The sequence below is a fragment of the Elaeis guineensis genome, chromosome 12 (genome assembly GCF_000442705.2).
Source record: "Elaeis guineensis isolate ETL-2024a chromosome 12, EG11, whole genome shotgun sequence".
In the NCBI taxonomy this organism is placed as follows: Eukaryota; Viridiplantae; Streptophyta; class Magnoliopsida; order Arecales; family Arecaceae; genus Elaeis; species Elaeis guineensis.
Genome location: NC_026004.2, coordinates 2404204 through 2455236, shown reverse-complemented (window position 1 = coordinate 2455236; position 51033 = coordinate 2404204). Strand labels below are relative to the sequence as shown.

General features: G+C 37.8%; 3 protein-coding genes, 1 long non-coding RNA gene and 1 other non-coding gene across 12 annotated transcripts; all 5 read right to left on the bottom strand.

Annotated features, from left to right (window-relative positions):
* Nucleotides 1-1318: 1318 nt before the first annotated feature.
* Nucleotides 1319-18444, bottom strand: LOC105055773 (uncharacterized). Of its 7 annotated transcripts, none has more exons than XM_029267737.2 (19): nt 17836-18442; nt 17687-17741; nt 17275-17592; nt 15251-15383; nt 13106-13261; nt 12799-12915; nt 12647-12731; nt 11665-11773; nt 11442-11509; nt 11174-11299; nt 9899-11088; nt 9252-9455; nt 9081-9141; nt 5941-6054; nt 5542-5655; nt 5379-5468; nt 3357-3430; nt 2319-2440; nt 1319-1527 (listed from the first exon to the last, which is right to left on the bottom strand). In XM_029267737.2, the coding sequence occupies exons 4-17, from the start codon at nt 15358-15360 to the stop codon at nt 3404-3406; spliced, it is 2571 nt and encodes an 856-aa protein (XP_029123570.1). In that variant the 5' UTR covers nt 15361-15383; nt 17275-17592; nt 17687-17741; nt 17836-18442; the 3' UTR covers nt 1319-1527; nt 2319-2440; nt 3357-3403. The 7 variants fall into 7 exon arrangements, with proteins under 7 accessions (XP_029123570.1, XP_019709684.1, XP_073102863.1 ...); XM_019854125.3 differs by having other exon boundaries at nt 17687-17721; XM_073246762.1 differs by lacking the exon at nt 17687-17741 and adding an exon at nt 15494-15623 and having other exon boundaries at nt 17275-17418.
* A 1450-nt stretch (nt 18445-19894) lies between these two features.
* On the bottom strand, nt 19895-21362 carry LOC140852890 (uncharacterized). The gene is made up of 2 exons (XR_012135880.1): nt 20567-21362; nt 19895-20492 (listed from the first exon to the last, which is right to left on the bottom strand). It is a non-coding gene; the product is annotated as an uncharacterized lncRNA (long non-coding RNA).
* Nucleotides 21363-21717: 355 nt separating this feature from the next.
* LOC105055772 (large ribosomal subunit protein eL20y) lies at nt 21718-25274 on the bottom strand. 2 transcript variants are annotated; one of them, XM_029267740.2, is made up of 5 exons: nt 25117-25274; nt 24564-24679; nt 24378-24441; nt 22374-22421; nt 21718-22248 (listed from the first exon to the last, which is right to left on the bottom strand). In XM_029267740.2, the coding sequence occupies exons 1-5, from the start codon at nt 25129-25131 to the stop codon at nt 21907-21909; spliced, it is 585 nt and encodes a 194-aa protein (XP_029123573.1). In that variant the 5' UTR covers nt 25132-25274; the 3' UTR covers nt 21718-21906. The 2 variants fall into 2 exon arrangements, with proteins under 2 accessions (XP_029123573.1, XP_010936051.1); XM_010937749.4 differs by lacking the exon at nt 22374-22421.
* Nucleotides 25275-27611: 2337 nt separating this feature from the next.
* Nucleotides 27612-27684, bottom strand: TRNAF-GAA (transfer RNA phenylalanine (anticodon GAA)). Its single transcript has one exon. It is a non-coding gene; the product is annotated as a tRNA-Phe (tRNA).
* An 884-nt stretch (nt 27685-28568) lies between these two features.
* Nucleotides 28569-34681, bottom strand: LOC105055771 (alcohol dehydrogenase class-3). The gene is made up of 9 exons (XM_010937748.4): nt 34396-34681; nt 34141-34277; nt 32883-32929; nt 32471-32796; nt 31094-31176; nt 30924-30999; nt 29691-29848; nt 29103-29264; nt 28569-28900 (listed from the first exon to the last, which is right to left on the bottom strand). The coding sequence occupies exons 1-9, from the start codon at nt 34427-34429 to the stop codon at nt 28784-28786; spliced, it is 1140 nt and encodes a 379-aa protein (XP_010936050.1). The 5' UTR covers nt 34430-34681; the 3' UTR covers nt 28569-28783.
* Nucleotides 34682-51033: the final 16352 nt, after the last annotated feature.

Here is a 51033-nt window from a genome sequence, read left to right as displayed (position 1 = left end):
CTCCCCGGCTCCTCCAACCAGGTCTCCTAGCCCTCTTCCGGTTTTTTAGGATTATAGGGTTAGATATGCTGCTCTCTCTTGATTTTTCACCATCTTTTGCTTTCTGTAAATCTACAGAAACCCACCCGTGGAAGTGGTCCCATCCCGCGTAATCATACACCTTGTATCTCCGCTATTTCTGTCGTTCTATTTTTGATTCTCTCTCCTTAATGTTCTACCCCTGTGGTTATTTTGACAGTGACAAAATTGATGGCTTCAGCTGATTTGTGTCCCTCCCCTCTGTGGAGTCCAAGGCTGAGGGAAAAAAATTTGCAGCCATAATTATGTCGTCTGACATGTCGGGAAAACTATTTTGCTATTTGAGCAGATTTCTGTTTTCTAAGCATATTTTAAAGAAAATGGATGATGTGGTGACTGACCATTACGGAGTCATGATTTAGTTTTGTCAAGGCTCTGATTTTCATTTATTGTACGGATCTTACAGAAATTTTACACTTTCGACAGAATGGACAGTTCAGTTGTAACAGGATCAAGAATTTTTAGTTGTGTTATGTAATTCTTCTTTGCCAGGTGGTGTGATGTCAGATATGATAGACTTTAAATAACCACTCTTCCATTCAGGATGGGCTTTAGTGCAACCATGCCTTTGCTAATTTCTTGCCCTTTGTCTCTGGAACACCATATTCATTACGATGCCTTGAAATATGCTCGTCTGTTTCATCGTATAAATTTACTTCGTTTGAACATTTCCTTTCCCCATCCAGCTATTCTAGGTTTTGCAACTGTCACTTATGCGTTTGAACCTTTCCTTTCCCCATTGAGATATTCTAGTTTTTGCACGGAAATTGCAAACTTTCATTCACAGGTTTTGGATCATGAATGATAGGATTATAAATCATACTACACTTATGTTTCATGCCTATGGACGTCATTATTGGATCTTGCTCATTGTGGAATTCCGCGTGCCGCTTATGCTGATTGCTTCCAGATGCTACCAAAATTATCATTTATCTTGAATGTTGATTGCCTTAGTTGTCTTTAAGGAGTGGTCAATATGGAAAATCTGCTGCACTGCTTGACATGCCATTGGTGAAAAACCAGGCACACAAGCTTTATAGCCTTCTCATCCATATGTTATCCATGAGAATAATTAAGCGATCATCTCTACAAAATTTACAATCAGATTGTGGATGATCCAGCAACTAACTACATGATTCATCTTTTTTTTTGAAAAAAAAGTCATAGATATAAATTAGCGTTTGTCCAAGAAAATTTGCAGCAGTAAAAATTGGCACCTACGAGCTTGGCCACGTCTCTCTCAAGTACTCAAGCAGAGAATAAATCACTATATGATAAAATATACAATGTACATGCAATAAGCAATGAACCACAACGTGACTGCTCAACACGAACAGGTATCTAACTTGAGTTCAAAATGCAATTTTTGCATTTGGTTACAAGTTTGAGACTAAAACTTTAAAGATACACCAGGAACCCTATATTGATAAGCTGCTTCCGAGCACGTTCCTGATCCAGCAAAGAATGAAATTTAAGTTTGTTAATAACTTTGCAAGGTTAAAGCTACTAAAAAGAATCCACCAAATTGGAAAGAAAAATGCAGAAAAAAGAAAGAAAGAAATGAAAGTGCACCAATCAAATAAACTAAAGCCAAACACCGGCTAATCCAATTTTTAAACAGACCCGGTCATAAGTTATAGAGACCTGAGAAAATCTCACTTCAAACAATGCAATGAACTCTAATAATGGTTGCCATACAGCATAGACCTGTGAGGATAGTGAAAGCTACATTACACATTAACTTAATGCATGATTATAATTAGCAACGACAACTTATATGACTAAGGCTAAATGTAGCAGACTACACAAAATCAAGTAAAAATGTATCCGTTGGATCTTCCACTGCAACTTTGTGTGGGGACCATTATCTCTGTTGACGCCAAAGAGCAGAATCCCTTTGTTTTGGAGCTTCAAATAGCTACTTATCAATACAGCTCCAAAGGATGTTCATCAGCCTGAATGAATTTGTGCCAGAGCAACTCCACGGCAGTATTTTACCATATATTACTAAAGCCTAATTACGTCTTCACATTCTTGCATCTAAATCAACAACGATTCTTAGCAGATCAATTATCTTGCAAACTAATTGAATAGGGCACATCAATTCGAATTCCACATACCAGCCAACAAATCTTCTACCTCTCTAATTGGGATCCAGATTTAATGGTACAGCATTCACAATGCTTCTTATCTTTATAAAGAACATGCCTTCCTACATTTAGAATGTCATTTATGCTCACCAAATTCCAAATCCACTTGAACAAATTCCCAGTGCATGAACAGCCTTGAGTTAGTTGACTAAGAGTCAAGATTACTACTACACTGTATGTCTTGGGCGTACTTCTGTACAAAGGTCATCATCCTGCATGTACACCAAGTTTTTCGTTAATAAGTAATCACCAATAACTTCCATAAAATCTATCATAATTATTGCGAATGAAAGGGCAGAAGAAATGCATATTAGCCAAAACTTTACTGAAGGCTGGTTCATGAACTGTGAACCTATTATAGGTGTTCACTGGAATGACCAATGATTCAATTCTAGCACATACACTTTAGGTTTCAATGACTTATAAATGATTTGAAATCATCACTGCTAAAGGTATTCATGGAGGGGAAAAAGGAGAAAAGTGACAAAAATCAATCAGAAATGTTCATGCAAAAAGGTCGGCATATTTGAAGAGTTCTCAGTAGGTATTAGAAGTGACACATCAATATTAAAGCCCAAGATTCACCATGCCAGAACCAGGGCCCATACCAATTGGCCGCTAGTATGGTTCAGTACATCCCCGTGCCATCTTGTGCCAGGCCCGAACCAATATAGTAGAGAGAGTGGGGGAGAGGGAGAACCGGAGAGAGGGAAAGAGAGGTTAGATTCAGCGGAGGCCAGGGAGGAAAATCCACCCATCCACAGGCCTCTACGGCTCTCCGATTGCCACTGTCAGTCTCTCTGCCCTCTCCCTCTCTTCGGAGGAGGGTAGAGCTTCGGAGGCCTCAACAGCCTCGGCAGGCCTCCCCAACCTTTCCATCTCCTTCCCACCCCCTTCCCTCTCTCTCCCTCTCTCTTTTCCTTTACTTCTCGCTCACCCCTGTCCTCGCAAGTGTTTTGTTTTGAATGCTGGAACCGTCTTGGTTGACTGTCAGTATATGCTTTGGCATGCCCCAAGCAGGATGGTTCGACGAACCTTATTAATGTCATTCAATTTGCAAGTGGACACTGACAAAAAAAGGAAACAAGATGAGGTAATAAAGAAGAAGCAAGGAGTAAGCAGTACTACCAGGCAAAATGAGCAATGACTTTTGAGTTAATAACGATTGCTATCTTTCAGCATTCTAAGGCATACTTCTGGATCTGCCACACAAGAAATGTAAAAAAAATATCAAAACTTACATTGTGAAAATAAATTGACTATTCCAAACAGTGCTGCAATTGGTTTTAAACCAGAATTTAAGGGATCTGCATATGTAAGCTCAAGAGAGGTAAAATAAACTTCATAAATGGAATAAAGCATAGCATCTATTTAGTTTTGGGTCATGGAACTAAAATGCCTTATATGGTCAAGGAGAACTATTCCAAGTTTGAAGTAATAAGACAAGAAAGCATCATAAACAGAAAAGAAAGTAAACTGACAGTCCCACGGCTCTAAAAATTCTGAAGCATCTTAATATCATTGTCCAAAAAGACTTAGTAGAGGTTCACTTTACCTTTGGACCTCCAGACAAGGTTCTCAACAAATGCCTTGTGGCTAAAGGGTTAGAATGCAAAGCAAGATATGTGCATTAGATACCTACATACGTTCTATATGCCCTTAGGCATACACCTAGAATGCAGTGTTCTACCATAACTGTTAAATGTTAAAAATCTGAGATAGTACCAACGGAATAAACAATGCTAGAATTTTTTAGCCTGGTACTGCTAATCTATTCCTATCCTTTGAATGTTTAGAACTATTGGTATCAGAAAAGATAGTGATTTGAATACTAAATGTAGATTTATATCATATCATGAGGCAGAGTACATTGTGTAGACCGTTAACAACATGAATAAAGGGAGACTTGTCCATGTTGGTATGCATTGACCTGTATAATAGTGTGATGCAATAATATGCTATACCAGAATCTAATATAGCTCAAGCAGAGGGTCAACTTGTACATGGATATGCTGAACCTACCTAAACCCAACTATCATCTAGTTGATTTGACTTCTCATTTACCTCTCTCCATACCTTTTATCAACTCTTCCTCAAACAACATAGTCAAATTGCACTAAGATATAAAACGTGTGATTATTAGTATTGATCCAATCAATTTAGTATATCGTCTTCCTGAGAGAACAACAGTGATGAATACAATAAGCAAATAAGTCAGGAGTAATAATGCTACTACATCTTTAGGGAAGTATTGTTTTGGTTTTAATAAAAGGTGTATGGCCCTCCTCAGCACCCAATGTAAAATGTGTGTAGGTACACTGCTTTTTTTTTTCAGCTTACTTGTGAAGTTTTTATTAATCAAATGATTTGTGCCCGCATTTTCACCTATATTTATATCGTTGCATACCAAAGCCTTCATTCGATGAGTTGCTGCTTTAACCTTCATGCCTTTGCGTTTGATATTGTTGCATGTCCTTGTATAGAACTCATTGAGAGGAGCATGGTACCAAAACTTGAATCCTTACAGGAGAACTCATATTGGAAATTGTTAAGGCAATATTGCTCCCAAAGTTTATGTCAGCTCCTGCTATGATATTAAGAATGACACTACAGAATTTGAAATTATTCAAACATATGTCCTCTGGGACCCAAATCCATGCACTTTAAAAAAAAGCAAAATTAGGCCCCTACAGCCACTCATGATAAAATCCTACATCCCCAACCTGCAAGCCATGGGGAGATCTCTATAATCAATAGATAGAAGGTTAAGAATCTGCTAGATTTTTCCCATGTTCAGTTATAAACATTCCTTTACACCTAACAATCATGACATATGATTGCCTATCTTAAGGTTCCACCATCTGAACAAATAAGCTTGGGGAAAAAAATGTTAAATCAGGTTTTACATGGATCAAGACTAACATATCATTCAATTCAGAAAGGAGTAAAGCAACAGTTTTAAGTCATGTAAATAGGGTTCCATTGATACATGCTTGCATACAAATAGGGAGGAAGTGGGGAGCACCAAAGGGAAGGAGGAGGGGAGAGTTCAATAAAGATCCTAGGAATAAAAGGGGAATAGTAAAGAGAGTGCAAGGTAAACATTCCAATCATGGATAAACAAAATAGCAGCGAATCTAAAATTATCACCTCAAGCATATTTTCCTCAAGAAAGAAATTTGGTCCTGCACAACTTGTGTCATGTGGGCCATCATACTGAAGAATCCTAAGCTTGCCTTCCTGCATTTAACCATGAAATTATCAGAGTTTGTACCAGAAGCTAAAAATGATCATCAAATTCTTAAACTGTCACCTTGGTTCCATAAACAAGACCTCCTCCGACTGAAGGATGAAAGCATGCAACATTGACCTCATCTTCTGCACTAGGAAGAACTCTGACAAGCTCCATATCTGAAACTCTATAAATCTGAAATCAAATAGTCAAGTCAAAAGCAGTATTACATGGAAATGTCAAAAGGTACACAGTATTTGGTATCACTCTCATGGAAAAAATGATGTGCAAATAGCTTTGAGAAAGAGAGAATTATGGAGGAACAAAAGACTTAAAAAAGAAAAAGGAAAAAACAAGAAAGATGAAAATAGCAATAGCATTAACTAAATAAAAGAATTCACATAGTAGGAGATCCTTAAATTACTATTTGAAAAAGAATGGACAGTGTAAAACTAAAACACAGGTAACTGAATCATATACCTCCAATATTGTGTATATAGGTATTGCAGTCTCCCCATCAACAACAATGCTCCTAAGAAGTGAACTATGGCGACGACCATATGCTAATAGTATGTGCTCTGACGTAGGAGAGAACTGCACAGGCAAACATTTTTTTAAAAAAAATCTCAAAAGCATTAGTGAGACTATGGATGTATGGAAATTTTACCATGCAAACCAATATGGACATTCATAATAAGAACAATGTAAAGCTGGTACAAAGGTATAAATACTCTATGTCATGTCTCTTTTGATTCTATATGCGAAAGCTATAGCACATTGTACTCATGTATTTAAGTTCATTGCAGTCCAACAATGAACTCATGCATTATCCCCTACAACATACTGCTCCCCAAGTTTCAAGAATGAAGGCTTAAGAAAATTTTCTGAGACTCATCCTGATGGCTTCCAATATCAATGACAACAGCATGGCCTGTCTTACAACAGATAACCACCATTGGTTACAGCATCACAGAGAGCTATCACACTGTCTAGTTGAGCTGCCATTAGAATCCAGTGACTAGATTGTCAGCCAGCATAGAAAAGTCACAAGATCCTCTACTGACTGAAGGCTTCGTCCAACATCTCAATTTATTTAACCTTTGTTTTTTTTTTTTTTTTTTTTTTTGTCATCTTCATTTCTTCAACTAGCTTTTTCTTGTTTTTTTTTTTTTTTTTGACAGAAGCGCCTATAGGCAATGTGCTATGTAACAGGAGGTATTCCTCTCCACATGCTCCTACCCCCCAAACCTTGGTGAAGGCGGGATTCGAACCCAGCTCACTTGTTCCAATCGCTAAGTACTTTACTAGCTTGATAAGCTGGCATCTTCACCACTTGTCTTCCTTAAAGAAAGCAGCATATGATTGTCCATTTCTGATGATTGAGGTGGGACAGAACCTCTGTTAATTGATTCGCTCCTTTCCATACCGAAATTCTTTTGCTCCAAACTCCATCTTGCTCTCCTTTCCAGTTCAATTGAATTTGGATGTAATGATACACAAAGGAGCATGGGATGTGATGACATGACTCCTTTGCCCAAGCCCAACATTGTTGACTCCTTAGTTATCATAGGCACAGACCAGAAGCACTGATGTATGTATGACTTAGATACATTAATAAATATAACTACCTTCAGAAAAAAAGGGGACATAAATGATTGCCGAACCGACCCGAGTTGAGTAGTTTGACCCATACCGAACTATACCGAAGCCAGCCCGGAATGATTCAGCCTCTCAAGTAGGTTCAGTGCTATTTTATAACCCCCCTATAGGACTACTTCTATTTGGTATCAAAATCCCTCAACTTCGCTTGTTCACTTGTTTGAAACCCTTGTCTCGCCCTTCGCTCTTTCACTTGTTCGAAACCCTCGCCGACCACTGCTGTCCCTCCCATGTAAGTCCTGCCATCCCCCCCACCTCCCTACCCCCTTCCTCTCCATCTCTCCCTCCTCCCTCCCTTCCTCACCTTTCCTCTCGATTAGGGTTTCCCTCCCTCTCCCTTCCCCCCTCTCTCCATCTCTCTCCTCCCTCATCCATGGTGGCCCTCCTCCTTGGATTCCAGCACACCCACTCTTCCTATCTCAGTCTCAACCAATCCCCCTTCCTCTCCCTCCCTCCCTCCCTCTCCATTCCTCTCTCCTTCCTCTTTTTCTCTCTCCTCCCACTCCATCCCTCACTATGTTTTTACTTTTTAGTATGCCCCAAAACAGTACTCTTACTAAACTGAACTGGTTGCTCGCTAGTACAACTTGGGTACCAGTTCAGCAAACCTTGTATCTTATATTAATTAATGGCTAGGTCTACGACAGGAGCATAACAAGAGTTCTTCATCTTCCACATGCAAAATTCCACAAACAGAGAAATAATTACATCCACATGCAACATAGATATGCAGCACCTAAGCTGAACAGATTAATGCCACATGATTTCTATACTTCTCTTTCAGATCAGCTTGGAGATAAAAGGACATTGGCGGATCCATGTGGTTAAATGTGGGATCAATTGACCCCACCAAAAAATAAAAAAAATTATTAGATATATATATACACTAGTGAAAAAAGTCAAAAGTGACCCAACTAATTTTATAAATTGACCCCATTACTTATGCAAAATTTTGAAAAAGTAAAGGATTAAAAAGACCACATCAAAAAAGTAATTATGACATACATTCTCTCTCTTTAATGACTCACATGTCCTACCTCTCTCTCTCCCTCTCTTGCACCACTTTGACTTCTCTCTCTTTCTCCTTTCTCTTTCTTTATTAATTACTTTTTTATATCTTTTAATATCCCACCCCAATCCCATTCATCCATCTATTTAGAGAGCGGATCCTCTACTATGCACTGCCTGGTGTGGTGCATAGCATGCACCACCCATTGCACGATGGATGGTCGTGGGGGGTTGTGCAGAGCCACGTGCTGTGAGATGTACACCACACATGACCGCATGTAGTCATCTATTGTGTGATGATGATGCGCGCGATGCTCCTTTATAACATTTTATTATAAAGAATATTTAAGCTGTTACACATCATTTTTTTATAAATTTTATTATTTTTAAAAATAATATTTATTTTTTTTTCCTTTCTTCTTTCTCTTCCTAGTTCCTCCGCTTCTTTTATTAATATTGACCCCACAAAGCTATTGTGTTTCTAGTCCTTGAAGTGGCTTGGTTCTCTATCAAACCAATCATGTGGGAGCACTGAAAGAATATATGCATTTGGTTACTTATTTTAAACTTATCTTAATATTTTATTTAATACTCTTAATATGTACTTCTATATCTTAAGACAGATCATCACTTTCATGTAGCCTCCCAACTGCACCACCCTTACTCAAATTTTGGGCCAATTTTCTAAAGTCTTCCGGTGTGGTCAAGGTGCTTCTAAGAGCATCATCTATTGGTGTCATTAAAGATCACATGATATTTATCTAAGAATACTTGACGATGAAATATATTTCTATAAATGTGGCTTTACTCATTGACATGTATCAAATAAGTACAACTAGAAAGCCAAGGCACAAGTTGCAGACCTAAAATTCAAAATTGTTTATTTTATCTTGAATAAATACTCAAGAGAAGAGACAAGTAAACACAAGACTTTGATTGCAACTGCCGCTAACCTGAATAGAAGTCAAGCAGTGAGCAGCTCTGATTGCTCTCGAAGCTAGCACCATGCCGAAGCTGCAGCAAAAAGAGAAAATCAAGCCATGACATAGGTATAAAAAAATTTTCGTGAAAAAAAAAAAGGTTACAACGCATAAATACCAAAAGGCAACAGGTTTTGGTCTTACGTTGCCTCTTCAAGAGAATAGATACGAAGCTCATACATAACTTGGTGAGCTGAAATTGGATGGCGCGTTGGGGATGTTGCAGCCCCTGTACCATCATGCTGCATCTGTAATTGAACTCCAGGATCACCTTCCATGTGGGGCAGCAAACATGCGACACAAGCAACCAAAAATCGGCCACAAGGAGAAAAATGGGCACCCATTTCACTGTGATTAATAAATACATCTAATTAATCAATATAATGTTATGACCAGAAACAACAACAAGAAGTCTAAAGCTAATCTGTTCAGCCATATAAATTTGGAGTTATGGTTCATTCCTATCCAAGGCCATATTGATGTAACATGAACATATAAGCAGAAGCAACCTTCATCTCATAAAGTTGAGATAACAGACTATACTAGAAATAGAAGTTGTATTGACATTCTCATAGTAAACCCTTATAAAATGTCAAGACCAATTATACTTTCTAAGAAAATCAAATGAATTATTATGACAAACAAATAAGTATGCCCATGATTGAGTAGATCAATAATTTCAACATGGTACTCATGCCAGAAGACTTTAGTAAGCAAAAAAAGTTAGAAAAAGGGGGATGAAATAAAAAACAGAAAATCATGAATAATTTAATTACAAATAGGAACTTCACCTGCAAAGGACAGCATGTGGTATAGTTAAACGGCATGTCTCTGGATCTAAAGGGGCAAATGGATCTTGTATATCATGCCGCCATATTCGTAGCTTCACGGTACAAGGTAGTTCAGCTGCTGCTGTAGCAGGCAATGATGTGGGAATTTCAGATTCAATACCATGGGGACCGGGATGAGGCTCAGCTTCATCATTTTGGGCATTAAGAAATGATGAACCTTCTCCAGCAGCTATAGAAGCCACCAAACGGGAGCGTAACCTATGCTGTGAACTGGATCTTCCAGTTACCCTAGCATGGCTACCAGTGTTTACCATCGAAGAAGAAGCCACTAGAGCTTCCACATTACGAGTATATAGTAATTCAGGTGTCAAGAAGTCAGCTCCTGTTCCACGAACTATAGATGAACTTCCTTGGAGTGGACTGTTGACAGGCATAGCTGTATGAAGGCCTGCATGAGTTTGACCCATTAACCAGCCCTGCAAAAAAGGCAACTCCCAGCATGCTGGATCGCTAAAAGGAATAAACTGATGAAGTTGTCCACCCTCTACACTTCTTAATAGCAATTGAAGATCGGTACTGCCTGAAGAGTTTGACGAATTGAAGGCGGGAGAAGCATCCTCTCCGCCTGGCCTAGATTGCCTAACCGGTATTCTTATAGCCACCCCATTGCAATGGAAAGTAGTTGTTGATGGCCCATTGTTGAAAGAATCCAACCTCTGAACCATGCCAGGAGAACTTCTTTGCTGAAATCCCATGGTAGGCTGCCCTTCAGTGTTTTCTGCACTTCCCATAACAGAATCACATGTCACTGTTTCCATTCCTGTCAGCATAGAATTAGCAAATGCATCTTCTGTCATAATATTTGAGCTAGAAGGTTCTCCAGGAGATATATCCATTGCAGTCACAAAATTCTCGTCTTGGTTTCCAATATCTGCATTTCTGGGTCTTTGCTGCCCACTGACTGAGCTATTAGCTCTACTACCCTGTCGGAAAGGTGGCACTCTTCCATCTTCCTTTACAAATGTTGGCCAGAACAAATAGGAATAAGGTATCAGAGGCACCTTAGCCTCCAGATGTGAACGCAAAGTTGAATTAAGGTTTGCTAAAAAGACAGCTGGAGGAGGATAGTGCAAATAGCCAGAAGTAGTTGCTAGCGTTAGTGGTGAGTCTGGCGAATCGAGATCATTAACCTTCAAGCAAAGCAGCTTAGGTCGATGATATGGTAAAAATGGGCAAATAATAATGAAAATTTGAAGCTAGAAAAAAAAATTCCACCTCAGCTGTCAATAGAAATGGAGCAGCATGGGGATGAAAATGCACCGCCCTCAAAGAACGCCGAGTCCTCAGCACAATCATTGGGGAAGAAGCTTCTCCTCTCTTGTTGTAGTTCCAAATGTACAGCTGCCAAGATGATTATAATTTTAGTTTTGAACATGAGAGATTTAAGTCTCCTGACAGCAGCAAAACCAAAACTAATATGGGGAAGATAAATATTGAGCAAGATGAAGCTCTACACATACTCCTGAGGTCAGGAATGACTCACCTTGTGACCTGATGCTACAGCAAGTAGTTCTCCTTGGGCATGAAAAGCAATAGAGGCAATTGGACGATCTGCATGTAGAAAAGAGAAGGGGAGCAGGCCATGTGTTATAATGCCTCTAAGATGTTAATAGTAATAAACTATATTATTAAAGTACTAAAACAATAAAAATTCCTATTTCTTCAAGTCGTTAAATCACAGAAGAAATTTTGGTAAAAGATATTACAGAAATCACGTGACCCAATACAATCTGCGGTACGAGCATCCCAGAGACGAACTTCGTGATCCAAGCTACCACTTGCAAGTATGTCTGAATGCAGTGGATGGAATCTAACCTGCAGGTGATCAATTAGATAATAACAAATAACCCTAAAAATAATGACAATATATGATAGAGAAGACCCATAATTACTGTCTAATTTTCACAAATAAACATCAAGAATCATCATAATGAAAACAAGATACTGGCTATGATGATCGGAAACAGAGTTTGGGTTATTGAACCAGTTTGTAGAACAACGACTCAAATTTGTAACTAAAAACTAGCCAGCAGGTTATAGTGCTTTTCGAGTTCAATCATCTGCCACAGAAAAACATTTTGCGAAGCCAGATGATCATAAAAAACCAAAGATATACACTTGGAAAGGACATATAAAAATAAAACACCCAAAATAACGGCTGAAAAATGAAGTATCAGTAGTTGCTATATCCAGGAAGCATTGCTAGAAAAGCAGTATATGAAACTAACTTGATAGCCACCCTCCTCTTCTATATGTAAAAGTTAGGTAATTTGATTTTAAACAAGAGGGCATGCATGGATAATTCATAGATAAATAATATAATAGAAATCTACATCATAGGAGGTTATGGAATATGATAGTCAAATAAGATTCATTCTAGCATCTAGACACACATGCAGCTTGGAAACTTCAGAAAGTAACTGCAGGCAAGCAACCATGACACCATGAAAAAGAAGACTCAGGATACTAACTCTTTTAAAAAAAATGAGTTTCTCAACTCTAGCAACATTTGCACTGCAACTCAATTAATAAATTTTAGTGACACTGGAACACATGTGGTAACAATATTTTTCACACAAGTATATGGTAGAACTTGGATGAATTTCACTTCATAGAATAATTTAATTTGCCAACGTATTAAAGCAGAATAAAGAGCAAAGCAAGGGATAAGAATATAGGTAGACATACCACCCAAGGTGTTCGTCGATGGCCACTCAACACCTTCAAACAGTTTCCAGTTTGGCAGTCAATTATCTTGACAGTGTGGTCACCACTGAAAACAGACTCAGTCAGTACAATTGTTAACTACAATACAGCATGAAAGCAAGGCATCCACTTACTGTGTGGAAGCAAGTGTTTTTCCATTGGAACTAAATGCTGCTGCAATCGTGGACCTAGGTGGCGGCAAAAGAGGACAATACTTGGCTGACAAGTGACGCAATGACTCTGCTTCTACCCTATAAAAGCAGTAAATCACAATCAGTCCATGCATTGCAGCATAATTCTGGATAAAAGTGGAGAACTTACAGAAACAACAAACAGATTAACAAGTACCCTTTGCAGTTAAAAAAGTGATACCACTGTAATCTTTACAGAAAAATTCTGAAATCATGCATTAATGGTATGTCCAGAATACTGGTGCTTTACCAAGAAATAAGAGCATGTTGTGCATCAATTGTTTCACATCTTAGCCCAATGCAATCAGCTCTCTGCTTCAAAGTTTCGCCCCACAACTTTTTTGGGTAGTGTTTTGCTCGAGGAGAGATCTCCCTCCATGCTAACAACTGACAAACATTTCTATGACTAGGAGGGGGGAAAACAAAGTAAAACCACACATCAATAAGGGATTGATATAGATAGAACATATATACATATATAGTCCCAACATTAGTAAGTCATTGTGCAGTGATCAAACAACCTAATTCATATTATCAAACCATTTGAACATCAAAGAAAAAAGTACAACCAAAAATTATATGTACCGGCAGAAAATACAAGCTTAGTTTTTAGTATAAGATGGCACTGCATTTGACATAAAGCAAATGAATGAAAAGTTTACAGAAATTCAGACTGATCTAACACCTATATTAGCAAAATTCAAGAAATCATATCAACAATGACATCTTGGGAGGCAGTCAACAACCCAGTCACTGACAAAATGCCATCTGAAAATATAGAGTTTCGCCATAATTCCCTTGGACTTCAAATTGTCAACTTGTTTCAAGAAGTTGCATACTTTGTAGAGCTTCCTTTCATCATTGCAATGCTTCTTCAATACAACTCACACTATGTGACTGGAGGTGGGTCAGTTAGGTATTCGTCCACCATCCTCATGCATGTGTCTGTGTAGAGAGAGAGAGAGAGAGAAAGAAATAGCTTCAGCCGTATTCAGATGATGCATGACATGCTTCTTCCTCCCACCACTTCTTCCTATTTTATAAAAAAGTCTCCCTAGTCGGTGTAAATTATTTCTATCATTTATTTGTATAAAAAACCACTGGTCCTTCCATCTATAGCACTGTTAGGCATTGAACAAGTGAAATAAAATTTAATTGATATCCCATTTTAAAAATTTAATTGATTGCCCATCTAAACCCAGAGCCTTAATCTCTTCATAACTGGTAAAGCCTCTTAAACATTTTTTTCACACTCATTACAGTATTTCCTAGTATAGTTCCTATCAGATATATAGCTCCTATCTGATAATTGAATGTAAGGAAAGAAAGACCGGTCCATAGCTAGGGCCAATGTAAAGAGAATAATAATTTGGAAATGCAAACAATGTGATAATTTGAACGAAAGTAGCCCAAGAAAAGTAATCTATCAGTAGAAATTATATTCCAAGTGCCCTCTGAATGAGAACATCAGAGAAGAAAGCTGATTCATAAATCATCTTTTTGTCGAAAGAGCATGATCTCATGTCCATAATTTGCAGCCCCTGTTGGGGCTGTATAATCCCATTTTAGATAACTAACATCATGGTCTTGGGCTTCTAGCAGCATGGAGGATTTGAGGGAGCAATCTAATAACCTGGCCTCATAATTACTCTTCCAAGCTCCGGTTCTCAAGTCCTTAAGTCCATACTGGATAGTAGTTTGAAGCAGTGCATGACCACGCCCTTCTCAACTTTTATATTCTCATTGTTCAACATGATGTAGGGAACATGGCATAGTATACTCTAACATTTCTGAACCACCTTGTGTTGAATGACTGCTCATCAGTGACTCCCAACTATCGCAAGTTGCAAATCTCATGGCAAATGCTCTCAGATGGCAGTCTCTCTACTTGAGAGACATTTTTTTGCGATTGGCAATCATGACATAAACATATTTGTATAGCCCCTATGGATAGTTGGCCTGGCTGGAGATATATCCTTTCTGACCATTTGGTGGTCTGTGCAATTCTACTCTCACAAGCTGCTCGCACATTGGTTCAAGGATATACTAAATTCGTTGGGCTCAAATTGCAATATCTGATGAGCTACTCTTGTCAGTAAGCTGGCAGATATATAAATAGGTAACATTTTCCAGACCAACTGGTCATACCAGATCTAAGAACTATCTAGATTGATAAATATCACCCAATTTCACTTTCACGAAGTTCACTTTCAAAGTCAAAGTAACAAGACAAACAATTAATCATGCAGCATTCAAACAGAACAACAAATATGTATATTAGATATTGCTGGCACCAGCTCTACTGTGTGCATTTATGAAGTGCCTGGCACCACCGAAGCCATAATCAAAGACAAAGGAATAGATAAAAGAAATTCATAACATCACATTCTTTTACCTGTGTCTTAAGCTGGAATATGATGAAGATTGAGAAACTACAGGATGGAAACTGGATAATAAAGTGGATTGTGAGAAAAACTTTGCATCATCTACCCAGGGTTGAGACATTTCATTCTTTTAACATACTGTTCCTGCAAATGATTACAAAGAAAACCACTGTCAAGGTGCATGCTTCAAATCAAAAACTCAATTTGAATGAGTGTGTATTAAGTTCTCAAAGAGGAAAAGAAGGCATTGGTACAGGAGACAGTCTTGTGTCCTCCCCTTCTCAACTTGATAGATTATTCATGTAGCTGACAAACATAACCAGTAGCTCAAGAGAAAATGCTCCATGCTCTTTGAATGCAGCATTCCTCAAACTATTTCCTATCCTGTCAGAGCCATTTCCAGCCATATTTTTGACTTTGAGGACATCGGGCATTATTTCAAGCACAATTATCAAACTAAGAAAAAGAATTTCCCAATTGTAACACAGGTTGCACAAAAGAGAAATTTATTAATTTCCATATTGCATAATGAAAGAGAATTGGATATGTATAATCTCAAGCCTTGTGGACACCTCCTTTGACCATCTCTGGGGAAGAGAAACTGAACACTCTTACCAGCTTATAAAGAAGTCCAAATACAATTACAAAAAGATCTCTTTCAAGTTCAAACATGCTCTGAATACAACCAAAAGTTTTCTAACAATATTGATTATCAAATGAAGCTCTTGATGCCAAAAAAAAAAAAGTTGGAACAAAACTGCAGAAATAAATCAAAGTTTCTTAAATTAGAAATCATCATAATGCAGTAAGGAATAACAAAGATCAGAATAGTTGGTCAAACAAAAAGACGGAAGAAAAATCAAAGAAACTGAGTCCATCTACGGATAATTTCAGAATACAGGAGTAAGAGGTGGCATTAGGCTTGAACGACCTAGATCCTAAGGTGAGAAATCTGCAGAATATGAATTCATTTATGCCTCAAACTTTTTTAATTTAAAGCAGTCATTTAATCAATTTTAAACAAAGAGTTTAATCATGAGATAGTGAACTATCATGTCTGTTTGAAGTAACACCTACTTTATCACTGGAAGGATATAATTTTCGTTAACAACTTCACTTATAATTAGCTGGGAATGAAATTAGAACTCTGGATACAAAACAAAAAAAAAAAAAAAGGGAGGGGGTTCAATAAACAACAATAATGGTAAGTTTCTATCAGGCAATCCCCTCTATTACTGCTAGCCCTAAGTTTCTGCTTGAGGACCCTCCTCAAATCTAATAAGCCAATTTAGACAGAGCAGCAAGTCCTATCATTGTCTTTGTATTAGTACAGGACCACATAACATCTTAGGATGCACATCTCTACCTCGTTCACTGCACTTCAATTTAGAAATCACTATAAATCCCTCAGTCCATTCAACCAATATAAATAAATTTGACAAAAATAATTTGATTCAAGAATTTCTACTAACTCTGTTTTAGCACAACCTTAACTCTGCATCCCACTAAAGTTGCATACCATGTTTGTTTTTCCAATACAAATTGAGAGTTCCTATCAAAGTTCTAATTTGGTGTTCAGCATTTCGCTAGTCTCACCATCACTTCATCTACCAATAAAATGCGCCAAAAGCCTTCATTTGTATAGCAGAAATTCATAAAAGAGGTATACGAAGTTAAGGAGTTTAATTGTCCTTCTCCTGTGGTAATAGGACTCTCCAGTCTGTTGATAAGCTCTCCATAAACATTCCTGCTCTTTATATCTTCATAAACAAATCTGACAAGCATTTCTTCCAGAACTTAGCTTCAGAATGTGCTTATGAATACCAAGAAACCCCTTACAACTGTTATAACAAATGGCCCAGACTAATAAGATGATGAACTGCTATCACAGTGTTCAGAGATGCTTTGAACAAAAAGAAAACACAATCAGGGGGAAAATAGCTCCTTAACCGACCAACAGAAACTTTTGGTAGGTTAAGAATGATTATTAAAGAATAAAAAAATGAGCTGCGGGGCAGAAAAGTAAATCACTTACTCGTGCAACCCAAGGATGACACGTGTGGAAGAATGATGCAATAAGAGGCAACGGGGATTATAAGACCTCGCCGGCCACCAAAATCGCGGGCAAATGAGCCTTCTTCTTTGTTGAATGATACCAATTTTGTGGCAACTCAAGGCGCTAAAAACGACACAATAACTTATAAGTTTGAATGTTAGGTATCCACGACCGACTCATGCCCCGATCATCCAACTTCGCATGAAGATTATGTGATGAAAATTGAAATGTTAACGACCAAAAGTTCAGTTCTGCAATCTCTCATTGAGATCTTCCATGTCTCTCAACATCAGCACCCTCCCAACCATAAAAAGATCTTAGTTTGTATCAATTTTTCCACATTAAATTCGTTACTTAAAGAATCGGACCTACCCAACGACAAATTACTCACCAAGATTCAATCTTTCCTCATGTTTCCACACAAATCTGATAAGATAACGCAAAATCTGATCTAAAATTAATGGAACGGCCGAATTACGCATAGAAACGTGAATCCGAATAATGATCGAGGAGAAAAAGAAGCGGGGGCAAAGGAATTACCCTAGAAATGGCTGAAATGTATCAGATCGGTGGCAAGGAAAACCGAATTCCCACTCCTTTCCCTGCCCGCAGAAGATTCAAGAAACCGCGGACCCGGCGGCTTCTCGATGAAATTCTGGAGGAGCTAGGGATTTCCCTGAGCGGCTAGGACTCGGGTCTCCCGTGGGGCCGGGGGATTTCGAGGGCTTGTTCTGGCGGCGGAGGGACCCGTCTCGACCGTGCGCTCTCTCCGGCCTACTCCCCGGCCTCGGTCGGATTTGAACGCGCAGAGAGAGAGAAAGCGAGATAGAAAGAGAAGAAAAACCTGAAGAAAAGAAAACCTAATTGGGGGATCGATCGTTGGATTATGGTCGGGAAAAAGAGTCGGATTTCAGGGCCGTTGGATCGGGATCGGAAGGGCGCGTAGACGGTGGCCCCACGAAGGAGAAGCGTGGGCCCACGTGGAGGAGGGGTCGTGGCTTTAGGGAGAAGAGCGGGGCGAGACGGCGACCCGCGTGGGTGCGTGGTTTCGCATCACCTCGCTCTCATGGGCATCGCCGGGGTCCGGTCATCGTCGCGTGTGGAGGGCAACTCCGACCGGAGGTTAATGGATGGTGGTGGTTTCTTGATTACGCAAAGAGCTATGGACCGTGGAATGGACGGCCTAGTCTTTGTGAATAATTGGGAGGGAAGGATTATACAGGGACGTCTTCTGAATAATCGGATTTCATTTATTTGATTATATATATATATATATATATTCAATATTATATATATATATATATATATATATATATATATATTCAGTCTGTAAAGAGTTTAATTCTAATATTAATATGCTCACTGTTCAAATATTATTAAAATTTATTATTTAATATGCAACAGTTATTAATAATATGAGCATCAATATGTCTGGTCGGTGTTAAAATTTATTTTTTTTAAAAAAAAAAAAAAATCATATCTCTAGTCGTCATGTAAATTCCTTCATTTATATTAGCATCAATAATGCCGCTATTAATGATAAAAATTTTTGATCAATAATTATTCAAATATATCGCTTAATATAACATAAGAATTCGAGGATTAAAATCTTTTATTTTTTATAATTTATTGTATTGCCACATTAAAAGAAGAAAATCATACTTAAGTCGTTGCACATGTTATATGCCGATAAGGAGCTCTTGTGATCCAGTGCATGCAAGACTCCTGTAGAATGCTGGGTGAGACTCATGATTCATTCATTATCTTTTGTATTCTGAGGCCACTCTTCCTTTTCCAGTCAGGTTTCTAAAGTAGCTTTTCTTGAACAACAAATGGTGAGCTGGTTGGACCACTGACAAATCTTAATTTAGGCCACGACACATGGGGACGATCGAATATCCACGAATTATATAAACTGGTGCTTGCAATGCTCCTATGTATTACCAAAAAATTAAAAAAAAAAAACTGGTGCTAGCAATGACAAACACTTGGTCGGTTGATAAATTTGGGAGCACCTTAAAAAAAAGCAAATGAGTGATGCTATCGACGCCTACCCACTCAATTCACCATTCCTTGGTGCGTTATGGAGTTTGGTGCAATTGAAAAGAGAGTTATTAAATCATAATGTGCCATACTCAATTCACCAATTCCTTGGAAAGCATGATTTAACTAATTGTACAACTGCAGGAGAGAAGGGTGCACGTCAAGGTGGGCAGCATCATATCTTTAGTCTATTAATGATGCCGGGAAAGCCTGGATGGTGCGGCAGCTGATGGAATTCCACAGGTTCAAACTTCCACGTCCAACCATAAGGATTTGCAATCTGTTTTAAGCAGGTTTTGTTTAAATAATCATTTTTAGGTTTATATGGTTGTAAACTGATGCATACTATTTTCCCTAATCATGCATAGAAACTAAACTATAGTTTTGTTAATCAATGCATCAAATTTCTTTCCCCTGTTCAGCATTCTATTGTTGCTTTGGGATCACCGACCATGCAAATTTTCAAGTTGTTCAATCTGTCATTTGTGTGAAAAAACAACAAAAAGGAGTATGCCGTTTGCTGGCTGTGCTCATAATCAGATGCATGATGTTCAGATAATGTAAATACTGTTGCCATGGTATATTGCTGTTATTTAGTGCCTAGGTTTTGTAAAGTTGGATTCTTACTGCGGTCTGAACTTAACACAATAATTTACATGAATGATGTTTCGATTGCACGACATCATTCGAAACATATGGCCTTCTGCTACCAGCCATCATTGCGTCCATGTATCTTGCATGGCGTTGGTACTGCCTCTTGAACAATCAGCACTTTTCTCTAGCAATTGACGCGGTGTGGGGTATGGCGAGCGAAGGGCCAAGAACCAAGCCCACGACCAAGAAGAAACCATTTGCAAGGTCGACTACTGACTTTAATGGAGAATGGCAAGACGAAAGCGGTGGTGGTGACTCCAGGAAGAGACAGGGCCGTCGGTCATGGATATCCGCAGATGGCGGTTCTCCTGCTTAGGGGAGTGACTCACCAAAGGCCCAGTTTTGGAGGATGGGCTGAAGAGGATATGCCTTTGTTTTTGAGACTTAATTGCAGTTTTCCCATTCACGGGTTCATGGACTACTGGGACATGGTAGTATGAAGCATGACCACCAGACAATCCAGGTAATGAAAGCATCGTAACTCCTCATCTCATCACCACCTGAATTCATAAAAAATGAGGGAGGAGGGTCAGCAACAGCAATATATAACAGCAGTTGTCATTAAAATTCTTACTTGTAAGATGGATGCACTCGCAAAATTTCAGATTTCTACAGAGTCAAGTTTGCTCGTTCTTAATTTCTTGCTAGTATAAATGCTAATTTGAGAATCCAGTAGCAAGAAATCTGGGAGCATGTTGGAGTTGCTTTCCTTCTGAAGGGACGGCTGTATCTTTGCAGTAATCACGCCCATCATACAAGTATCTTTCGGGTATTCTGCACTCTGATGTCTGTGAAAGATAAACTGATAAGGTAGAACATGATGTTGAGTGCGAGCGCATGCTATACGTCACTGAAATTACTTGTCAAACATTTGCACCTGGTCAAACCAACGTCTGTCATTCGTCCGGTAACCTCTCAGAGAGGGGGAGTGAGGGTTGGAATATGTCAGGACCAAAAATTCCATTAAGCGTTCACACAACCATCTGTCTCGGTTGAGGGATTGCCAATGTAACATGATGTCATGCAAATCAATATAAACGTTAGAACACTGACTGCATGCCTCGCTCAATGCAAAGAAATTGTAGGAAGTGTACTAACAAACCGGGAACATCCCATATGGCCCTACCCAAATTACCTCTCCCTGCAGTATCACACAAAAGGAGAAAAAGAAACTGCTGACAAGCTTGGTAAATTCCATTAAGTGCGAAACACCAACACTATCTCCTTACAGCCAAGAGAAACGGGTGATAGCTCAATGTTTTTTAAGAAAATAAAATTGCTGCTGTCGTTATTTTGTTGCCAGTGCTGTGCAATAATAACCAAGGAAAACATTTCATAGTCCTGAAAAATGCAGATACAACAAGAATCATAGCAAGTGATTCTCAAAGAAAAATTAAAAATTTCTCCAAAAAATAAAAATAAACATAAAATATCATATATATATATATATATATATATATATATATAAGATGACAGGGACGTACGCAAAATTTATTACCAAACCTATTCGGTTGACAGGTGCAACTGGAAAAATTTATGGTCAAAATACATTGCCAAACATCATGTTGATGCCTTTAGGCATCAATATGATTGAATCATCAGACCCTAAACCTGAACCGGAGAAATAAATCATGAACTAGCTCTAAGAAACATCAGTCCTGAACATCGGAGAATGACCCATTCATACCACCGATTTGATATAGTAAAAACACTTCAAGCCAAAAATACACTCAAAAACAATTTGCTACTCATTGTTGCACTGAATTAACAAAACTTTCTTTTTAGAGGTCTTACACAAAGCTCCTACCCAAAAACAGAAACTGAAGAGACTCACAAAACTTAACAGTCCATAGAATGAAAATTTGGAGCACACCAAAAAGAAAACATTTGCAAACATGCTCAGTGCTTGCCCTCCTACATAAAGAGATTGGGGCGAGAGGCCTTATAGGTAGTCTTCAGCTTCCTGGTAGGGGGCCTGACTTTCTTAAAGACAAGAGGGAATTTGATCTTCGAATCATGGAACTGCTTGGTGCTCTCACGCTTGCAGAGTTTGGCAGGGATTGTAGCAGTCTTGATGATCTGAATGCAATGGTATCTGACACGGTGACGGGATGCCATCTCATTGTACATATGCTCAACAGCACCATTCAATGTGGTGTCTCTATACTCCTTGTACATGTTGTGATAACCGGTCCTGCTCTGGTACCTCAGCCAGATGCCATAGTTCTTGATCTTTGTCGGTTTCCTCTCAAATATCTGGCCGCACAGCATAAAGCAGCAGTTCCAAATTAGTTTCTCCATACCAATTTAAACTAAATTAACTAAGGAAGTTGCAGAATTTTGTTTCTGCCAAAGACAATCCCATCAAGTTTGGTATCTACCAGGGACACGAGAGCAACTAAAAATCTTGGCAAATGCGAAGACAACCACTGCATATTTTGATTGAAGATCATGACTGCAGGATCCAAGATGCTTTAAAAAATAAAAACTTAAAAAGAGTTGTGATGTCATAATTTAAGAGAAAGGGCCAGAGGGGCAGTCATAACAAATCTTGATGCAACATTCATACTGAGTGTAGCTAAGAGTGCAATGACCATGGCTGAAAGATCAAGGTGTATGAAGTCTCATATTCCACTCTTGCAGTGTAGGGATAGGAACTACATCTAACTTAGGCTGATCAAGGCCGAAGGCAAACCTAAGTCAAGATAACCTTTCTCAAACACTTTGGTATTGCTCCTATATCAGAATACAAATGATGAATCAGAGCATGTGGAGCCATCTTATCATTTTTTCTGTGATGTAATAAATATGGTGCACTAACCAATCTTTACATCAGTTGATGAAAGAGCCTGTGCTTATAACCATGGCCATCCATGATCAACCATTTCCCATCAACTTTTATAAATCCATAAGCAACCCTATCCAAGTGCTACATGCATTGACAGTTGAGGTAGGAAAAAGTGCTAAAGAAATGAAAAAGGAGGCCACCAATAATTAAATAAATAAAAGGGCAGGACAAATAACATCTTCCAAGGATTCCTAAAACTTGCTTTTGCGGATTTGTTAACAATAGTCCTCTTTGTGCGGTCAATATCCAGAATTGTCATCAAACAGCTAAATTAAGAAGGAAATTCAACCAGTAATCCACCAAGAAGACTGCACAAGAAAAGTAACTAACAAACCATACACAAGGAAAATTGAAAGTTAACAAGTTTTTGTGTCATATATATATATATATATATATATATATATATATATATATTTTTTTTTTTTTTCTTTTTTCATTTTTTCTCCTTTACGGTTACTAATTGATTGCTTTCAGGTCCAAAAATACAACCACCATGTCCACCAAAACTAAGTTAATTAAAACCTTAATTTGATTGGAATACATGTCCCTCTCCTGGTGTGTGTTTTCTTATTCCCTAAAATATTTTCCATGTCCTCGTTTTATGTTATCTAAGCAAGTACCCATGTTACATGGCAAGCACAGGGCATTTAAAATACTCTAACTCAATATATCTATTCTGAACATAAGTTATATCTCTCCAAAGGAGCAAAAGATGTCAATCTTAATGTCGGGATAGCCCTTTCAATCTAAAAATGTTCTCAATGGGTGATTATCAGAAGCTGGATAAGATGATAAACAAGTTTGGAGCCTCCTACCACACTTTCAATTCATATATTAGCAGGAAAGTATTTTGTTTCCAAATCACCAACAGGAACATCAAACTAGTACCACCATAAAAGGAGAGTTACACAGAACAGGACCAATGAACAATCTCTGGCAACAGCACATATACATCAACTAAGAATTCATTTTTTTGCAACGTGTTCTCTGTCATCATTTATTACTGATTCATTCATAGCCACGATTTTTATCATGATCAGTAGTTCAGCTAGCTCAAAACCAGTAAAGGAGCAATGCAAGCATGCCAAACAACGATGGAAAACATCTAACTACATTGGAGACTGTATTCTTGTCATGAACAAAAGGTTATGATCCAAACCAATGTATCAAAGGAAGTCAGCATGCAACAGAAATAACAATGGCATATGCCCAAGCTTAGCAATTATGGAACAATTCTTGCAATATTCATCATCCCACCAAACATCATAGACACAGTGAAACACAACAACAACACCGACTAATGCCAAAACACAGAAACATGAGTAGGCTGACTCCAAGCATAATGATAGTTTAGGTACCAATAATGTAGACCAGGTTCAGTTGAAACTTTAGAGCCACCAAGATGCGCCAAAAAATATTTCAATTTCGCGCCAGAACATAATTTGCGGAAAACTACACACTTATGACATGGCTAAAATATCATAAGATACAGCATAGTCACCAAAAGAAAATAAGAAGGGAGCAAAAACAAACTAACCTCGTTAATTGCGAGCACTTGGCCGTTGCTCTTTTTAACCTTCTTCAGCTTGCTCAAGAAGTACCTGAAAATTTTTAAAATGTACCCGCCGAGTCAAAATACAACGTGATAAGAAAGAAACAAAGGGGGAAAAAAAAAAAAAAGCAAGGAAAAAGGGAGAAATTGAAATATAGAGTCTATACGTACCAGAACTTGGATTTAGCTCGGACTTCGTTGGTAGCCCAAAGCTTCATCCGGTAAATTTTGGGGTGCTCATCCGACGGGGTCGGGAGGGCTCGACCCACCACCTGGTACTGATGAAACTGCCCCCAAATCCCATCCATCATCATAAAGGAAATTAATACATGGCCAACAACAACAAAAAATTAGCGACTAAAATAACGGAAAAAGAAAAGATAACTCAAAGAACATTTATTTTTCAAAAAAAAAAAAACTAATAAATACAATTTCACAAAAAAATGAGGGCATTTGGAAGTGAGTTTCGCTCGATCATTCTTAGTCCTACCATTATTCGATAAGCTTAAGCGATTTTGGGCTTAATTTCACACGAAATCCAAACGGACCCCGACCAAAACCGATCCTAAAGATCGGTATCCTCCAAAACCAGAGATTCTTTGAAAGATGGGAGGCGAATGGAGCCTGAGATCCAGCGATCTATCCAAAGCTACCAAGGCCAGAGAGACTTTGATCCAGTTTGATCCGGTCTCCATTGTAGAAGTAGAGGAGGGGATGAACTTACCCTGAAGTTGCCCATCGATCCCCCGACCTCCGACGCTGCTGCTTCGACGCACCGCCTCCGCCCTCAGACCAACTCGCGTTCTCCGGAGACGAGGAGATTAAAGTAGCTCAAGAAACCCTAGTTTCGTGTTTTCTCTCTTTTAGCCCACCCTTGTCAACGGAATTACGAGAAGGGCAGGGGAACTAATAAATTTGGGCTGGACTGCTCAATTATACGCCCTAGCCACTGGGCCACTACCCTGGGCGCTGCACAGAACCAAATCCACCACGAATCTATCCGATGACGACAAGACTATCATCGAATTCTTGTGCTATTATGTGATTAGGCCATGACTGCTTGTTAATTATCCCAGGATTGAAAGGAAAAAAAAAAAAAGTAACTTTTGTTTGAATATTAAGGTATCACCTCGATCTAATTGGAGAGAAAAAACAGATTATGTTGGAATGAAACTCATCCAGCTGTTAGGTCTTGACTTCTATATTAATATTCTTGTTTATCGAATTGTTTAATTTCTCAACAGTGTCCCGGTTGTGCATAACGAGATTGTTGTCTTAATGTCCATTCCAAGTCTTCAACATCGTCAAATACCTCAGTTAAAAGGATACAATAAACTCTTAACAAGTGGTCACATATGCATGTTACTTGGCAAAAGCTTTGTTTTAACATCTAGCTGAAAATGGTATGTAAAACAAGTACGCTTTTCAAGTTATATTATGCAATCGAGTCCTAAACATGGTGAATCCTATTGCCAAATCCTATCCAGTTCTTTATAATTTGAATCCAATGATAAGACCACATTATCAGAAATCCAATGACAACAGGATTATCATCAAATAAAATTGTTCTCGTGGTAGATCTCTATGATTAGAGCACTTAGATCCAGGACAAGTTAGGACTGATGCATAATGCATGAATGAATGATGGGTTGTAGAAGCATCATAGGCCCAAATTTTGCAATATCACATATGGAGACACCATTGAATGATGCCAGGGCCAAAAGTAGGGTGTCTACACATGATATTCACTATGCAACATATTACGCATCAGCTAGTTGATAACCATCATAATATAATCATTTTGCTTAAATAAAAAGTATATGTGATTCATCAGGTCTCCTCTGGCCTAGTTGATTTTTTTTTTCAATCCTATTTCTTCACCATTTTACCATAAGAAGAATAGGGTTAGTCCAGTTACCATTGTTCTCATCATGCGCATATGCCCATGTAATATGGTAGAAGTCGTGTTTTGTGTAACTACATCATGCAACACAAGTGCATTATACGTGTTCATAGAGAAATCCCACATAGGACTTCAAACTGAAATAAAAAAAGCTATAACCCGGACAATTAAATATAGATCGAACCTAATCAGGACTTAGGTCTGGATACAATAGATATGCATCTCATGTTGCATTCAAATAAGAACGCACCAACTCAAATTTTATTGGATTAGCCTAAAGAGTTGTAGGGATGTACGATAGGAACATATGCATTAAACTTAGACCCACATCAAACTATGAAACTTAGTCACCACATGTTAGTGTCATGCATACATATATACAACTTGACGTCCTATTTCACTGTCATTACACCAAATCACACCATCTATTTCGCTGATCATCTTCACTCAAATTTTTGATATATCTTACATAGCTCTAGAGCAACTTACCAGGTGGATATCTCCACAAATGGATACATAGGGAAGGTCAATACTTGCATTGGACTTAGAGATCTATATATTTGATTAATCACAATCTATGATCTAGAGTACTTTTAATTTCACATAACATTCTGATGAATGATGTGTCACATGGTGATCATAGATCATATTAACTTATCATATTTGACATTACCTTGTCCAAAAGATTCCAAATAATAACAATGTTTGATTATACAGCCTTGCAGGGAAAAAACCATTAAAACATCTAGGAAAAGGTGTTAATGGGAAAAAACTCAATAATACATGCAAATAAAGAATTAAAAATTATAATATCAAGAAATTGTTATGTTCATTGTAAATAAAGTAGTTCCATACAAATGCTAAAAGAAGGGAAAAAAAACAACAGTTGAGCATGCTTTATTTTTACATTACATATTTTAGTTCTAAGAACATAACATTAGCATATGAAATGATTCTAAAATAATTTTGTTAAAATATATTTAATTGGGTGGTCTCAAAAACTATTCTATTAAATATTTTTTTAAAAAAATCCAAAAGTTAAATGCAACTATTGGAATATAAAATTTACAACTTATAATTTTTATTCATCAAAAATCAGTGTTTTCAATATTTTCTAAAATAATCTAGTTAAAACTATGTTTAATTAGTTAGTCTAAAAAACTATCCATAACATTGTTTTAAAAAAATAAAAGTTAAACATAATTTTCAGCATATAAAATTTCAATATATAATTTTTTACATCAAAAAAATAATTTTTATCGCATAAAATTCTGATTTTATAATTTATTTTTATAAAATAATATATTTTATTATTTTGCGGTGAGCGTGGATCGAACACGCGACCTTCAGATCTTCAGTCTGACGCTCTCCCAACTGAGCTATCCCCGCTGTAATAAAATAATTAAATAATTAAATAATTATTACTCTCGAAAAAGAAATACAGAGATTTAAAATCAAAAATGAAATCACATTTATCATGCACGTTTATTAAATTATCCATCATTGTTAAGTTTGATAATTTCAGATAAATGAAAATTTTGAGTTCATGGCAATATATACATGCAATCAATCCTTGTCTACAAATTACCAGATCCATTATCCCTTTTTAATTGTTGACAAAAGTATCCTTTTTCTTAGGATCACATTATGATTTTCTGAGCCATTGGAGTATGGACCCATAAATTCATTAAAATAGATGCTGATTGTTATGGTGTAGAGAGAACTTTTTTAATCCCACATCAATTAGAGTCAAGAGAAAGTATCACTTATATAAATTAGAATTTTTTCTCCTACGTGAAGTGCCTTTTAAAAGGCAAAACCGTAAGACTCTAAATGACCAAGACCCACTAAAATTCAAAGATGGTCATAAGCCAAAACGGACAATATCTCATGTATGCGGTGATCCGACCCCTGTGAGAACCCTCCTATCCACACATACTCCCTCTTGACTGAGGAGCTGTGTTGTGATGTAGAGAGAACTTCTTTAGTCCCACATCGGCACGTGAGATGTTTTTTAAAGGACAAAACCATGAGGCTGTAAATGATCAAGATCCACTGAAGCCCAAAGATGGTCATGAGTCAAAACGAACAATACCTCACGTATGTGAAGATTCGACTTCTTGACTCATAACCGCAACACTGATGAATATTACTAATGCATGATTCATTATCTTCATTTTTTGATGGATAGCATGTCCATTCTCTTTCAAGACTGTAATCTCCAGGATAAGCAGCTTATTAGTATGATACTCAAATGCCAGATAGCTCACAAATAAAAAGAAACCAGCAAAATAACCACAACATAGTTCGTTACAAGACGATCCATACACATCTCAAAACATGAAAAAATGTGGCAATGACTTCATTATTCCTCTTAAACCTTTTTATAGATCACATTGCCATAAAACAGGAGGCACAAAGTCCAACGCTAATGGCCATGTTTTCATAATCCTAGGTCCTTGCATGAAAGAAGCTGATAAGGGCACAATCACGCATGCATTGCAAGCACGCAGCGCAAGCACCCCCCTTCATGCATCAGATCAAAGGCCTCATTGATATCCTCCAGTGTCAATGTGTGTGTGATGTATTCATCCACCTTGATTTCCTGCAACAGTCACAGAAGTTTAGGTCGCTACATATGCCATTTTTGTAAACTTGCATCAATGTGTACCAACTTGATTCGATGATCAGTATCCAGTTAAATTCCATTATAATGTTGAAATAAATATTTATGGCATGCAAAATAAGAAGTAGAAAGAACAATTATCCAGTAAAGCATGCTGAAGAGTTATGTAAATGTATGACACCTTCTTCATGTACTTGTCAACAAGCCATGGTACTTGAGAACGGCTCTTGAAACCACCGAAGGCAGTTCCTTTCCAGACACGCCCAGTGACTAACTGGAAAGGCCGGGTAGATATCTCCTGACCAGAAGCTGCTACACCCACAATGACTGATGTTCCCCAACCCTGCAGCATTTAATAAGCAGTCGCAGAAAGGATTCAGATTGGCTTAGTTGGAAGATAACCACAATCTGGATAACAATGACTCAATAAGGTACTTGTCAGGGGCTATACGATTTAGAAACAATACACAACGTGTATATAGGCAAATCACAATTGCTTCAGAAATATTCACAATTTACTAAAATAAAAAAGCATATATATATATGTGTGTGGGTCTCTCTCTCTCTCTCTCTATATATATAGCACAAGGACTCAGGCACAGTTTAGATTGCAAAGGAGAATGGAGCAACACGCCCATCGGTAACTTGTACAAGACTTTTGCACTGAGATCAACGAGAATATCCAGCTAAACTAATAGCCAAAATCACATGTTCAGCGCCTGATAAAAGTGCAGGTGCAGTTATAAAACATGGCAGAACCGTAACTCACCTTATGACAGCATTCCAGAGCAGCCCTCATGACAGAAACATTTCCAATGCATTCAAAGCTGTAATCAACGCCGCCATCGGTGAGGTCAATGATGACTTGTTGTATTGGTTTCTCATGGTCTTTTGGGTTCACAAATTCAGTGACTCCAAAATTCTTAGCTGCAAACAGTTTGCACACAATTAGTAGGGACTATCAAAGGATCCAGTCAGCAATGCAAGTTTAGTAGTGCAACAAGCCTAATAATAAAATTCTTAATCAACTGTTGTACAAGAACTTATCGATAGGGTCAGCGTTCTGGTCCCTTTAACCAATTATGGATTGGAATAATTAATGATAAAACACCCAACAAAAATGTTCAATATTTTTCTTTTAAGAAAAGATGAAGCTGTTTGCAGCTAAAAGTATGATGCACCAAGATCCACGTGCTAACTCAAAGGAATAAAAATCAGAAGTAGACTGATTTCATATTTACCATCCATGCAATGACAAATTAGTTGGAGGAACTAATTTTGCTTTTCATTGTTAACTAATGGCAATGGTGTTCAATTGGCTATTTGCCGTATAAACTGCAGCTCAGAAACTACTGCTTTTCTATATGATAATCACTTCCTGCTAGACCCTTGTGGGCCATGTTCGAATGCCAGAGCATCCTATCAGGTCATAAGATATGATCTAACCTATGCATAGCCCAAAAAAAAAAAAAAGAAAAAAAAAAAAGCAGTAGTTTGAGGAGTTGTGCAATGGGAAGGGAGTATTTAACATAATGGGGAACTTATGGTTCATATCAGCCAGTATGTATAAGGAAAAGCGCATTTTAAAAGGAATATGGTATACTATATTTTTGGGGTTTGCCCAATCGAGCACTTCATTAATCATCAGAGATTATTCTCCTCCGGTGCTGCCCTTTCCCTCACCATTGCTATATAATGTGTTTATTCCATGGGCATTGCTTCCAAGCAGGGCCTAAAAGTCAAAAGAAATCCTGGAGAGTTGCTCAGATTCCTTTTGCAGGAGAGTGGTAGAAATTTAGATGCACAAACATCTACAGACTTAAAAATGATAGAAATCAGCTTCATTAAGTTGACTAACGGAGTTACCAAAATCTAGAACATGATGATAGCTATAATCATTTAGTGTCACAAATGTCCATAGTGGCAGATTAATTGGAAGATTAACCTATATAACAGAAAAGCTAACAAAAACTATATTTTCTCAAGAACGGTTATGGAATACCAGTATCAAACTTTTTGCTGTCGATATCTACACCAATAATTCGAGAAGCACCTGCTGTTTTTGCCCCTTCAGCAACCTACCAAGAAGAAGATTTCATGATGACTTGTCAAGAGACGGCTAGATTTATTACTGCACAAAGGGATTAAGATATGTTTAATTGGACAACTTACCGCCAGTCCCACAGTGCCAAGGCCAAAAACCGCAACAATGGAACCTGGTTCCACTTTTGCTGTATTCCATACTGCTCCAAGACCTTCCAAGAAAATAAAAGAAAAGAATGACGATAAAGAAAAGCAACAATATCTAATGAGAACAGTAAGCACATGATTAAGTCACAAAATGGAATAATTCAAGGTGGACTTAGACATGACCCATGCCTCATAAGGGGACAATGCCTCATTTGGGGAGACCATGAGTTTGAAACCCTAGAGGTGGGTTTGAAGATTTGGATCACCACTATAAAGGCACGGATGTCAGAATAGTGGTACAGGGAATACATGGCATGGATATATCTAGATAAGCATACTGATGGCACAATGGCAGTGGTTAGTGCAAATGATACAATGATGTAGCAACATGGGTGTGGCATGAAATGCACAGTTGGGGTTGCAGGCATATCTGTTGCATGGTGCCGATATGCCCTGCTAAAAAAAATGAAGAAATAAAACCAAAGTAGCAGAATAGCACTAGGGATCTCAAGTCACTAGACTACATATAAATGTTTTGCGTTCGTCTCCAAAAATCACAGATGTCCGTATAAAATTGTGAATTGCATAGTGCATTAAACAAGCATCAGAAAAACTGCACAGGCATACAATACTTTCAGCCAGATTCGTAAATTCATTCTGTATTAAAAGGAGCTACCAGCAGGAAATAAGAAATATTGATAAGAAAGAAGATGTACTCCCCATATTCATTGCATAACTCTTCCTTTCCATCAATATGCAACAAAAATGAACCTTAGTGTAATTATTTAAAACCAACATTAAGAGTCCAACTTTACAGTAACTTCAAAATTAGAACCATTCAATTCTGTTTTAAATCTCTAAATAAAATTAATAAAGAAATAACTCCGACCATCATACTCTGACTTTTCCCTTTTTAATGTCATCATGCTAACTTGATGGTGTCAAATGTTCAGGTCATGAACCAAACTTACATGATAGGTCTGTTACTAATATAAAGGGGAAAAAGACATTTCTTAAAGCTTCCCTCATAGATAATAGAAACAATAATGATGGCAGTGTTCACAGAAATCACAATGATGCTGATAACAATTATTTACCATCTAATGACTAATCTAATTTTGCAACATATCATATATTTAGGAGGCATAAAATAAGAATGAAAACATAACATTGGCATGGAATTATGAAAGACATGTGCCATTATGTCAAGTAATAATATCTCAAATGAGCCAGATCATGATATCAAGGGAGAAACAATGCGATCTAGCTGAAAACTGTAGAAGCTGGCAGAGATATGGCAGCACAAATTATCAAACCGAAAATGCAATATGCAGCATATATATTACATAAAAGCTTTACCTGTAGGAACACCACAGCCAAGCAGACAGACCTTCTCCAGAGGAGCCAGCGGATCAATTTTTGCCACGCTAACATCATGTACAACTGTATATTGGCTGAATGTTGATGTTCCCATGAAATGATAAATAGGTTTCCCATTTATAGAGAAACGACTCTTGCGGTCATTCATCATAATACCAACACCAGTAGCTGCACGAACTTTACCACAGAGATTTGTCTTTCCAGATTTACAGAATTTGCATTCTCTACATTCTGCCTGGTAACAAGGTATAACATGATCTCCAGGTTGAACTTCAGTTACTCCTTCACCAACACTCTCGACAATCCTGTATATGGGAATGTTGATAAGTAGTCATTCCGTTATAGCAATTTTAAAGCTCTCCATTGATTTTACGGTATGACTAGCACTTACCCTGCAGCCTCATGGCCAAGGATGCAAGGAAAGAGACCCTCAGGATCCTGCAAAACCAGTAAGTTGTACATCAGGCCAGCTAGTGAGAAGTTTGAACTACAAGGGTTCAGAAGCAAGGCTTTTAAATCCTGATGTATCGGGTATCTCAGTGGGTGGCTGAGACTGATGAACTAAGATCTTGGTTTATCTCAGCCGATATGGTAAACCGGAAGATTTGGAGGGAACCAAGAATTTCGGAGATCTCGGATCATACGATAAATTCAGATTAAAAACTATATTTAAGAGTTGAATTTGAGATTTATTAATAAAAATTCTATTTAAAGGAGCAAAAAAGTGATTATAAAATATCAGCCGATATTATTCATATCATATTGGCTGATATCTTGGACTTCCTCGGTTTACATAGGCCAATATAATGTGGCCAAAATTTCTAGATATATTGTATCAGGAGGTGCTGGGAATTGGTACAAACCAAGATCTCAGCCAAGATAAAAACCTTGTTAAGAAGAAAACGAAGAAATATAATTAGATATTAGCGTGGCTTCAGCAAAATGGAGCCCTTGAGGATCGAAGCTGATCCATCTATTGTTGAAAGTGCACAACTTTCCTTCTTTGGATCAAAGAGAAATGAGGAACGGAAACCAATACATATTCCAAAGAAACATGTTTATGGCCGTCACATTGAACTGCTTATAGTGCTCTTCTTGAACTGAGTAGGAAGATGAAGTGATATAAGTATCTGTAGTTTTTTTAAGAGTGAGAATTTCTCCTTCAATCTTAGGTTCTAGTTTTCTTGATGGCCTCTAACAAGTCCACGCTCTTGTTTATGGCCTGTCATTCAAATGTTGAAGCCAAACTGGGAATTCCAGAACGAAGGAAATATAAACAAAAACTAAAACACAAATTTATTCATGAATTGCCACTCCCTAAGAACACATGACATAAAAAGCCCTAATTTGTGAAGAGGGAAGAGCGGTATAACCTTATTCTAGCATTGTCGAAGCATAAAATCAATCTAATTCTAACATTGTCGAAGCATAAAAACAAAGAAAGCGGACGGTCTAATCATCAGCAGCAGTGGCAGCCAGCCATTTAAGACAACGTCAAATGGCGAAAGAGAGCCACTAAGCGTAATAAACCCTTAACAATCGAGGACAAACAAATCTAGTGAAAACTAAAATTTTATCATGGCTTGATTAGAAAAGAATTGAGAGATAAAGAGGGAAAAAGTGGGAGAAGAGAATGGAAAAAAATGTACCTTGCCGCTCCAGGTATAGGCGTCAGTGTGGCAGAGGGCGGTGAAGAGGATCTTAATCCTCACCTCCCCGGCCTGCGGCGGCGCCACCTGCACATCCTCGATCGACAACGGCTTGTTCGCCTCCCACGCTACTGCCGCTGTTGTTTTCCATTCCCGTTGTTATTATCACAAACATCAAAATAATCGATCTGAAGAAGAAGAAGAGGAAGAGAAGAAGTCGGAGCCAAGTATTTCTTGATCTCCGTCCATGCTTACCTGTGCAGGTGATGACCTGACCCTGAGTCGCCATGAGAGAGAGAGTGAGAGAGGAAGAGACTAAGCCTTCCCTTGATGGATTATTAGTTTCTAATAATCCGATCGCGCATTTATCACTTCCTTTCGTTCTTCCCGACTGAAAGCCGCTCGATCACGGAGGCTGCGATCTTAACACCTCCAAGCGAGCGGTCATCTGATACGTTCCCCGATTCCGGCAGCTGCAGGCAAAACGACACGCGCCAGGCTGGTTGATCAGGATGGACTGATTTCCGTCGCCTTTTTTTTTTTCCCCCTCTCTCTCTCTTTCTTTCTTTCTTTCCTTTTTTTTTTTTTTCCCCTGAAACGGCTGCTTTACATGGTTCTTAAGAATATAAAACCACCAGCATCAGTCAAAATATATTCCAGAGAATCGTCTCGGTGCAATGTACCATTGTGATCGGCTACATAACGTTCGCATCCCCGTCCATATATCCGGTCACGCATGAGGTGGCAAATGATATGAGCCTCTGAACATTAGCCGAGAGGGGAGATTGGCGTCATGATACTGAGCCCCTCGACGAATCCACCATATCGCTATCTTGTAGCCTCTTTCTAATAATATTCTCTGCTCGCAAAATAGAGGAAGCATAAATAACCCCCTCCGCAAGCCATCGCATCATATTGTTATGATACCCCACCAACTATCCTCAAAGATGATTTGATATCATAAATTAGCCGAAGATCAGCATGTTGCACAGAGTCAGATGTCTGAAAATAATTTTTCAAGTATGATTGTTCTATTTTTTAAATATTATTATATTTTTATTATTATTTAAATTAATATTAATAATAAATTAATATTTTAAAAATAATATTTTTTTAAATAATATTTTATTATTAATTTTTAAAATTAATTTTTTTTAAAAAATAATATGTTATTATACAAATATTATTTTTTAAATAAATAATAAAAATATTATTTTTTAAAATAATATTTTAAAAAATAATATTTTTATGATTATTTTAAAATTAATATTTTTTATTTAAAATATTATTAATAATAAAACAATAATAATTTTTTTTCTTTTTCTCTCTCTTCAAATATTTTTTTTTTCTCGTCCTCCTACTACCCCCACCCCCACAATGTGAGACCCAAGTCACAGGTCATCCATGCTGCCCCAATCACGGCCCCACCCCACCGTCATCTGTATCAGATGTACGAAAATAATTTTTCTGATGTTGCTGTATTCTTGTTATTATTCGAATTATCATTAATAATAAATTAATATTTTAAAAATAATATTTTTTTAAAAAATTATATTCTCTTATTATTTTTTTAAATAATTTTTAAAAATAATATATTATTATTAATAATATTTTTAAATAATATTTTAAAAAAATAAATATATTATTATTATTTTAAAATTAATATTTTTTTACTTCAAATTATTAATAATAATAAAATAATATTATTATTTTTACTTTTTTTCTCTTCCTTCTCAAATATTTTTTTAAATCAATATCTTAAAAAAATAATATTTTAAATTATTATTAATAATAAAATAATAATTTTTTTCTCCCCCTTCTTAAATATTTTTTTTTTCCTCTTTTTCTTTTTTTTCGCCCATCGTCTCCCCCCCACCCCCACCACGTTCCCCAGCTCCGGCACCACCACCCCTATCCCCTCTCCTCCGTGACCCTTAATTTTTTAAAAATAATATATTATTATATAAATAGTATTTTTAAATTAATAATAAAAATATTATTTTTTAAAATAATATATTAAAAAATAATGTTTTTATAATTATTTTAAAATTAATATTTTTTATGTCAAATTATTAATAATAATAAAATAATAATATTTTTTTTTCTCTCTCCAAATATTTTTTTTTCCTTCTTCACGCCGTCCCTACCCCCACAGCATAAGATCCAGGTCACAGCCATCCATGTTGCCCCCGCCGTAGCCCCACCCCATCGCAGTCCGTATCGAATGCATGAAAATAATTTTTCTGATGTTGCTATATACTTATTATTATTCAAATTATTATTACTCATAAATTAATATTTTAAAAATAATATATATTATTATTATTTAAAAAATAATATTTTTTAAATAATATTTTATTACTAATTTTTTGAAGTAATTTTTTTAAAAATAATATGTTATTATTATTAATAGCATTTTTAAAATAATATTTTAAAAAAATAATATTTTCATTATTATTTTAAAATTAATATTTTTTACTTTAAATTAATAATAATAATAAAATAATAATATTTTTTCTTTTTTCTTTTTTTCTCTCCCTCTCTAAATATATTTTTTTAAAATTAATATCTTTAAAAAATAATATTTTAAATTATTATTAGTAATAAAATAATAATATTTTTTCTCTCCCACTCTATTTTTTTTTCTTTTTCTCCCTTCCCTTTCCCAGACGTCTCCCCCCACCTCCCGCCCCCACCACATCCCCCGACTCCGGTGCCACCAACCCCCTCCCCTCCCCTCTACCCTGTTCCATCGCCATCCTCATTCCATCGCCGTCCCCTCTTGTTCTCTCACTCGACCACAGCGAATTCGAGCCTCCATTGCTTTATTTTCTAAAGAGCTTAAATCTTTTCTGGATTCACCTCGATTCCCGTTATGACACCATAAAGTCGAGAAATTTATCGATGATAAGCCAAATGCACATTTACTGAGGTTGAGCTTCATTCGAAATCGTCATAAGGCTGTGAAGGATTCTTCAAAGTCGGCAATATGATGCTCGGTGGCTCGACTTTTGACCAGCATATTGTTGATGTACACTTTCATATTTTGATCGATCTGCTCCTTAAAGATTTTATAGACGAGCCATTGGTAGGTCACTCCAGTATTCTTAAGACCAAATGGCATGATCCTGCAGCAAAAAAGGCCTTAATCAGTGATAAAAAAAAAATTTTTTCCTCATCCTCAAAGGCCATCCGAGTTTGATTATATCCAGTGAAGACATCCATAAATGATAGAAGTTGATGTCCCTAGGTGGTATCTACCAGTTGGTCAATGCGAGGTAGAGGATAATTGTCCTTCGGGCATGTCTTGTTGAGATTGGTATAGTCGATGCAAGCGCGCCATTTTCCATTGAGTTTTAAGACGAGGACGACGTTGGCCAGCCATTTCGGATAATATACTTCTCGTATGAATCCGATTTTCAAAAGTTTATCCACCTCTTTTCGAATAGCTTTCTATCGATCGAGAGCAAAAAAATACTTTTTCTATCTAATCGGATGATACTTTGGGTCCACGTTAAGTCGATGTACCATAATTTCTAGATCTACACCAGATAAATCTGAAGCTGACCAAGCGAATATGTCAGTGTTAACTCGTAGGAAAGAAATAAGATGCTGACGATCTTCTTCACATAAATTTAAGCCGACTTGCACCACTTTATCTGGGTCTTCACCACTGGGTACTGCTATCAAGTCTTCCACAGGTTGTCCCCTTTGCTTGGATTTTTCATCTCGTACATCTAGCTCCTTCGCTGACTGATCTACAGGTGCGGCTCCTCATAGGGTCACCATATAACATTCCTTTGCAAGTCGTTAGTTTCTCCGAAGCTCATGAACTCCTTTTGGGGTAGAAAACTTTACCATCAGATGATAGATCGACACTACAGCTCTAAGTGCATTGAGCCCGGGACTACCTAATATAGCATTGTACTCGGACAGACTTTTTACGACGAAATAGCTTATTTGTATAACTGCTTGTTTTGGAGCTCGCCCAGCAATGGTGGCCAGAGAGATTGTTCCTTCTACTGGGACCGTAGTATCCGAGAATCCAATTAGAGGAATTATCCTCTTCATCAACAACTCAGAATCTAGGTTCATACGAACAAAAGTATCGTAAAATATGACATCAACTGAACTTTCATTATCGACTAAGACCTGATGTACATCATAATTGGTGATATTTAAAGAAACAATAATAGGATCATCATGGAGGTATTTTATTCCATTAAAGTTGTCATCCAAGAAAGTGACTTTGTTGCCGATCTTTTGTTTATTCATCTTATTATTTTTAGCTCGGCTTGAACTTGAAGCACGTTGGCCGAGATGCCCTCCAAAGATCATATGGATCTCCTCTGCAATCGGTTGGTCTCTGTGGGGATTCTCCTATTGGGGAGGTTCTTCACATGGATTTTTTGAGATCTGACGTTCATCAACATACTGATGCAAATATCCTTGCCAAATCAATGCTTTCGATCTCCTCCCTGAGCTCCCAACAATCCTCTGTGTCATACCCATAGTCATCATGGTATCTGCAGTACTTGTTCGGATCTCTTTTGCGTGCTAGAGTGATCATCATTTTTGGCTGTAGAAGGTCTTTTTGACGCTCTATTTCCATAAGGATACGAGCTCGAAAAATATTGAGAGGAGTAAAGTAGTGAAACCTTCGCGAGGGAGATCTGGACCGACGAGCCGGTGTAGGGGACTTAGGTCGGTAATTCCAAGGAGGAGTTTGGGAACGACGAAGCTTAGATTCTGAACGTCGATGCTGCACTCATCGAGAACCTTTCTTCTTCTCAAAATCAAAATTCTGGTGTGAGGCTCGGCCAAAATTCTCCTCTTGCTGATCTCAAGTTTCATCGGCTTGAGTATAATTCTCGGCTTGCTCCAACATTTCAAAAAAGTCCTTTAGATAGTTCAGATTGAGGGAATAAAAAAGATCATTCTGCTAGAGCCTGGCTTTGAATGCAGTCATAGCTACGAACTGATCCAATTTTTGTACTTTCAAGGTCACAGCATTAAACCAGCTTATATAATCCCACAGAGATTCATTCTCTCTCTGTTTGATACTGATGAGGAAGTTTGAATTTCATCGCTATCATCGACTGCTGATGAAGTGTGCTACAAAAAGTCGGCTGAATTGGTGAAAAGAATCCACAGAGTCTAATTGCAGATTGAAGTATCAGTGACGAGCTGCTTTCCTCAGAGTAGAAGGGAAGGCTTGACAGAGAGTTGCGTCGCTAGCCTTCTGAAGAAGCGTCAAGGTCTAAAAATTTTTCAAATGATCAACCGAATCGGTTGTTCCATCATAAGACTCCATCTGAGGCATTTTGAATCGGGGCAGAAGAGGTTCATCCATTATTCTCTGAGTGAAGGATGGATCAATGTTGAACTCTAGATCGTCCTCTGGATGCTTTGGAGCTCGAAGTGCATCTAGCTGTTGTTGCATCTCCCTGAGTTTCTTTTTCATCTCATCATCCCAAGTTCATCGACACTAAGGGGAAGCATGACCTGGCATTGAACCTCTTCTAGAAACAGGAGTGGGGGGTCTCCTAGTGCGGCGACGTGGTGGACTTGGTGGTTGGCTGTGGCGGCTGGCTTCTACCCTTGGGCTACATGCAAGGTGGTTCGTTGACCTTCCTTTGGCAAGCTGTGGATCTTCTGTGACATGGGGTGGCTTCGTATTTTGTTGCATTCCCCTTACCGCAGCTGAAAGCGTCTATACCTATTGGACAAGGCTATTGTATTGGTCATGGGAGATAGCTGGTGCTGGTAGAGCCACGGGTGCTGCCAATGCGGGTGGTGCTACTGGGGGATTCGTCGGTGGTGGCAGTGGTGAAGCATTGGTTGGCTGGGCATTGTTGGCCTACTGACCATTTGTGCACTGAAAGGCATTTGATGCTCCTCTACGTGTCCTTATGGCGATTTAACGATCGATGATAAACTCTCTCTTTTTTTGAAATAAGATCTCAGGACTAGCCTTAAAATAAGAACTCGAGACTAGTCGAAGATGGCCTTCCTTCTAGCACCACATGTTACAGCCGATCTCCCCGCATAAGGTCGAACACCGAGGTGGATGTGGCCGAGGTAAATCTATCGCTGGAACTTCATTCGAACATCTACAAAACAAGCCCACACCGAGAGGGTGGCTCCAGTGTAGATCCTCCGATGCTCAAGTCAGAAAATGGAGAACAATGAGAAGAGAGTTAGGAGTCGATTGATTCCGTACCTTGAAGGATCCTGAAGTCTTTATTTATAAAAGAAGAGTTTGAGACGTATTTGACTTGGAGTCCTGGTGATTTCTGGATTTATCGGACGGATAGATTCGGAGGAAGACTTTCTTTTTACAGGAGATCCAATCACAAAGGAATTCTACCTTATTTGGACTTTCCAGATTTAGAGAGGAAGAGGCTGTAGATAAATGTAATAGTTCAGCAAGGACCAACCTAGTAGATCTTTCTGGTTAATAGCCGACTTAATAAGTCTTTCTCGGCAACAACCAACCTAATAGATTGTCATGATCGAGGAATGTAGGATCTTGCTATCTGAAGTCGATCGGGTTGAAGTAGGTTAGTATATCCGTCCAATCCAGCAAATGCTATCTTCTATAGTTAGGCTATAACTTGCTCGATGATGATGAGATTATTTAAGTCGAATTGAGGTACGGATCTATGATATATATATATATATATATGATAATAAAATTAACTCCTCCACGTTATCTCATGTTCTTCATCAAGAAAACTAAAAATTTCAAAAATAAAATATATCATGCAAGATGCAAAACCTATGTGCATCTGACTTCACATTTTTCTGACCACCAAATTTCTGGACCAAATAAATTTCTGAGGCATGGGGCAAGATTCTCGCCAGGGGGATCTTTTCGGAGCCTTAAAAAAAAAACAGTTTTCTATTCCGAATCAATTAGATGCGACAGGCGATCGACCTCTTGTCCGGGGCTTCTTTGAGTCCACACTCCACCCACCCCTCAACGTGTCAAAAATACCGTGATTCCCGGGGGATGGCGAAGGATGAGCTGCTGAATGGCTTGCTGTAAATCGGTGCCGCCCAAGGACTCAGAGATAGCGTTTGGATATTTTTTTTAAATAAAATATAAAATTTTAAAAAATAATTATTCATTTTTATTATTTAAAATTTTTATTTAATTAAAAATTTATTATTTTATTAAAAATAAATAATTAATGCAGTACAATTAATACAGTCTTTATCCTATCCAATTAAATTGTACTCATTAAGATATAGAATAAATTATTTCATAATCTATTAAGAAATAGTTAAATTAAAATAGATGAAAATAAAAGAGAATTGGCGAGAATTATTAAATTTATGGAGCTCACCATTATTTTTTAATTTATTTAAAGAAATAAAATAAAATAAACTCTTATTTCATTTAGAACAAGGATATCCAAACACGACCAAAAAAAATACAATCAAGAGACCAACTCTGCGTGACAATGAAAGCTTCAGGATCCGGTTTTTATCAAAAATAAAAAAATTAAAAAAAAATGACTGAAAGACCTTTTGGTGTGCGCACACGCCGCTCGCAAAAAGGGCAGACGGCGATGTGCAATTTTTAGATCCATCCCCAAATTGCTTTCCAAAAGCAATCTACAATTCTTTTTTTTCCTTTTTCGGTATTGAATAAGTCTGGTACGCTGAGGAGATAACTACACCTCTGTTGTTTATTTTCTTGAATCTGAGTTGTGCTTCAAAAAAAAAAAAAAATCATGAAAAATATATCCTGTTTAAAATTGAACTGATGAATCTCATGAAGTAAATAGTAATAGGATCCAATACTAATTTATTGTCAAATGGTGTTCTAAAAAAAGAATGCACTAACCTGTCCCACATTGATCATTAGTGTGCTCCGCCAAAGTATCTTAAACCTTTTCTGAAATATCTTTTCATGCGGCAGTTTGCACCGAGTTCCCCATCTCGTGGGCAAACAGGCAAATGTTGCAGTTGTAACCACTAATTAAATGATTAAAATATATATGCACGTGGAAGACGCATATAGAAATAAGGTTAATATAGTTCTTCTCACGTGGAAGACGCATATAGAAATAAGGTTAATATAGTTCTTCTCTCATGAAGCGGACTTGCATACATCCTGTCACCTGTCACTCCAATCGGAGGAAGAATTCTCATACACCATGCATCGGCATCGACCAAAATCATATTTTCTCAAAAAAAAAAAAAACCCCAAAAATTCATAAAATGCAGTCATTTTGACAACTCAAAGATCAATTTAACATATTTGGTTAGGATCACGACAGGATAGTTGGGATCATGATAGAGTGGATGGATAGGATTGGAATGATAGATGATCTTCGTCTATCGTTTGATTCAAAAAATTATAAGAAGGATGAATGAAAAAGAAAAGATTATCATCCATCTTAACTCATCAATTTGCATCCTCCCAAATTAGAAAGATGAAAGAAAGATGCATGAAACATTGAAGGATAGACTTTTACATTAATAAAATTATCTTTCATTATTTTTTTTGATAAAATTATAATACTTCTTCACTTTTTCATTCATATTAATTATATATATTTTTATTTACATTATTAATCATATACTATTAAATTTAATTAGTCATTATTTTAATTTTAATATATAATTTTTATAATTATAATCAAATAATTAGATTATTTTTTATTTTTTATTTACTATTTTTAATTAATTATTTGTATAATATTAATTAATTATTTAAACTAAATTATAAATTAATTAGTTATTTATATTATCAATTTATAAAATTATGTATTAATTAAATACTTATATAATTTTTTTATATAATTATAGATTATACAGATTATAAGTTTATACATTGTTTACTTCTTTACTATAAATATGTGTTATAAATTAATAATCATAATATTTTTATCAAATTATAGTTTAGTAAAAATATTATACAAATATCATTTATCCTTCTTCTTATTCTTTAAATATCAAACATAGGAGGTAATCATTTTTATCTATTCTTCTATATTTTAATAAAATATAAAAAAATTGATGAAAAATCTATCCTTCCTTCCTCCAATCAATCCTTTATACCAAATAAAAAATAAATCTACAAATTCTTTTTTGCTACATTAGGATTGTTCATGTACATTTTATGAAAGCTATAAGCTATAAAATGGCCTGAGTAGCATTTTGTTGGTGCCTTTCACGCTAGCAGGGTTCCGACTTTCGTTGATTGAGGCGGTGCTTGGTGGCTCATTTTGTGCATTCTTTTTTTTTTTTTTTTTCATTAAAGGGAATAGGAGTTCGCCTCGCACATTCATGTGAGGAAGTGTCTACATACTTAGCTATTGGTTAATTTGTATATATGCATCTCCAGCAAATTAAACTTCTTGGTTTACTGGCGATTTCATCCCTTATCGCTAATTTATCTATGTTTGGATTAACCACATGATCAGGAACACAAAGACATGGCATATGTCATGACAACTACATAGCAGGTCATGGGAACGATACTCCGGTTCGACCATTGCAACGGAAGTCACCGCCGCAGGAGCCATTCAGACGTGAATCTGGCCTCTCAAATTCTTTAAATCACAGTAGCCCTTGCAAAGAAGGGCTTTCTCTAAGATACCGCATCTAACTTTGGATCTTGAGCCTACAGTGAGATGGTGAAGATTTAAACGGTAACTCCTTAAAGCCCTGGCCCCATTCATTTTTTTCTTTTTTTTTTCTCCTTTCTTTTTAGTAAGCCGAAGTGTTCATACAATACTAATAATTATAAATATAATTTATTGTAGTGTAGAAAGAACTTCTTTAGTTCCATATCGATTATGAGTCAAGAGAGAATATGGTTTATATAGATTGAAATATTCTCTTCCAACGTGAAACTTGTTTTAAATGACAAAATCGTGAGACTCTAAATGATCAAGACTCATTGAAGCCTAAAGGCCTACTGCATTCGACATCTTGACTCATGACCACAATATTGATGCTTCGAAGTGGTCACCAAGACACACCCATTTCTTTATGTTATCGGCCGCCTAGAAGGCTTTGGTGAGACCCACGTTTATGCATGTGGTCCCTGATAGTTGGCTGTTGTTTTATGCCGTAAAGAGTGCTTTAATTCGGGTGCGACTTTTATACACTGGAATTCTGTGCAACCATGGGTGGCCGCCATATCATCCAATTTGGGGACGAGCAGCCTTTATTTATCTAAAAAGATCTGCATATATTTTTCAATGCAAAACACAGCGTGTCAGGGAGTCAAAAAGAGAGTTGCGGTTCAAAAATGGCACTACATATGATCTCATTCCTTAGCAAAAACGGTCAGCCATCACAAACGGACAACTCAAAATCTAATTAAGTTGCTTTCTGTACACCATATCATCTGTTTTCTATGCCCCTACGCTGGGGGCGGAAAGTGGTAATTTCATGCATTCCAAGCATATATTTCTAGCATCCTGTTCTCCCAAGTCGGTCAATCATGAGATGCTACTCGACCATCTTTTGTTGCAGCGGGAATCATCACTCAGTAGGCAGTAGCTCCTAATCTATTTTGTGTTTTAAATAATTACAATTCTATCTTATTTCTTGGTGTAATCTAATTACCATTCTATCATTAGTTTGCACAATCTGCCATTTTTTTAAAATCTTTTCCCGGTTGACCGGTTACTGTTGCAATCATATTACAATGCACCAAGCTTCATTTAACTTTACAAGGCATTTCTAATCATATAAACAGTATTTGAGTTTTGGAGTTTCAGTACAACTGTGAGGATTGGAACCCAAATTCCATCACCAGAGAACTGGTGATGAACCCCTGAGGCTCGGAATTCATACGGTTAAGCATGATCCTAGAGCTTTATTTAAGAGGTTTGAAATTTTTTTTTTTTTTTTTTGAGGTTTTTAAGATGTTTTAAAATCAATACTATGAAAAATAAAAATTATAGCATTTTGTTTTTATAAATATCATATACCATAATTAGTGAAAATAGATTCTCAACTTTATTGGGCTATCATATTTTTTTTCTCTTTTTTTTTTTTCCTTTTGAGGGGAAAATGGAGGAAGTGAAATACTTTCCCCACCTATTATTGATTACAATAATTATATATAACAAGGAGGAGAAGAGGAACTACACAAAGTCTCAGGGCAACTGGGTGAAGTGGAACACATAGGAGAAGATCGAGAAAAACACACACATCATCGGGAACACAACCTTAGACAGAACCACAACCATTCCCCATCTCACCAAGGCTTCTCCTCCATCGAACCACCTTGCTACAATAGCTGCGAGGATGCGGACTGATGCAACAAGACAATTGGATAGCGATTGCGATCGTCTTCGAAACAATGGTATCGCTGGGATCATGCAGATAATATAGGCAAACCACCGGAAATGCTCATCATGGATAAGGACCGAAACAAGTGAAGCAAAGGCCGAACCCAAGAAGACAACGGGAAGATCCTCGAGGACACGAGCAATTGCTGGCAGGCTAGGGCGGAACGTGAAACTAGAAAGAGCAGAAGCAAAGGCACCAACCATGGAGAAGGCAAAGACGTCCATATGGATGAAATGACGGGACGCATTCTTTATCACCACCCGGTCACTCTCGATGGTGATGCATGGCGAAACTATCGTCAACACAAAACTGAAAACGACTGTTGGCATGCAATCGATCAAGCTATGGAGCACCGGTGAGTTGCTTTCTCTCCCATCTGCATCTCTCGTATTACTTGGACTTGTCTGATCACATTCCATCGACGGTGTTGAAAGAAAATAAAAGGGAAAAAAAAAAAAATCACAGGAGAAGAAGTAGCAGGAGTCTGATTGGAACTCAGCAGGGCCCAGCGACCTGCAATCTTAAGGAGGGGGGAGAACTCCTGGTTTATAATATATATATGTAGAAGGGGGTGGGTTCTTCCTCATCGCAAGAGGAAAACGAGGAGAAGAAATTATATATTAGCCGACACAAAAATAGGAGCTAAAGCAAAGCTGCTCCCGTTCCCCAAGGGAGGAGGAAGGGTACAAACAAAACGAGCCACCTCAAGATCCTCCCCTTCCCTCTGTTGTTGGTTGAAAGAAAAGGATGCTTATCCACCACGAAAGAGAACAGAGGATGCTTTTGGGGTTCTGCTGGAGGCGGTACGATGACTTGGGGGAAGCAGGGAGGGCAGGGGAAGGCTTCGGGTCGGCTGTCTTATTTCATACAGGATACAGCTTTCAGAGATCACATGGCAGGATTCCGTGACTTTGAGCCCAGGGCCCACAAGAGGTAGGGAATAAGCTTTCTTGATGCGTTAATATTTTGCTGTCTCGTAAAGTTGTTTGCTGTAGGAGAGGGCACACAAAAAAAAAGGCAGCCGGTGTCCCCCGTCCTCGTAGTGAAGGGGAGAAGGGTGACGCCAAAAAGTGATCAGTTGGAAAAGAAAAGAAAAAAGAAGAAGAAGAAGAAGAAGCTTCCGGGTCGCTCACCATCTCCTCACTAGTCGTTGGGCATCCCCATCAAATGTGCCCCGAAAGCAAAGAGAATAATCTCTCTCCTAATCTTTCTACCTAAAATACAAAATTTTTTCGGGAAATATCTCCCCTCTCAAACTAGGATACTTCTTCACAACAAAACCAAAATCAGATCAAAATAAAATAAACATTCAGTTTATTAGGGAGTGATCAAAATTTAAAAATAAAAATTATTAGAGTAAATTAAAAAAAAATTGAGATTAGAGATAACTTACACTTATATCCAATAGTTTGAAAATTTTAAACTTATCCTTTTAAGATTTATTTTTATATAATATTTTAATCCATAATTTAACAAAATATTAGCCAAATCATTAACTATAAATAAAATCTAAATGCATTGTCAAAAAAAATTTCAAAAATATGATCAATTACTAAGTAGGTTCCATAACTATTGACCAACCACTAATTGGATATTACTCGAAAGAATCTATCCTCGGTGCCTACTCAGCTTCTGGATATTTTATACTCGAAAGTTCTATAATCATAGATGTATTTACTTTAGGTAGCATTTGGTGATCCAAATAGGATCACCACGGTGATCTAAGATCATTGGTGATCCGAATTCTTTAATAATCTGATCACTAGTGATCTAAGATCACTGTTGTTGCTGCCGATCTTCCAGCCTAAGATTGGACGCTGAAGTAGTCACGATCGATGTAGATCTTCTGTTATAACTTTGTCCAAACATCTGCAAAACAAGTCCACATCGGGGGTTGGCTTCGGCGTAGACTCTCCGACGCTTAAGTCAAGAGATGGAGAATGATGAGAGGAAAGAATTAGAAGTTGATTGATTGCATATCTTGGAGGGTCCTGGAATCTTTATTTATAGGAGAAAAGTTTGAGATGTATTTGACTCGAAGTCCTGATGATTTTCGAATTTATTGAACAGATAGATTTAGAGGAAGACTTTTCTTTTACAGAAGATTTGATTGCAAAAAAATTCTACCTTATCTGGACTTTCTAGATTTGAAGAAGAAGAGTCTGTAGACAGATGTAATAGTTCAGGAAGGACCGATCTAGTAGGTCTTTCTGGACAACAGCCGACCTAGTAAGTCTTTCTCGACAACAGCCGACCTAGTAGGTCGCCATGGCCGAAGAATGTAGGATCTTACTATCTGAAGTTGATCGGCTTGAAGTAGGTTGGCTGTTGAGGTAAAAAAAAATCAGACTGAGGAAGAAGACTTGCTGCTAATCCAATAAATTATACTAGGCGATCACCATATCTGTCTAATCTAGCAAATGCCATCTTCTGTAACTTGACTATAACTTGCCCGACGATGACGAGGTTGTTTAGATCGAGACCAAGATATGGATCTATAACAGATGCCCTCCACTCTCAAGGTCGCACTGCAAATAGGTCGATCGAGGAGAGTACCTAATCCAAAGTTGAGGCTGAGAGGATCACTATTCACTGAAAACACATGTCAAGACTTAGAACGATCGAGGCAAACTATCTTTGAATCTAGAGCGTCGATTCCTCGGATCCACGGAAGCCCTACTTTGATCAATCATCCGACGACACTTATCGAACATCAGTCAGAGGAGATAAATCATCAGTAGATCGGAGTTGTTTTGGGGTTTTATAAATAAGGCTACGAAAACTTCCTTTTTACTACTTCTACTGTTCAAAAAGGAGAAACTCTGGCATTTTGGTGATTCTACAAACTTGCTCGGGTAAAGCCAATCTAGTTGGTCTTCCTCCGTTTCTCATCCCCCGTTTGCTCAGCCACCTCTCTTTTAGGTCAATCCCTCTTTCTTTAAGCCATGAGTGATTTTAATTCTTTTGCCGACATCTGGAGCACAGGTGATGGCTTTAAGAGTGCAGGCCCTGAAGCATCAAGTTTGGCAACGATGTTAGGAGTGTTACGCCCGAGATGTTGAGCTTGAGGGATAACATTAGAAATTAGATCTTGTATCTAACATAGCTTGTTCTTCGACTCGAGATTTCGGACTTTGATCTATATAAGGTAGATTCTGTCCTTTCCTTCGAGGACTTAGAAGTTCTCAGATTAAAATACCAAATTCCTTCTAAGTATAAACAGGAGGTGACCATTTTGGATAAAAGAATAGCTCTTCCTCATCTAGGCAGGATTGGTCTGTACGAGGAAGCTCTGAAGATCAGAGTTCGATTGTCCTTCCATTACCTCATAGTAGAATTTCTTAAATTATATAGAATAGGCTTCTGTAGTGTCACGTCGAACTCATGGAGTCAAATCATAGGCTTCTTCGCTCATTGCCTTCTCCTCGAGGTCGAGCCGAGCTTTCGTCTTCTTTGAGCCTCCTTCACATTGAAGGAGCATCCCACAGAGAACGGATGGTAGTATGTTTCTCCTCGATGAGGATGTCATCTCTTTCGAGGTCCTCCTTTCTCAGTTCACAACTGAAAGGAGCATTTTTTCTTCATCTTGGTCGAGCAACCCTGAGACTTCTGCACGTCATGGGGTAGACATGATAGATCGATGTTTAGGGCTCCAATTTTATCTGACATTGAGGAAGAGGTGTTAAAGCGGATCTTCAGTCAGACTTCCTCTTTGCTAACTAAGTTTTTTATCGAGGATACTTTGTTCAGGGCCGGGCTAAGTCTAGCCGACTCAAAGAGTGAGTTGCTTTTCATTATCTTTTTTAGTTCGTCATTTTTTGCATTTTTACTAACTTCGTATGTCATGTAAAAATAGACCCCAAGGATGTTGAGGCTCTTCGTCAAGCAATGAAGAAAAAGAAGACAAGCGCGGCCGCACCGAGGCTGTTCTTGCTCAGCCCATTATCGAGGGCTCCTCGAGGCCGAGCAAAACTTCGAGGAGAGAATCATCGGCACCAGCGAGGGCAGTGGTGCTGCTGCAATCAGCTACTCTAGGGGAGCCTGCCCCTCGAGCTTCTACATCTTCATCACAGAGGAGTTCGGGCAGATCTTGAATTTTCGTGAAGATGTCTTCGCAATCGGTCGATGTACAAGTCGAATCTTCTACTCCAATGGGAGCTTCTTCAGCCACTAAGGCCCAGGATATCAGGATGGGCATAAACAATTTTCGAATTGCCCGATTCTTGATCCAGTCGATCCTCCGACCGATCGACGTCAAAACCTTCAATGCTGAAGGCGGTACATTCCATATGCATGATGCATACGACTCCATACTTCGGATAAGTGACAATCTTTCCCACATTGCTCAAGCATTACCGATCTTGATATTTGAACTAAATTTTTTTTAGCTCACCCATCATGCAGACTACTATACCGAGGTAATGCACGAAGCTCGATGCATCTCAAGGGAGGTCGAGGAAAAGGCCGATCAGGCTAGCAGAAGGGTGGATGACGTCCAACTGGCAAAACTTAAGACCGAAGAGAAAGCTAAGTCACTGGAGGAGAAAATAAAGTGACTAGAATCTGAGCTCTCTAAAGCTCGGATCGAATCTGAAGCTCTGCTATTGATCGAGAAGAAAAAGTACAAGGATGAGTTGAAGGCCACCAAGGTCGCCGCGGTTGAGGCCTTCAAATTTTTGATCGAGTTTTGTGACATCAAAGCAGACTTCAGAGTTGCCTCGTATGCACATGGTATCACCGACCTCAAAGAGAAGGTCAAGAAGATGGCTCCGAATTTCGACCTTAGCTTATTGGAATCAGATGACAAGGAGGAGATTGGTGAGGGAAAAGATGAATGTATGTGGATTGAAGATCTCTTCAGCCCAGAGTGGGAGGATAGGAGAGTCGAGGAAGCAGTTTCAGCCCCACTTCTGACTATTATCGTTCTTTCTGACCATGCCGAAGTCGAAGATTTGCTTGCCCCCCAGGCCTAAAGCTTTTTGCTTTCACTTTTATTTTTTGTATCCCAGCTCAAGCATGTCCGAGCTTCTTTGATCGGTACCATTTTGTAACCTCAATTGTAGTCGAGGTATTTTGTAACGGGCTGATCTTTATTTATATAATTTTTTTTCTTTCAATGAAAATATTTTCTTTACCTAGCCAATTGTTGAGATCAATTATCGATCTTCATTAAGTTCTTCAGGATAGCAATTGTTAGTCGTAAGCGATTCTCTTAATGATGAGTAAAAATTATTTTATTGAAAAATATATTTCATCCCTCGATCGTAGTTGGAGATCATCCATTTAAATTGATGGAGAACACATTTCGTTCCTCGATCGTAGCCGAAGACCGTGTGTTGTATTGATGGAGAATATATTTCGTTCCTCGACCATAGTCGAAGACCGCATATTATGTTGAAGAATATGTTCTGTTCCTTGACCGTAGCCGAGGATCACATGTTGTGTTGATGGAGAATATATTTCGTTCCTCGATCGTAGTCGAGGATTGCATGTTATGTTGAAGAATACGTTCTATTCCTCGACCATAGCCGAAGACTGTGTATTGTGTTGATGGAGAATACATTCCGT

Coding starts and splice junctions, on each gene's coding strand:
- LOC105055773 (XM_029267737.2), bottom strand. CDS start 15,360: ATGTCTCAACCCTGGGTAGATGATGCAAAGTTTTTCTCACAATCCACT. Junction 12,916..13,105: donor CAACATGCTCTTATTTCTTG/GTAAAGCACCAG, acceptor CTGCTTTTATAG/GGTAGAAGCAGAGTCATTGC. Junction 11,089..11,173: donor CATTTCTATTGACAGCTGAG/GTGGAATTTTTT, acceptor CTTTGCTTGAAG/GTTAATGATCTCGATTCGCC.
- LOC105055772 (XM_029267740.2), bottom strand. Junction 24,442..24,563: donor CGAGCTAAATCCAAGTTCTG/GTACGTATAGAC, acceptor AAAAATTTTCAG/GTACTTCTTGAGCAAGCTGA. Junction 22,249..22,373: donor TAGTTGCTCTCGTGTCCCTG/GTAGATACCAAA, acceptor CTGTGCGGCCAG/ATATTTGAGAGGAAACCGAC.
- LOC105055771 (XM_010937748.4), bottom strand. CDS start 34,429: ATGGCGACTCAGGGTCAGGTCATCACCTGCACAG. Junction 31,177..32,470: donor TGGCTGTGGTGTTCCTACAG/GTAAAGCTTTTA, acceptor TTTTCTTGGAAG/GTCTTGGAGCAGTATGGAAT. Junction 29,265..29,690: donor CTCTGGAATGCTGTCATAAG/GTGAGTTACGGT, acceptor TAAATGCTGCAG/GGTTGGGGAACATCAGTCAT.